The sequence below is a fragment of the Carettochelys insculpta genome, chromosome 2 (assembly GCF_033958435.1).
Source record: "Carettochelys insculpta isolate YL-2023 chromosome 2, ASM3395843v1, whole genome shotgun sequence".
NCBI classification, from domain to species: Eukaryota; Metazoa; Chordata; order Testudines; family Carettochelyidae; genus Carettochelys; species Carettochelys insculpta.
Window position 1 is genome coordinate 77,953,002 of NC_134138.1, and position 72,089 is coordinate 78,025,090.

At 43.6% G+C, this 72,089-nt stretch overlaps 1 long non-coding RNA gene and 1 pseudogene across 1 annotated transcript; one reads left to right on the plus strand and one right to left on the minus strand.

Moving 5' to 3' along the window:
- Window positions 1-41,211: 41,211 nt before the first annotated feature.
- Window positions 41,212-41,609, minus strand: LOC142008570 (WW domain binding protein 1-like; annotated as a pseudogene).
- Window positions 41,610-50,918: 9,309 nt separating this feature from the next.
- Window positions 50,919-57,374, plus strand: LOC142008571 (uncharacterized). Its single transcript, XR_012644177.1, has 3 exons — window positions 50,919-51,086; window positions 56,900-56,992; window positions 57,311-57,374. It is a non-coding gene; the product is annotated as an uncharacterized LOC142008571 (long non-coding RNA).
- The last annotated feature ends 14,715 nt before the right edge of the window (window positions 57,375-72,089 follow it).

Consider the following 72,089-nt stretch of genomic DNA (forward strand, 5'->3'; position numbering starts at 1 on the left):
TGTTAAATACAGGCTGAAACTCTCTAGTCCAGCACCTTTGGGACTTGACTGGTGCAAGACAAGAACTTTGCTGAACCACAGGAGCTCAATATTATCTGGCAACATTATCAACACTTCAACTGCTTACTGCGCTCTTAGAAGACATTTAGGCTAAATTAGAGCTAAATAACAGCACAGAACATTGAAAGCCAGGACTGGTGGTTGTAAACAAACTTTATGGAACCGCTGGAAACTTAGCCACATACATAATAAGTGGGCATCCAGTAACTAAAATCATGCTGGACTATGGATATTGACAGAAGTGAGAGTGACAGAGTAGAGAGGTTCAACCTGTACTGTGAATTCTTTATATCTTACTGAAGGATGATTTTTATGGGAAGTCTGCCATTCTGAAATTACTCAGGGGGAATACCAGATGCAGTTAATATGCTGAAGCTCCTGAAAGTGGATGATTATAATGGTATTATTTTACCCTGGACTAAAATATCTGATGTTTATGCTCTTCAGTGTAGTCAAGCTAATACCCTAGCCTCTTCATTGTGCCCTTTTTGGCTTTGTTCTCATGTTTCATAATGTAGTGGTATATGAGTTGTACCAGGCGTACTCTTGAAAAAAAGTTACAGTCCTCCAATCTAAACTACAGTATATTCGTGCTGTAGAGATTCCTCAGGCATCCACAGAGATCACTGCTGCTTTGGGGGCTATGCTTAGACTATTGTTTCTATTTTGGGATACACATGTATTTTGTAACAGCAACTCTGAGCTGTATGCTGCGACTGAAATAGCAGTGCTATTTCGATCATCATATTCTGTTTCCTCAGCCCCTTGATGTGAGAAGGGTAGCGGAAAGCTCTAAAGAGCCCCTCATTTCAAACTTCAGTTGCGGTTGGACAGCATCAAGTCTGAAACAAGGTAACAAAATAATTTATGCAATTTGTATTGTGCAAATTATGTAAATTATTCCAAATTAGGGCTACAGTCTATACATAGATGGGATGAGATGTTTTTGATTCAATTAAAAGAATGTGCTAATTCTCTCTGATTATAAACAGGATTTCACTAAGTCATCAGAATTATCAAAGTAGAGAATTTTCTCTATGAAGTATGATGGACGTGAGTTTCATTTGTTAGCATGGAAACCATTTCAGACTTTGCTAAAACTGAAATAGTCTGCAGAGTTGAGAACCACACTGTTAAGAAAATTAAAGGGAAAATAGAAAAATCAAATTAAGTTATGCTGAAAGAATTTAAAATTCTAATGTGCTTGTGAATGAGCAGAATCTACATATTTGATTAGCAAAACATATGGCATTTTCAAGGAAGGTCTGACAAGCAAACGGAGCTTTTTAGACTGAATAATTCAAGGGACACTAAATAACTTTAAAAACCCTCTGAGTATATTTTCAGAATCTTTGCTCTTCCCTGGCATGAACAGATTCTGTATGAACTGTTTATGTCAAATCCCATGAATCCAGCATTCTATGAAAGGCGTTTTCTTGCCTTTGTCAGTTTAAGTGATTTAACGAATGCAGTGCTGGGGAGAAGAAGTCCCCAGGAGCATTGATCGTGAGAGTTCCTTCTCTTTGGAGAAACATACTGCTAACTTCAGTTCATTAACATCTGATGATATCTTTCCTTTTAGAATGACAGGAATTCTTTTGAGAAATGTTGCTTCCATAGCCCTTAGTATGGGCAGAGTTTCTTTTCCTTCTTGTGATTGAAGCACAGGAGGGTTTAAAGAGTGAAGTTACAGTTGTTAGTTAGGGTGCCAAATCCTTTAGCTAAAGTGCTTCGGACTTATACATTTACCTCTGAAATTCTCTGTTCAAAACCTGGCCAAAGCTGGGACAATTAAACTTGCACTGAGATTGAGCAGAGCTTTAGTCCTTAAACTATCTATTGACCAGAATTTTGGGTTTACGTTTACCTTAGTTTTAACTCCGTAAGAATTATCCTGCAATTGTCCTGCAAAGAATTATTTAAATGCGTAACTCTGCTGACTGTGAGCAGACCCTTAGCAGGGCCTGGGGCTACTTACCAACCAAAAATAAAATGCAAGTGCATATAAGTCTTTGCATGATCAAGGCCATAATTTATGGGTTAGATTCTCACTTATGTCAGAAAATGTTTTTAATGAGTCTTTAAAACATAGACATATCTTATTGACTCTACTGAGACAAAGGCTTGTGTGAGGAAGTAATCGATACTTTAGAGGTTGGCAGAATTTTGGGGTGGCAACAACTTTGCAAGAAGGAAGTGATAGTGTCTCAAGATTATTAGCAACAAATTTGTTTTCTTTCATAATAAGATATAGGTAGCTGTGTTAACCTGTATTCTCATAAAACAAACCAGCAGTCATGTAATGCTTTATCATAGAATCATAGAATACTAGGACTGGAAAGGACCTTGATAGGCCAACAAGTCCGGTCCCCTGACCTCATGGCAGGACCAAGTACTATCTAAACCATCCCTGATAGACATCTAACTAACCTTTTCTTAAATATCTCTAGCGATGGAGATTCCACAACCTCCCTTGGCAATGTATTCCAGTGTTTGACCACCCTGACAGTAAGGAACATTTCCTAATGTCCAACCTAAACCACCCTTGCTGCACTTTAAGCCCATAGCTTCTTGTTCTAGCCTTAGAGGCCTAGAAGAGCAAGTTTTCTTCCTCCTCTTTATGACGCCCATTTAGGTACTTGAAAACCATTATCATGTACCCCCTTAATCTTCTTTTTTCCAAACTAAACAAGCCAATTCTTTCAGCCTTTCTTTATAGGTCATGTTCTCTAGACCTTTGATCATTCTTGTTGCTCTTTTCTGAACCTTTTCCAATTTTTCCACATCTTTCTTGAAATGCAGCGCCCAGAACTGGACACAATACTCCAGCTGAGTCCTAACCAGCGCAGAGTAGAGTGAAAGAATGACTTCTCATGTCTTGTTCAGAACACACCAGTTAATGCATCCCAGAATCATGTTTGCTTTTTTTGCAACAGCATCACACTGTTGACTCATATTTAACTTGTGGTCCACTATAACCCCTAGATCCCTTTCTGCTGTAGTCATTCCTAGACAGTCTCTCCCCATTCTATATGTGTAAAACTGATTGTTCCTTCCCAAGTGGAGCACTTTGCATTTGTCCTTATTAAACTTCATCCTGTTTACCTCAGACCATTTCTCCAATTTATCCAGATCATTTTGAATTATGACCCTACCCTCTGAAGCAGTTGCAACCCCCTCCCAACTTGGTATCATCTGCAAACATAATAAGCATACTTTCTATGTCAATATCTAAATCATTGATGAAGATACTGAACAGAACCGGTCCTAAAACAGACCCCTGGGGAACTTCACTTGTTATACTTTTCCAGCAGGATTAAGAACTGTTAAGAACTACTCTCTGAGTATGGTTATCCAGCCAGTTGTGCACCCACCTTATAGTAGCCTCATCTAAATTGTATTTGCCTAATTTTTTTATAAGAATATCATGCGAGACCGTATCAAATGCTTTAATAAAGTCTAGGTTTACCACATCTACCATTTCTCCCCTATCCACAGGGCTTGTTATCCTATCAAAGAAAGCTATCAGATTGGTTTGACATGATTTGTTCTTTACAAATCCATGCTGGTTGTTCCCTATCACCTTACCACCTTCCAAGTGCTTGCAGATGATTTCTTTAATTACCTGCTCCATTATCTTTCCTGGCACAGAAGTTAAGCTGACTGGCCTGTAGTTTCTTGGGTTATTCTTATTCCCTTTTTTATAGATGGGGACTATATCTGCCCTTTTCCAGTCTTCTGGAATCTTTCCTGTCTCCCATGATTTTCCAAAGATGATAGATAAAGACTCAGATACCTCCTCTATCAGCTCCTTGAGTATTCTAGGATGCATTTCATCAGGCCCTGGTGACTTGCAGATATCTCATTTTTCTAAGTGATTTTAGCTTGGTTTTTTTTTTATTTCAACTTCTAACCCTACCCCTTTCCCACTAGCATTCACTATGTTGGGCATTCCTTCATCAGATTTCTCAGTGAAGACCGAAATAAAGAAGTCATTAAGCATCTTGGCCATTTACAAATTTCCTGTTACTGTTTCTCCCTCCTAACGGAGCAATGGCCCTACCCTATCCCTGGTCTCCCTCTTGTTTCTAATATATTTATAAAAAGCCTTCTTGTTTCCCTTTATGCCAGTAGCTAATTTCAGCTCATTTTGTGCCTTTGTCTTTCTAATCTTGCTCCTGCGTTTTTGTGTTGTTTGCCTATATTCATCCTTTGTAATTTGCCTTTGTTTCCGTTTTTTATATGATTCCTTTTTCATTTTGAGATCATGCAAGATCTCCTGGTTAAGCCAAGGCAGTCTTTTGCTGTATTTTCTATCTTTCCTATGCAGCGGGATAGCTTGCTTTTGGGCCCATAATAATATTCCTTTGAAAAACTGCCAACTCTCCTCAGCTGTTTTTCCCCTCAGTTTTGCTTCCCATGGGACCTTACCTACCAGCTCTCTGAGTTTACCAAAATCTGCCCTCCTGAAATCCATTATCTCTCTTTTGCTGTTTTCCCTTCTACCCTTCCTTAGAATTGTGAACTCTGTGATTTCATGATCACTGTCACCCAAGCTGCCTTCCACTTTTAAGTCCTCTACCAATTCCTCCCTATTTATTAAAATCAAATCTGGAACAGCTTCCCCCCGGTAGTTTTTTCAACCTTTTGGGATAAAAAATTGTCTCCAATGAAATCCAAGAACTTACAGGGTAGTCTGTGCCGCACTATATTAGTTTCCCAACATATATCTGGATAATTGACGTTAAAGACCCACTTCCTCAGATTTGGAGATATAACATTTCCAGTACAGAACTCATAATTTTTTAATAAAGAGGTCCAAAAAAATGAAAACTGATACATAGAACTGAAGGAGAGGTATATTGATTTTTGGCCTTAATAGAGATAGCAATTACCTCATGCATTAAGAGGGCACTCTCCCTACCTTTGATATTCCTAACAATCTCAGGCAGGACATTTACTATTTCATACACCCCTGTCCTCCCCTTCAGTTCTATATATCTGATTTCTCAGTTTTTATTTTTATTTAATTTTTTTTTAATCCCTGTATTACAAAACTATCTGTTCTGCACTGGAAATTTTATATCTCCAGATCTGAGGAAGTGCGTCTGACCCATGAAAAATCACCTTATAAATTATTTTGTTAGTCGTTAAAGTGCTACAAGACTGCTGTTTTTTTTATAATAAGAGTAAAGTGTATATTTACATTCTCAAGTGCTGTAAAGGGGATTTGTCTTGACATGCATTTCATTTGAAATGCAAAAATCTGACCAGGTTCTTCACCTGGGATGCACGCACCCCCTGAGGGTGAATGATGTCCTCTCTAGGGGTGTGAGACTGCCAGAATTTTTTAGAAGGTAAATCATTAAAAACACAAATTAAGCACTGACACATAAGTACAACTATTTTGTTTCATATATGAATTCAGTTCACTGCTAACTGTTAGCATGTCAGTTATGCTTCACTTCCACAGCAAAACTCTGTAACATCTCTGGTTAGTACTTGCGTATTTTTGTATGCCTCCTGTACTATTATTTGTGGTGAATAATAACATAAAACTATTTTACATATATTTAATATGCTTTTAAAAATGTATAGGCACCTTCATCCCTGTTTTTTGATTTCTGGTAAGTGGTGCGAGAACATATTTGGTTTTTGAGAAGGGGTGCAAGAACATATTTTGAGAACCAAAGGGGTGTAGGCTGCAGTAAAAGGTAAGAACCACTGGTTTACAGGATAGTCATTAAAGCTGCTTTTGCAAAATAATGATTGTATGGATACTTTCCTTCTGTAAGAACACGTTTCACTGAAAATATAACTTAGTCCAAAACCTTACCACTGAAAATGTATACATCATATATACTTATGAGCTTCTAATATGGACAGGCTATTCTGAATATGAATAGTATATGAACCCAATGTGGGAAATTTCATTTGAAGTAAATGAATGTAAAGCCGACAACTAGGAAATGAATTTGAATAGACCCCTGCGATATGCACATGGCAATATAAGTACTGTATTACTTAAACTGAGTATGCTAAATCTCACATTTTCTCTGCTGTTAACATTATTTGGAGCCAGCAGTACAGACAGAGTGATCTGCCATCAATCTCTCATGTTCTTATTCTCCACTGCAAGGCACTAAGAGATTAGTTCTAATGGAAGGCGAATTCCAAACTGTTTAGTAAGGGGTAAGTGGAGGCTGCACTTTTTATTGTACTATTGAAAGTTCAATCTTTGCATCCACATTTAATTTGTTTTAAGCACAGGTGGCAAAAAACAAGTCAGTGGAGTTCAGTGTATGAGAGTTGTTTGGATTATTATGTATCAGTTACCCTGTAATGCTTATTTTCACAGGGCATTCCATATGCTTTATGAAAATATGCTCATGAATATGGCATACTGGAATGTGTTTTACGTGATATACTTCATTTGACATATCATTGGAAATCTTCTGAATATGATACCCCATTTGTAGACAAGTATTATGCCTGTACTTGAAGTTAGATATATGATATATAAACGTGTTACTGAGTGAGGGCCATTAGTAGTACTCAAAGAGCATAATGACCCAATACATAAGACAGAAATCTGTGAATGGACTTTTTCTTCTTCTAAACTGGAAGGAGGGCCGATTTTGGTCCCGCCAGTGCGTGTGGCTATGTCACTTGATTCTGGGACCCATGTTGGATGCTGTACTTTTTGCACAGAACATGAAAAATGTTTGAATTTAACCTGTCTTCTTCAAAACATATATAAAGGTTGGAAGCCAAACAATAGGGGCTGCTACCAGTCATCAAGACGCTTCTGCCTACCACCCAAGGTATCTAATCAAAACTGTCCAGACTGAAGAAGGGAGAAAAAGTGAGCCCTGGCTGGGAGGCTTAACAGTCAGCTATTATCTTGTCATAAGTTTGGTCTGTGGCTATAAGCCAAGAGAACAGCTCTGACAAGTTAGGGCTAAACTCACTATTTTTGATTCTGGAGATCCACACTGTGACAAAATTCAAGCCTGCTGAGTCACAGAATACAAAGGCCTTTGACTATAATTTAGGAAAGAGTGTCCTAAGGAGAAGTTCAGAAAAGTCAACTAAAAAGGAGAAATTCATCTAGCTTACCTCTTAGGCTACTCAGATGACTAAACTCCCAGAGGATTTGAGGGAGGATTCAGTTGAGATGCACCTGTCATTTAGGAAGAAACTATTTTCTAGAAGTTTCAGCTTAAATCCCTCCCTTTTCTTTTAAGCAGCAAGGCTATTGCCCCAGACAGCATCCCATTTGGCTAAACAGAAGCAATTGAAATGAGCTCACAGGTAATCTTTGGCATGACTGAGAACCATGAAATGACTAAGGACAGTAGTCATCCTAGTCTTTGTTACGCCGGTAACAGTATGGTGTCATAACCAGTCCCTCAGTATGAACCTGAAGTATACACCGTGAAGTGGTATTACGTTGACTGCTTCAGTTACTGTTTATTTTGCAATATTCATACAGGGTATAGGAAATGAGCCAAATCACTATGCAACCATGCAAAACATTTTTTTCATGCCTGTAGTTTTCTTTCAGTCTGTGTACAGAGAGGCACCAGTCAGAGACTCAAGCCAGTAGGAGCAGTTGTAGGCATAGCAGGGTCTGTTGCGCTAGGAGAGGTGATAAAATGGGAACCAGCCAGTCTCCATTAGCTCAGAACTGTGCAGAAGTATCTGCTACACACATACACATCCTACAGGGACACTAGGAGCCAGGTGATGCTGCCTCTCCCTTTGCCATGTGGCCTAGGGAGAAAAATGCAGTGAGAAGCTAGCTAGAGACATCAGCTGGTAGGGGCAGAAGCAACCCACCAGGGACCTCTGGACATTCAGAGATCTCTGCACAGTTTTGATTGGATTTTCTCTTCTCTGTGCTGATTGGTTGTTTGCTTCCTCCCTCCCCTGGTCCTTACAATCTATTCCTAGTTTTACTGCAGTTCTACCCTGCCATGTCTCCCTCAGCTTGTTTCCTTCACTTTTGTTTGTATTTAGCTGATTGTCTCCTAAATAAACGCACCACTGAAAAAACATGGCACTGATATGATGTTTAATGCAATTCCATTGTTAACTCTGCTGCTATGATCTATCTACCCCACACCCTTGTCTTGTCTGTCCAGACTGTGATTTGTTCCAGTCTGCTGCTCTGTGTTTGTGTAGTGCCTAGCACAATGGGGCCTCACACTTGACCACAAGAAACAAGATCAGCAACAGTAATAATAAAAGTAAATTTTCCAAGTATATTTTCATCAAACACAACAGAAAAGTTTTTCTAAATGAATGTATCACAAGCAAGAGAGGAGTGCCTTGAATAAACAAATGAGTCTGGGAGAGATGCACTTGTTTACACTAGGTGTCAATGTGGTGCACACTATCTTGAAGGACAGAAGGAGAATGTTACTGATGGACCAAATAACGCAAAAAAAAGGATACCTAAGAATGAAAAGGGAATGGGAGGGGATAGGCAAGAAGCACTGCAGAGGAAGGGAGAGTTTTCCCTCAAACTTTCAGATAAAGAGTGTATGCTTTACAGTGGAGTCAGGTTAACCTCCATTTTTGAAGCTGACCTCCTTATTCTCCATCTCTTCCTCCTTACTCTTGACAATAGCTTCATCCACCGCATTACTGAAGCCCTCTTTTGCCCTCTTTTTTGACTTTTAGACATTCTGATCCTGTTGCTACTTCTCCATAACACTTCAAAAATTTAACCTCTCCTTTCTGTCAGCATAAGTAAAACCATAGTTCCAGTCCTCATCTGTCACTTTATGGTTATATCACTATATTATCAAAAATGGGACATTCATTATTTATTCTTTTACAATTTCTTACTGTGCAACAAAACAGTATCACCAGTACTAAAGTTTAGTGATTTATAAGACAAAAATAAGCCCAGTTTCTAGCTCAAGGGCAAGGCAGACACAAGTAACCCAGGATGCACTGGGAGATCCTGAAGTCTTGACCTACAAGAGTGATTTTACAACCCCAGGAAGGATTACTGCCATGAAGTTCATGAATGAAGTGTGTCTTCAGGAGGATAAGATAAATCTAATGTCCTCCCCACTCCCCACCTTTTGAGGCTAGTACACTACCCAGTGAAGAATACACTTCCTTCCCAGTCTCTTTAAATAAAAGTTTGGCTCCTCATGTGATATAATCTGGTGGTGTTTCACTATTTTTATTTATTTGCACTAGAGCCCTGCTATCCTTCTCTTTGAATCTTTCATTAACACTCATGTCTCACATCTATACAACATGCTGCTGAATACGTACATTTTCAAGATGCTCAGCTTTGTTCCCAAGCTAATCGCGTTGCTTTTTCAGATCTCATCAGTAGCCTTCAAACTCACTCCTGCTTTCACTATTCTAGTTGCTATTTCTTTCTTACACGCTTGATCATACAGGGTGTTTCTTCCCAGATATGTGAAATTCTTCATGTTCCCTAGTTCAATACCATCCACACTGATCTTCCTTCCTATTTCCTTATCTCCAAATACCATTGGTTTCATTTTATCAATGGTCACAATCAGTCTGTACCACTTCCTTTCCCCATTTAGCACCTGCACCATTTTCACTAGCTTCTCTTCATCTACCTCAGTCAAAATTATATCATCCATTAACCTCAAGTTGCTAATTCTCATCCCATGCACTGATATCCCTTCTACCCTTCCTTGATCTTGTCCATCACTCTCTCTAGATGAGTAATGAAGATATTCAGTGATATTGGGTCTCCTTGTCTCATACCTCTATTCTCCCTAAACCAACTTCTCAACTCTCCGCATGTTCTCACCACTGCCTCCACATTATTGTTGATATCCTTCAACAACTGTATCAGTCTACTATCCACTGCATACGACTCCAACACCATCCAAGTAATTTTCTGATCTATGATCTCAAATGCTCAAATGCCTTCTGAAAATCAAAGAAGCAATTGTAGATGTTCTCATTCTTTCATCGCGCTTTCTCCACTATCAATCTTAGTGCCAATACCTGCTGTATGGTGCTTCTATCTTTCCTTAATCCTGCTTTCTCATCCCCTAGATGTTCTTCTGTCTGTGATCGCAGTCTCTCTGTCAGTATCATCATCAATACCTTGCCTAGATGACTTGTTAGGTCAATCATTCTGTAGTTCTTGCTCTCTGACACACTTCCTTTCTCTTGTATTATCACTAACATGGATCTTGCCCTTTCCTTTGGTGCCTTCCCTTCTTTCTCCACTGTATTAAATAGTTGGTGTATGGCCCAAATCACACTTTCTTTGCCGCATTTGATCATCTCTCGTGTGATCTTATGGTTTGTCCTCTGATCTTATCTTGTCTCTTGTGTAATTCATTTCTTACCGATCTTTTCTTCTTCCAGAACTGTCTGATCAGTTGCCTCTTTTACTGCCATGTCTACCCTTTCGACTCTCTTATTTTATGTCTTTCTCTGTTCCTGCATTTCCGATCTTCTCTTCAACTGCTGCTCTGTACACATTCCCTATTTCTTCCTTGCCTAGCCTTGCCAGGTGTCTTCTTTTCTTAAACTGGGTCTTATACTTTCTCTTGAGTTTCATTTTGATGTTTGTGATCATTAGACTGTGGTCTGAGTCTATATCTTCTCCTTGGAAAGTTCAGTATTGCTGTTACCCATCTTATAAATATCATATCTATCAAGTTCCTGGACTTCCTGTCATTTGATGGCCATGTCCACTTCCTACGTTCCTTTTGTTGGAATCTCTTATTGTAGACCACCATCTCATGCTCCGTAGAAAACTCTAGTAGTTTCTTGACTCATTCACGTTTTTCTCCATATCCAAACCTTCCCATGACTCTCTTCCAACATTTATCACTTATTCCGACCTTTGCATTTCAATCTCCTCCAATGATAAACACAACTCTCTTTGGTATCTCCTCCAGCATCTTTGTCAAGTTTTTACAGAATAGCTTAATATCTTCCTACGTACTGTCCAATGTGGGTGCATACACCTGAATGACTGAGATGTTGAACAGTTTTGCTTTGAATCTTACTACCATAATTTTTGCACTCACCTATTTGTATCTTAACAATACTCCTATAGCTCTTTAGCTAAGAAGGAACCTGACTCCTGCCTCATGCTTCATTTCATTCCCTGACCAAATGACTTTGCAACCACACACCTCTGTCGATGCTGTCCAATGCATCTCCACGTATTGCATTGGTATGTCTCCAACTCCTTTCAAAACATCTCTAACTTTCCAGTTGCCCACAGTGTTTGGCCCTTCCACATTCCGATTGTAAGTATATGTGTTAGTTGTAAATTTCTTTCTTTAGGCAACATATCGACCCAACCTCAATTGCTCAATTGGTATCACAGACCTTGTTTAGCTGGGTGATGTCCGAGTTGGCATCTTTCATCAGTTAGTCATACTGGCATCAGATTTCATTGATACTGTTGTTTTATGATCAGCAGATCATCACTCATCTGACCAACCTTCTTGCTTCATCCAGGCTTGTGACTGTCTTGGAATCTCTAGAGACTTCATGGCAGAGTTTCATTTACAGTAAACTCTTTCATATCTGGCAGCCCTCTGTCTGGGAGGTTGCTGGATATTCAAATATTTTGGAGAATAGAGGGATATACCTAGCAATGCATAACACTAAAGAAAAACAAGATTAGATATTAAGAAACAAACAAAAAAGTATACAGAGTACTTTATATACCAGCACAGTAGTATTGTACACTGTAAACTTATATTGTATTTGCTGTATTTATTTGTATTTACTTTCATTATACTGTACTTATGGAAAACATAACTAAAATTTACTTATGGTTTAAATGCTGGTTATTTGATAGTTCTGGATCATAAAATGCCAGATATGAAAGAGTTTACTGTAGTTAGTTTATTTTAGGGGAAATAAGTCTATGAATACTAGAAGACATAATAGCTTTGGAACCCAAAGCTCCAGGATAAAACCTTCCGTGGTTCTGACACTACTGAATATTTTCATATCAGCGTCTGCTCCTTTCTTGTTCTGAGTGGACAAATGTATTCAGATTAATTGGTTATTTTCCTAAACAGAAAGGAACAAGGAAATAAGTATGGGCTTAAAAAAATAGTCAATATCAGCTCAAAGACTTTATTGAAAGTATAGTTTGAACCTCTAAAACCTGTGATGTTCTGGTCTGTCAACATCTGTGGTCCAGTACAAACACGGACACTGCTGAACCAGAAAGCCCCTGAGAGCTGGGTGCTGAGGGATGGGGGATGGCAGCCTGTGGCCTAGGGCTGGAAACTGGCAGCCTGTGGCTGGAGCCAGAAACGAGTAGACCATAGTTGGGCTGATGAGCTGCATTCCACAGTGGGCTAGGGAGCTGTGGCCAGGGCTGGGGAATCAGCAGCCTGTGGCCAGGGACAGGAGCAGGTACCAGGTCTGGGAAGTGGTCAGCAGTTTACAGGGGACCCTTGGAGTGGAGCCCAAGACCATCAGGATATTGACCTCCCCTGGTCCTGCAAAATCATTGGTCTGGAACTGCTCAGGTCTAGAGGGTGCCAGGCCAAGAAGATGGAACCCGTATTTTAAAATTGAATGTTGATATCATAGAAAGTGATAACTTGATATATTCAGTTTCCTGCTAGAAAGAATAATGTGCCATGACAGTGTAACTTTCCTAATCCATTTTGCTAACATCCCCTCTATTGAGGCAACTGAGTCTGATTCACAACAGTGATGTACCTTGTGTAGTCACTTGCACCTGAACAAAGTTTCAAAGACTTTTACTGAATTTTGGTTGAGTCTCTGGTGAGTAAGGCCTGATTTATGTGTGGGAAAATTGGAAAGAACTGTGCTTTATTTATTTATTTATTTATTTGCTGCTAGTGAGTTCCAAACCAAGTAAATCCATTTCACACATTTTCAAAATTTTATTGCAGTTTTGAGGGTCAGCTAAATCTGACATTTCAAGGAATCTATCAGGAGCCTAATTGCAAAATCAACAACACAAAGCCCTTCAAAATAAATGGACACGTTCTGCATGGCTCTTTGCTGGCATCCTTCATATCCCTCTGTCCAGACTCCAAAACGAAGTTTGTACAGTAGAGTCTCAACATTCGCAAGGGCTGCATGTTGAGAATCCTCGCAAATGTCAAATTTTGTGAATACTGTATGGCAGCCGCTCCCACCTGGAACCCACTGCCAGGGTCCCTACCCAGAGCCTGGGGGAATCAGGGGCAGCTGGCGCTCCTGCCCAGACCTCCAGAGAAGCCGCAGCTGTTGGTGCTCCTCCCTGGGGCCCTGGGGAAGCCATAGCTGCCGGCACTCTGTGTCCCGGAGCCCCAGGGAAGCGGCCATGGCTTAAGTTCATGAATGTTGAGACCCTACTGCATTTGCTTTTCTATCTGTTCACTTCTGCATGTTTGCCGCTTTTCCCCTTTATTTGACCCTCATTTTAAAAATAAAAAAAAATCTGTGAGTCCTAGCTATTTTTCAAAGCATCTGGCTGTCAGTGCTGCCATGTATCTGCAACTCCCTGCTCATTTTACCGGGGGATTAGCATAGCTAAAGACAGCACATTGCAATCCAAGAAAATGAAGCAGCAACATGGCACAGAGCTAGCTGAATAGTTCAGTAATTAGTGCTCTGCTGCGCCTGGGAGCTTTGGGCTAACTCCAGGTGCTTGCGACTTAGGGCCAGCAGGGGTTGCGAGTGACTTATTCAGGCAGCTGAACTCAGCTTTTAGCTGTCACTGGCTGGTTCCAGTCTAGTGATCTTTCCACTTTTATTTCTGCGGAGCTGATTTACAATGCAAAACAGTTTCATGCTGTCAGTTTACTTGTTTAGCTTCCCATTTTCACTGGAAATTACTGATTCATTGTGCGCTAAAAGTATACAGCACTTGATCACACAAGAGAATAGTGTGAATTTGTGGAGCTTTTCACCCAATAAAACACCAATTCTGGAAGCCATTTTGCTTCAGTCTCAACCCAACAATTTAGTGACAGGAAGATGCTGCGTAAGACAGTCCTAGAATTATTTTTCTACAAAGGAAGACTCTGGTGAGTCAGTCAATCTGCCACCTTATCTCTTGGATGGATTGATTTAATTATCCTCGTCCTCTTTCATCCCTGTAACTGCACTGTGATATGGATACTCACAACAGGATTATGTTAAATCCTAAAATCTGCTGGGGCCATGTGGTTCTGTAACAGCTCCTTCTTGTATCAGTATCTAACCTCCATTATTTGGCCTTTATGGTCGCAGGTAGGTCCATAATCCTACATTCTTTAAGCGTAATTGTCCACCTTTAACATACTATATATTCTATGTTGAACCTGTCTAGTCCAGCACCCTCAAGATTTGACCAGTGTCAAACAAGAAAATTAGCTAGACCATGAGAGGCCAATATTGTCTAGAAGCATTACCAACACATCCACTGCTTACTGGGCTCTTAGAAGACATTTTGGGGTAACTTACAGCTAAATAAGAGCACAGAACACTGACAGTCAAGACTGGTGACTGTAAACAGAAGTTATGGGACCATGGGAAACTTGACCATGCCCATGATAAGTGGTCCTCTGGTTAACTAAAATCATTCCAGATTACTGAGGTTGCCAGCTTCTATACGGCACAAGTGTGTGTGTGTGTGTGTGTATATATATATATATATATATATATGTATATATATATACTTACTTGTTTGGTGGTCACTCTGTATCGTTTAGGACATCTTCCTGTCACCCCACACCATTTGTGACCCTCATTTGTGAGTCACCCAGCCCATTTGATAGCCGATCAGCCCAATTTTGGAGTCACAGTTCTTATCACAGAAAGGGCAGGTTTTGGCAGCTGTTGGAGAGGCAGAGGTCAATTTTTGCCACTCTTTTTTTCTTCTCTGTCTGCCCCCCACTGGATTGCAGTGGGACCTCTCAAATTGCACCACTCTCTCACTGATTATCATTGTTAACTGGAGCCAGTCTTGGGCAAGATTCTCCTAAATGTTGACACCATTGCTGCACTTTTTCATGTGTGCCTTCAGCATCTCTTTATAATGTTTCTACTGGCCTCCAACACTCCTCTGTCCTTTCTCCAACTCAGAAAAAAGAATCTGTTTTGGGAGGTGCTGATAAGACATCTGAACCATGTGACTAGTCCAATGAAGTTCTTGATGAATGATAATGACTTCAATGCTGGTCACATTCAACTTTTCCAGGACACTAGTGTTCATGCACCTATCTTCCCAAGATATATCTAAGACTCTCCTGAGGCAGTGTTGATGATATTGTTCAAGTGCCGTCAAATGATGCTTCAATGTTGTTCAGGTTTCAGATGCATACAGTAGTTTTGGGACAATCACTGCACGGTATACAAGCAGCTTTGACTTGGCATATATGTCCCAGTTCTCGAAGACCTGTGCCTCAGGCAGGCAAAAGTAGAGCGTACACGGCTCAGATGATGCTGGATTTTCACATCAATGTCAACTTTAACAAAAAGATGACTTCCAAGGTATTCTCCATTCTCCATAAGTTCTCCATTGATTTCAATAGAAGATATGTGAGATTGTCCCATCAGGGAGGGTTGGTGGAGTACCTTGGTGTTTTTGATGGTCAGCGTGAGACTGAGATTTTTGTATGCTTCAGAAATGCACTTAAGATGGTCTGAAGGGCTCCACAAGAAAGAGCAGCAACCACATAATCATCTGATTCAGGTCATGGAGGTCTTGCTTTTAGCCTTCAGTCTCCTGAGATTAATAGCTTCCTATTCATTCTATAGACAATCTTCTCACCAGCTGGAAGTTTGCCATCAATGAAGTGGAGGGCCATGGTGATGAAGGTGCAACACAGTGATGGGGTAATGACACAGCCTTCTTTGACTCCCGTTTTGACATCAAAGGGGTTACTCTGGGATCTGTTGCTGCTCAATACTGTGGCAGTCATGTTGTTGTGAAACAGCCTCAAGATGCTAATGAAGTTTTTGGTTCAGCTGATCTTTGAGAGGGCAGTTCACAGGGCTGTATGATTGACTGAGTCAATTGCTTTTGTCAGGTTAATGAAACTCATGTATAAGGCTTGATTTGGTTCACAAACTTTTTTCTTGCAGCTGCCGGGTGGTGAAGATCATTTCCGCTATTCCTTGGAATGGTGGGAAGCCACAAAGGGATTCTGGGAGAAGTTCTTCTTAGAGCAGCAGGAGTCAGTTTGCAAGGATTCAAGATAATATTTTCCCTGCCATTGCCGGAAGGGAGATGCCATGATATTTTCCACAGTACAACTTGTTGCCCCTGTTGAAGAGACTGACGACATGATGATCAGTGTGTCTCTGAAATCTCATGGTATCTTCTACTGATCCCAGACCTGGCTCTAGTCTGCCTTCTTTGAAGACTTTGGTGGGGATTCCATCTACTCCAGTTCCCTTGATGTGCTTCACGACTTTGATGGCAGCTTGGACCTCACACACGGTAGGAAAGGTTGCAAAATTGTCCCTAAGTGGTTGCTGAGGGATTTGGTCAAGAGATTGTAGGACCACTGTGGAGGGGCAGTTCGATAGCTCATTATAGTGCTCTCTCCAGCGAGAAGTAATGGCTACATTGTCTTTCAAGAGTTGGGTACTATCCTTTGATCTCAGGGGATTGCTTCCATGGCTTCTTAGTCCATAAACAGTTTTGATAACATTGAAGAAACCTTTCATATCCTTGATGTCTATGAGATGCTGGAGTTCTCACACCTTCTCAGTCCACCACTGGTTTTTAGAGTCCTTGTTTTATGTTGGACTCCTGCCTTGACCTAGGTATGCACTTCTCTCTTTGCTGTGCAGTTGATGTCACTTTGCCGGGCCCTAAAATATTTCTTTTTTGCCTCAATCAGGCATTCAATTTCCACATTATTCTCACTGAACCAGTCCTGATGCTGCTTGGACTTGTAGCCAATGGTTTCCCCACAGCTCCAATTACTGTATTTTTCAATTGACACCAGTGTTATTCCACATCTTCAGGGCGTACTGTTGGCAGCTTCCTTTGCAGTGCCACCTGGAAGTCATTTCTTCTGATGATGTCCTTTAAGTCTTATATGTTGGTCTCTCATAGCATCTGTTTCCTCTGACTTCTCTGGTGGCAGTCCTAATCACCATTGTGGATTGAATAACGTGGTGATCAGTCCAGTGGTCATCAGCACCAGCCATTGCACATGTGAGAAGGACATCACACCAGTCCTGAGTGAGGATGATAACACAGTTTATGAGGCACCAGTGCTTTGATCGAGGATGCTGCCATGAGGTCTTAAATTTGTTTTTCTGATGCAAAAGGGTGTTGATAATGATGAGCTCTTGTTCCGCACATTTCTTAAGGAGGAGTACTCCATTGGAGTTGCTGTTGTCGGCTCCTTCTTTCCCAGTGGCATTCTGCCAGAGGACATTATATCTTCCAACCCTGTCATTGAAATCCCTTAAGAGAATAATCTTGTCTTCTTTAGGGATGAAAGAATTTGTGCAATTGAGTGTAGAACTTCTCCTTCACATCATCTTTGGTGTCTAGAGTTGTTGCATAAGCTCTGATCACAGTTGTATGTTGGTTTTTGGCAAGCTTCAAGAAGACACTCATGAGCCACTCAGTGATGCTCACAGGGACTTCAGGTTGGATCATTGTCAGTTCATTTTTGATGGCAAATCCTACTCCATGAATTTGTTTTTCTTCCTTTCAGTTCCCTTTACAGAAAAAATGCATGCCCTCCACCTTCTCTTAGCTGTTCTTCTGGTCTATGTGTTTCTGCCAGGGCAGCTATATCAATGTTACATTGTTGCAGCTCCCGGGTGATAATTGATGTGCATCTTTCAGACCACTCACTGTCTGGGTTGTCCATTAGAGTCTGAACATTCCATTTTCCAAAGTTTACTGTTCAATTTTGACTGCAGAGAGGGGAAACCACTGGACGTGGTTATCCAGTTGGGAGGGCTGAGGTTGATTATGCTTAGAGCACCGTTTTTAGCCCCTCCCCCTGAGGAGTGAGCAGAGTGGATCCTAAACAGAGCTGCTCAGAATGTGAGGTTCTACCACCTCAGTCCTGAAAATAGAAAAAGTGATACATATATCCACCACCTACATGCTGGTCCATGACTAAAAGCTTCAAGATTTTACAATCCTGCTCCCATCACCATTTGCCCTTCGCTGTAGGTTTTACATTTAGGAAAGTCGTACACAGAGGACACATCTGTGCATGACTTCCTTTACCATTAGGGGACTGTCGCACTGCAGCCACCAGATGATTCTTGATAGAGAGAAGGCTCAAGTCCAATGTCGTGGGATCTCCAATGACTGTCTACCGCAGCTTTCATCCATCTTCACAGATGTTGTAGAATTACCCTTGCTATCCTCCGCCTGTTCTGCCCATGAGGACTTTTTAAGATCATTCTTCATCTGACCCTCCCCCTTGACCTCACCACCATGGGTGACCTGTCTGGGAGTGCAAGACTCCCTACAGCAGGTGTGTCCAAACTGTGGCCCACGGGCCGCATGCAGCCCTGGACAGCTAGTAATGCAGCCCCACAAGATCGTAAACTTTTAACATTATTATGTGATTTATATACATTAACTATATTATATCTTTTATATGCGGCCCAAGACAATTCCTCTTCACTCAATGCGGCCCAGGCAAGCCAAAAGGTTGGACACCCATGCCCTACAGCATTGCTTTTGGTTTCACTGGAACATACAAGCCCACTCACCATGACAAGGTGACAATCCAGAGAGTATATCAGAAAGTTGACGGTTGAAAGAGACCACTGAAGAGACCATCCAGTCTGATCTGCATATCACGGCCATTAACATCACCTAGTACTTGCACACTACATCCAACAACCAAAATTAGACCAAAATATGATACCGCCTGAGAGACCATGCTATTATATGACAAAGGCCAAGAATAGGATGGACCCTGATACACCCTGTGGTGGGGTCTCCTGCCCCGCCTTGCTCCTGAGGGCCCCAGAATCACCCCCAGGACTCCATGGTCCAGTCAGACCTCTGTGGCCTAGTCCCAGTTCGCAGGCCTCAGCGTCCTAGTCCCAGTTCACAGGCCTCAGTGGCCTAGTCAGTTTGTGGACCCATGTGGCCTAGTCAGGCCTTGGTGGTCCGGTCACTGTTTGGAGGGTTCATAGCCCAGTCAGGCCTCTGTGGCCTAGTTCCAGTCCACAGGCCTCAGTGGCCTCAGTCCTCCCTGCTTTAGGCTCACAGGAAGGTAGGGGTAGGGGATCTTGGGACCACCCAGTACACCAAGCTCCAGCCCAGGGCCCTGTTGGTGGTGGATGTGAGACCTCAGCCACCAGCCTTACCAGGTATCCCCACCGTAACACGCTCAGTACCTGGGTTACCTTCTTGGCTCCCCTGCCCTGGGCCTCCGCTCAGGTCTTGCCCCCTCCAGATACATCAGCTGTGGACTGCTATTCCGGTGGGGGCTGCCAGCACTGTCACTGCTGCCCCTCCAGAGGCGTGGCGGTGGTTGCAGTTGCTGCTGCTGCCATCCGGTCAGTTGCTGTGGCTGCTCCTCAGATGGCCGCGCTTCCTGGGCCTCTGCAGGAGCTCCTTCTCCACCTGCTGGTCAGCCCCAAATGCCAGGCTTCTTCAGCCTTTTTACTTGGCCTACAGTTGGAGCTGGCCCAGCAGGGCCTTGGGGGGGCATGGCCTTTTCCACCCAGTAGGCCTGGGGCCAGTGCAGGGTTGGTACACCCCGTGACAGCCATGCTCCGTGTGGCGTTGGTACACCCGGCCACACCCCCCAATAAATGACACACGTAAACACACGGAAGAAGGTTAAAAAACAATACAAATCAAAACAAAATAAAAAAAAATTCAAAGATTCTACCAATGTCATCTGTGCAAAAAGTTCTTCCTTACTTCCCATATCAGCTTAGGCAGAAGCTAGTGAGCAAGGACCAACCAACCAAGCAGCTGAGAGTGAGAATGCTCAGCATGCAGATGATGTACTTGTACACACATGTAACCATGCAACATGCCTATCAATTACTATTTTGGTTTGCAAAAGTACGTAATGTGTGAGAGGGGCCAAAGAGAGCAAATGCCCTGTGCTCCAGTGATTCAAATGGGCCTGGGGCTCCCAGCTGCCACCACAGCTGCTCCGGACCCTGTAAATTGCCACCAGCGCCCCTGAATGGCATGCTCTAGGCAGCGTGGAGGGCTCCATGGAGTATACACAACTTACTCCTGGCAGCATTAAGGCTACCTAGGGACAGCCCAGCCCCTTCCATCCAAGGCCCTGCCGTTTCAAGGGATGCAAACCATTCCCCTTCCCACTTTTCCCATGGCCCCAGTGAGGATGTCAGCCACATTGATAAATGCAACAGTAAACGGAATTGTGTTGCCTTTCTCTCATGTTTAGTACAAGCAGAGTTTGCTGCTCTGCCATGCAGCAAAGGGCTTTCTCCGATGAAAGGCATGATAGTTTCATGCTGTGATTTTCACTACTGTGCAACCTTCCATCTGAGCCACTTAGCAAATCTGTCTTCTCCTCAGCGGTAGGGGTTTTTGGCACTTCAGCAGAGTTCCCCAAATAATCCATATTTCACTTCCTAATGAAACTGTGCACAGTGTACCACAACTTCAGGAGAGGATTTATCATTAAATGTACTGTGCAATGGTGCAGGGGCGCCAACAACAGGAGGCTCCCAAAGTGTGGCAGTGCAGCAGGGCCCAGAGAGGCAGGCAGCCTGCATGCCATGGCTGGTGGCCCCATGCCACCATGGAAGTGTCTGGCTGCTAGCCTATCTCTGCCTGCCCCCGGCAGGAGGAGGGAGATCCATGAGTGTACCCAACCACCACCTCAGGCAGTGCAAGAAGACCCATTGCTTCCCCTGCCCCCAGGGACAGGCAGAAACATACCTGCCATAGGGCTAAGGTGGCTCCCTGCCCATTCTGCCTTCTTCCCTCTGCACCAGGCTGCTCCCAGAAGTGGTTGGCATGTCTCTGCAGCCCCTGGCAGTGGGGAAAGTCTCTTCACATTACCCCTCCCTGAGTACTGACTCTGCAACTCCCATTGGCCGGGAGCTGTAGCCAGTAGTAGATGGTGGGCAGCCTCTGCAGGCAGCAATGTATCCAGGCTCCCCTTCCTCACATCCTGTCTAGGAGCTGCTGCCAGAGTGGTGTGGCAGTCACCTTTGGGGCCAGGCCATCTGAGGTAAGCACTGACTCCCAGTCCCCTCCTGCACCCCAACCCCCTGCCCCAATTGAGATACCTCACTTTATCCTCACTTACTTACCTCTCCCTACCCACCCCCATTTTCATTCTTTTGCTCTTCATTCTCCTTGTTCTTATTCTTGGCTCCGAGAGTGGGTGGCCCACAAATGAAGCTGGGCACAGGATTCTTGTAACACTACATTTGCTACTGCACAACTGGCAGTTCAGTCTTCTTTCACCATACAAATAACAACAACCAGATTGCCAAGCATAGTGGGGAGGGCCTGGGGTGGGGGAGAGTGTGCGTATGTCATACACAACTCACAAATGCTTGTCTGTAGTTCTGAGAATTAATCTGAAAATCATATTCCACTTTGCTGTCATTTCCTAGATTATGAGAAGAACCATATCCAGCACGAGTAGACTCTGTTGTTCTCCTCCCCAGTGAGCAACTTCTACAGCTCATCCCATCCGTACGCACACAAAACCTTCACCACATGTTCAATCCTTTCATTAATGTCAAAAAGATGCAAAAAGCGTCGACAGGCTGGGAGAGAGATGAAAACCTGATGGGATGGAAATGTGTCTGTTAAGAGGTAGAGGTGGAACAAATAGGGCTCCTTTTCTGAATGATCAGATCCAGAATGTGTAAGTTTATTTTTTGTTAGGCGAGAGATGAAGTTCGGAGCAAAGATGGTTATTTCTTATTTTCACAGCACTGAAATATTCACACGGTTCTTTGTAACTGGGAAAAGATGGCCTCTCCCAGGAAAAGCTAACATTTTAATTTCAGACATGATTCAAAGAGTGAAAGCATAACAAACGAATTGGGACGAGATAGGATGAAGCAGAGCATGAGGTGCAGCAGAAAAGTAAGATGTTTACTCAGGACACTTGGGGCGGTTTTACTGTTTTGGTTTTTTGCTGTTTTTTAAAATTCCTTATATGTGTGTTTGTCATATGACTATTATTATTGACTGACTTCTTTAGGGATCATGGAGAAAATGAGGCTTATGGAGGAGTTTGAATGAGATCATTCATAGATCCGGGTGACTACTTTTTCTGCACGGGTTAGCTAAGCCCCGTAACCACATGATTGCAAATTCTCTGATTCCTGATTTTACATAATCACACTGTTTGACTCAATAAATCATGGATCAAATTTGCTACCACACTCCCCCTCTCCCTAAGATTAATCATCAGTCTATTCTCCTTTGGCACTCATGGTTACGAGTGTATAATACAGCAGCATCCCTGCTGTGTTGGGACTTCATTTTATTAATGCCTGACCTATATTTTGTATGTCTTGCCTGTGTGGTGTGTGTTTTATCTGAGTTTTGTATACTGCTAGCTATATTTCCTAAGGGTGACTGGGGCTGTGTGTGTGCTTTATAGTCTGATTTCCACATTTTATTACTATCTTGTATGTTTTTTCTTCAAATAATGAACTGTACCTCCTTTAAGTGTGTGTGTAAACTGTCTTGAGTATAATACATCCAAAGACAACAGCAGTAGAATAATTCCCAAATGGAGAAAGTGTTTCTAGAGATGGTGGTATCTTTACTATAAGCAAAGGCTAAGGAATGTTTCCAGTGAATATGTACTAGTGCTGCCAGGTTCAGCCACTCTTAGATTTATTTTCCTAGTACAGTGATACTCAGACCTCCATGGTTCAGGACCCAATGTAATGACCAGCATTAGAAACACGGCATTGTGAAAATTCATTGTTTCATTTACTAGAGTATGATGTGTTCATAGTTAAACAATATGACGGGGGGGATTATAGGCTGTATACACTTGCCCCTTCTCCGAAGGGAGCGTGGTAATTGGGCTGATGGCAGATTACTAATGAAGTGTGGCAATGCATATGCAGCACTTCATTAGGCTAATTCCCCCCCGCGGCAACTTTGAAGTATCAAACTTCGAAGCGCCAGCATGCCGTGTATCTGCGGGCACTTCAGGTGTGCTACACTGTGAGCACGCTACACGGCATGCCGGCGCTTCAAAGTTTGACGCTTTGAAGTTGATGTGGGGAAGAACTAGCTTAATATAGATAAACAAAATTCTCACAGTAAAATGGCTGGCCAAACATTATTATTTTATCAACTACAAATGGTTAATGACCTCGTAAAAGCTCCCTGATTGATTAATAACTTAGACTGCTTAATAATAAAGTCATACAGGCTGCAGGTACACTACAAAATAACTTCAAAGTTAACTTTGAACTAAGGGGCTGCTTCAAAGAAGCCTGCAGATTGTCTACACATGCTTTTCCTTACTTCGAAGTTAACTTCAATGTAAGGGAGGCTAACTTGAAAGTCACTGTTCCATTCGCGTAGTTTAACTTCAAAGTAGGATGCGTGTAAACGCTCTCCACTCACTACTTTGAAGTAAGGGGTCTGCAATGGCAGCAACCTCCCATGGAGCATGGAGACACTCTGGTCAGCCCGGGTATGGCTCCATGATCACAGCCAGTTGCCTGAAAGGAGCTAGCTCCCCAGTAACCTCAGGCAGGAAGGTCAGAGCATGCCACAAGCAGGGGCATCACGAGTTTCCTCTGGGACTGAGCCTGAGCGAAGATCCAGCCAGCACCCGCACTGTCTGGCCACTGTGGCAGCATGGCAGGTCCCCCCTGCCCCCTTGGAGGCCCCAGATGATGAGTCCAAGGCAGGAGGAGGAGGTCCTTCACCAAACTGGCGCCCAGCATCAGAACGTGGAGGCCTATGACCGGATGGCCAGTGGGCTCACAGCCTGAGGCCACATCAGCAGCGTCCAGATCAAGGTGAAAGAGCTGAGGCAGGCCTGCTGCAAAGCCCACGATGCTGCCAGCTGGTCGGGGCAATGCCTGAGCACTGCCCCCCTGCCCCCTACAGGGAACTGCATAGGCTCCTGGGGCTAAGGGAGGTGGACGTACCAGAGCACCTGGTAGACAGCACCACTCTCCCTCCTGCAGACACTGAAGAGGAGGTGGGCCCCTCCGGCATCTCAGGCTGCCCACTTTGAGACCAGCCCACAGAAACTGAGGGCTATGATGAGGGCTCCGGTGACAGGACCCTTGTCGTCACCCTCCCCTCCAGGACAACTAGCCAAACCTTATGGAGCTGAGACTCGTCCGAGCTCCTGAAGGTTGTAGTTGGGAGGTATGAGGTGATTGGTATGTCACAGAGCCCATGGACGGGCCCCCCTGTGAACAGTCCTGCAACCCACATGCCCGGGGAAGGAGTGGGGACACTGAACATGGCCTAACCCTCACCAGGCAGGAACCCCTCAGCACCCCAGATCCCACAGGACCCATGGGCCAGCTGATGGCAGGATAGTGGGGTGGGGACAGCAGAGGGGGGGCCCTGGACCCCCGGGTTTGAGACCCAGCACTCACGGGCCATCGCCCATCCCCTTCTGTCTCCACAGGTCTGTTGGTGGGTAAACACCACACCGCAGTCAAGCAAGCTGCAGCTGCAGGGGGCGGGGAGGCCACCCCATCACCCCAGCCTGCATCCTCGCATGGCCATGTCTGGGCCACATGAAGATGGTGCTGGCAGGACAAGGAGGCAGCTGCCAACTGGGCAGTCATGCAGGAGATGACTGGCATTCTCCAGGACTGGGTGGCGTTGGAGTGGGAGGTGTGGGTGTGGCTGGCCATCAGCCTGGCCACCCTGGCTCAGGCCTTGGCTGCCCACCTTGCTCAACCTCCCACCCCCTCACCAGCCCTTCCCAGCCAGCAGACAGTCCCCCACAATCATCCCCCCACAAAGCCCCCCCCACAGCTGCCCCCTCGAAAGGTACCCTCCTGAAGGTGCCCACCATGTGGCAGACCTGTCCCCAGCTGTCCGAATCGAGGTGGCTTGGCTGCGCCCGGCCAAGGTGTGTGCACCTGGCCCTGCCCCAGTGCCCCTCCCCCAACCCGAGCCCGTGGCACCTCCAACCCACCCCTACCTTGCTGTGGTCCCAGCCCCATTGCAGCCCCTCTGGAGGCCCCAGAACCAGGTGACAGAGGCAGCCACAGCTCCCAGCCCTCACACCACTGTGTGACTGAGCCCTCTCCCATCCTTGCCCACCTCCAGGTTTGGTTCTCCACCCATCCCGCTGCCTCTCTCTGTGAAGTGTTCCTCCTGTGAACTGAATATAGTTTGACACATTCTGTCTTGTTTGTTCAAATACATTTATTCCCCAACAGTTCTGCTTAATGTTCCCACCCTAACCTTGGGTCCCTGTTGTATGGTGGGAGAGTGGTGAGGAGGGGAGTGGAAGCGGATGTGTTTGGTGAGGCACCATGACGGATGCGGGAGTAGGGGTAGCCTGTGGTGCAGTGTGGCTGGGAGGGTCAGGGCAGGCCCTGGGCAAAGGCCTGGCACAACGGCTCGTGAACCCTGACTCCATCCCTCTGGGCCTGGTGGCACAGGACAGTGGGCAGCTGTTTATACCCAGCCCCCAGGTCCATGGCCCTCCGCAAGTAAAAGGGCTCCCATCTACCCTCCACAAGATTGTGGAGGGCACTGCAGGTGGCAACCACTGCAGGGACACTTGGTAGGCTGACATCCAGCCTTGTGAGGAGGCTGCAAAACCTTCCTTTCAGCCTCCCAAATGCTCGTTTTACTGTGCCCCGGCAGGGCTGAGGCAGCTGATGAACATGTCCTGGACTGGGATGGTGGATCTGGTACAGAGCTGCATGAGACAAGGGTGCAGCCACAATGCAGGGGGAGCATCATGATGTCCCCAAGCAGGAACTCCCACAGTAGGACATACATGCCCTCCTGTATCCGGCATCCCAGCCATGAATTCTAGAACACCTGGGAGTCATGGGCCCTGCCTGACCACCCCATGCACGTGTCCAGGAAATGGCCTCTCATATCCACCAGGGCCTGGAGTACCAGTAAGTGACAACACTTCCTGTTAATGTAGGCACCCCCACTGTGGTCCAGGGCCTAGATTGCCACATGTAGCCCATCCAGGGCTCCAAAACAATTCAGGAACCCCAGGTCCAAGAACTTGTCAAGGGCAGTGTCCAGGTCCACAAGGGTGATGGTGCATTGTGGGAGCACTGTATTGATGGCTCGGACGACCTGCAGGAGAGGAAAGGAAGACACATCCATGAAAGTCAGACTGGGTGGTCTCCCTTCCCTTTACCCCACCACAACAGGGTCCACCTTCCCCTTGCCTCCTCCCCACCAGGGACCACCTTCCTCTTGCCTCCTCCCCACCAGGGTCACCCTTCCCCCTACCCATTAGCCCCCTTCCTGGGGTGGGTCTGTGGTGTGGGCCAGGCTTACCTCTATCAGCACCACTGTGATGGTGGCCTTGCTGACTCTGAATTAATGGCTGATAGACCAGTGGTTGTAGGGAGTGGTCAGCCTCCACAGTACAATTGCCACCCTCTTCTGCACTAGGAGCGCTGTCCACCTCCAGGTTCCTGGGGCTGGAGGATTGCAGCAAGCCAGTGGTAGAGGTCCTTGCATGTCTGCCAGGTCATGCGAAAGTTCCTCAGCCATCACTCGTCAACCCAGTCCCCCTGCATCAACCAGTCCTACCACTTGATGCTGGTGGTGACAACCCATCAGCACCAGATCTGGGGAGCCTGGGGAGAGGGGCAGCAAGGCCCTGGCCAGGACCTGGAGGATGGACCCCATGTGGACGGCCCAGTCATACAGCTGGAAGATCATGGTAATCAGCATGGCCAGCAGGCTGGTCATGGTGCTGAGGAGGTCCTCCTCCGGGAGCATCTGAGCATGCATGGTGTGCAGCTCTGCTCACCAGCGTGTGATCTCCCTTGCTGTGTGCGGCCTGGCAGCCTGGAGCAAATGAAGGGTGAGAGTGTTGGGAGGGGCCCTTTAAGGGGTCAGCTGCCAGCGAACCCAGAAGGGCTTGTCAGCCATGCCTTACTTTGAAGTAGGGGCGTTGATGTGTAGACGCTTTACTTCAAAGTAGAGAGACCTTATTTTGAGGTAAAGGAGGGCTGCTTTTCGTGTATAGATGCTCTAATTCACAATTGCTTACTTCAAAGTACAACTTCGAAGTAAGCAACTTTGAAATTAATTTGTAGTATAGACCTAGCCACAGTGTTTAAATATCACGTGCTGCAAAGAGCTACTGGAAACGCATTAAAGAGCCTATTGTGGTTCTTGAGCCTCAGTCTGAGTATGACTTTCCTACCACTAAGGATACACACCTCCCTCTTCTGCCCTCAGGTTACCTTTTCATTATTTACTGCTCCTTAGGGCTACGTCTACACGTGCAGCCAACATCGGAATAGCTTATTTCGATGTTGCGACATCGAAATAGTCTATTTCGATGAATAACGTCTACACGTCCTCCAGGGCCAGCAACGTTGATGTTCAACTTCGACGTTGCTCAGCCCAACATCGAAATAGGCGCAGCGAGGGAACGTCTACACGTCAAAGTAGCACACATCGACATAGGGATGCCAGGCACAGCTGCAGACAGGGTCACAGGGTGGACTCAACAGCAAGCCGCTCCCTTAAAGGGCCCCTCCCACACACAGTTGCACTAAACAACACAAGATACACAGAGCTGACAACTGGTTGCAGACCCTGTGCCTGCAGCATAGATCCCCAGCTGCCGCAGAAGCAGCCAGAAGCCCTGGGCTAAGGGCTGCTGCCCACCATGACCATAGAGCCCCGCAGGGGCTGGAGAGAGAGCATCTCTCAACCCCCCAGCTGATGGCCGCCATGGAGGACCCAGCAATTTCGATGTTGCGGGACGCGGATCGTCTACACGGTCCCTACTTCGACGTTGAACGTCGAAGTAGGCCGCTATTCCTATCTCCTCATGAGGTTAGCGACTTCGACGTCTCGCCGCCTAACGTCGAAGTTAACTTCGAAATAGCACCCGACGCGTGTAGACGCGACGGGCGCTATTTCGAAGTTGGTGCCGCTACTTCGAAGTAGCGTGCACGTGTAGACGCCGCTTAGGTGTTTTCATTTTGTTTGCTTTTGTTTTTTGTCTTCTGCAAATCAATTATTTGGTTTTCTTCCAGGACAGCGCTGAACATGGTAAACACTGTAAGGCCAAGAAGACTCAATCCCCATGGGACCCGATGAGCAACACTTTTGTTTGTCCATGATTCTCTATTTACAATTACACGTTGAGAAGTATCAGCCAGATTAATCCATTTAATGTGTGCTATGTTACTTGTGGATTGTAGGGCTTTTAAACAAAAATGGCACTTGGTACCAATTTAGAAGCCTTACAGAAGTCCATTTCAACACAATTTCCTCTGTTAACCAAACTTTAATCTCATCAGAATAAATCATCTATTTAGTATGCCATGGTCTATTTTTCTACAAACCCATGTTAATTGGGATTAATTATAGTACCTTCCTTTAATTCTTTATTGATTGAGCCCTGTAACAGCTGCTGCATCATCCGACCTGGGACTGATATCTGACCAAGAGGCCTATAATTACCAAGGTCATTCATTTACCTTTGTTAAGTATTGGCACAATGCTTCCTCTCTTCCAGTCTTCTGGGCCTTTCCCAGGAAGCCTGAAGAGGAGGTCTGCAGAAGATCATATTTTCTTATGCAAAGGCAATGGAAATGACAGGTCAGGTCCACTACTCAGACTTACTGGAAGGAAAGGGAGACACTTTTGTATTTTATTCACAAAGCTGGAGGGATTTCAAGGGCTCGGGATCGAGGGCTTCCTGGACAGCACCAATAGCTCTCTTGCTAGTGCTAGCCTCCTGATGGTCTGTGGCTCATGGTTAGAGAACAGTAGCTACTTCTGTAGGCCTCAGAGACACGATGTCCAGCTGATAAAGCCATTGTGCTGTAATGGCAGTTCTAGAGCTGGGCTGGCAGCTATGACTTGCAGATGTTCATGTCATATGTCCCTGCTGGCAAGTCAGAGGGCCATTTCCCTTCTGTTCATGTGCTAATGACCTGTGTGTATGAACTTGAAAACAACACATGAGATTTTTGCACGTATTTCCCAATAGCTGGATTGTGTCTAGCTCTTGTGTAGGTGCGAAATTCCTCGACTGAGTCCAAAGCAGAGATAAAAGTTTTACCTTATTTTCACCCCTTCTATTTCAAATAAACGGAGTTAGTTCATTGACCCAGAGACCCATCTTTGCTTCCAGATCTCACAGCTTCACCACACGCTTGGCAGCTCCAGAGCCAGCTCTGGCAGAGCTCTTTATTCCTTCCATGTTTTTGTGCTTCAAGTGAGAGGATGCATCACAATGCTATGCCTGGACAGGAGCCATACAAAATCCCAGTCCCTTTGATCTGGCTCAAGAGTGAGACCAGTGAAGGCGAGGCTAATGCCAGCTGTGATATGAACTCCTCCAACTAGGGAGTGAAAACAGTACGTGTCCCACCTTCTTCCAGATCAGCTGGAAGGATGTTGGAAAGTTTCAGCTTAGTACAAATGTGTAGCAAGAAGCTCCATTTCCTGTAGGTATTTTAGCTGCCTCAAGCTAAAAGTCTGAGAGTTGCTACTGAAGTGCATGGCTTTTTTATCCACTGTTCAGTAGCCCCAGTCCTTGGCAGTGGCTTCAGGCTTGTTTTATTATCCTCTGCCTTTCTTTAAAATTCAACAAATAATGCATTATTCATAAAAGTCCTTCAGATTTATGTAAAAATTTCAAAATTACTTCAAGTATTGGAGGGGTAGCCGTGTTAGTCTGGATCTGTAACAACAACAAAGGGTCCTGTGGCACCTTATAGACTAACAGAAGAGTTTTGAGCATGAGCTTTCGTGAGCACAGACTCACTTCATCAGATGCATCTGATGAAGTGAGTCTGTGCTCACAAAAGCTCATGCTCAAAACTTTTCTATTAGTCTATAGGGTGCCACAGGACCCTTTGTTGCTGTTACAAAATTACTTCAGACACTTTCTAATTAAGAAATGGCTTAAGATGAAAAGCTGACATTTCTTTCTGCAGCAGGCAGCTGTTTGTTCCTTACAGTGGAGGACATCTCCTCATAATCACTTTTAAACCTGTCTTATGAAATGCATGGCACTTCACAAGCAGAGATGAAGCTGCCTTTTCAGGCGTGTGTAGGGTTAGATCCCAGGACGTCTGCAACGGGGAGTACAACAGCAACTTTGATTCTGCCAGAAGGATTTGCTTGATTGAACTGCTGGATGAAGCAAATCCGGCAGCTTTTCAAGCTGTACAGGATGGTAAGATGTACTTCACCTCTATAAGCACAGGGGAGGAATCATAGAATACTAGAATTAGAAGGGACTCAAGAGGTCATCAAGTCAAGTCCTTTGCCATCACACCAGAAACAAGCACCATCTATATAATCCCTGTTATGTATTTATCCAACCTGTTCTCAAATATCTCCAGTGATGAGGATTCTACAAGTACTCTAGGTGATTTAGTCCAGTGCTTAACCACCCTGACAGTAAGGAAATTTGTCCTAATGTTCAAATTAAAACTCCCTTGCTGCAGTGTCAGCTCATTGATTCTAGTCCTATCCTCAGAGGCTAGGGAGAATGATTTTTCTCCCTCCTTCTTATAAAATGTTTTTAGATACTGGAAAGCTGTCCCCTCCCAACCTTCTCTTTTCCAATTCCAATTCCAAACTCAATTCTTTCAATCTTCTCTCATAGGTCATATTTTCTAGACCTTTAATCATTTTAGTTGCTCTTATCTGGACCCTCTCCAATTTCTCCATATTTTTCCTAAAATGTGGGGCCCAGAACTGGACACAGTACTCCAACTGAGACCTAATATGCACAGATTAGAGGAGAAGAATGACTTCTTGTGTGTTGCACACAACACTCCTGTTAATGCATCCCAGAATCCAGAATCAAGTTTTTTTTTCTCAACAGCATCATACTATTGACTCATACTCAGCTTGTGGTCCACTGTGACCCCTAGAGCCCTTTCTGCAGTACTCCTTCCTAGAGCATGATTTCCCATTTTGTATGCGTAAAACCGATTGTTTCTCCCTAGGAAAATACAACAGATCAAAGTTGGTGGGGTGGAGGGAGCTACGAACAAGAAACTGTTTCTCTACACTCTTCTCTTCACCTCCCCAAAACTTAGAGAAACCCTTTGACAGGTGAGCCCATGGCTATGTAACTTTAAAGGACAAAAGGTCTGGGAATCATTTCCTCCTTTATAACATTGAGTGGTTCCTTAATGGCAACTCAGAATTGACTTATGCTATTTTCTGAATTCTCCTTCACAACTGGGGCTGGATACAAGCAGCCTGTGTCAGGGTAGCTAAAGGGATCACAGGTCCTGCATGAGTCACATTATCTGAAGGGCAGGAAGCAGTACAGCAACACAGGCATCTGCCAAGAAGGCCTGGGCTTTCATGCAAAGCTCAAGGGATCTGTAGTTTTAATGGCCAAACTTTCTTCCTGTTGCTCAGAAAATGAACAGGCAGAAAAGTCATTTGTCAGTCTGGCTGAGTTTCCAATGCCCTCTGAGAGAACACCCCAAACTTGGACCTAACTCAAACAGAGAAGTTTCATCATGTAGGGTTTTTTTTTTTTGGTTTTTTTTTATGTGAACATAATTTTAAAAATTTCTCACAGAGCCATGGTTGGATGTTCAATTTTTCACAATTTTTCATGGAAAGCCAAATTATGATTGTGACCCAAGACATCTTTTGTCTCGTGTGGTCTGTGAAAGGCAAATAACAACAGCAGACTCTGTAAGTAGTGGTGGCTTACCTTTTCCTCCTGTGGGTAAGCAAATCACCCCAAAGGAGATATGAATCCCTCATACTGATGGTGCACAGTGTGTCCTTTACAAGCACCAAAGAATGCTTCCAGAGCTTGTGCCTCTTTTGATTTTTCCTACACAGGGCTCTGTGCCTGCTTCAGTGAAACCAGGTTCAGGAAAGACATCCCTCATATTAGCACCATTCTGTAGTCCCCCTGCTGCAATGCTTTGATGGCAGTTGCAGGAAGTTTGGGGATTTTTTTAAGCAGTGTTGTTTGCTCTTTCCTTGAATGTATCTTATACACCAGGCAAAGGTAGGACTGGTAGTGAGACTACTTCCCAGGGAACCATTAAAATGAGTTTCATGCCTTGTAAAGTAGGAAAGCCTAATTCTGACCAATTCAGACATTTTTTCTACTGTATTTGATGACCCGCAATGAGTCTGTACTATGTAAGTGGCTCAGCAGATTCTGTGGCAAGGACAGAGCCCTGCCACCAAAAATGCTGCTTACTTGACAACTGGTAGCAGATGTACAATGGGTTTTGGGAACCACCGGAATCATAATGTGTACTCTCTATTCGTACTAAAACTACAATAATTCTACTAAAACCCCAAGAAAAAATGAATTTTAATTATATTCATGAAGTTACTGACTCTAATGTATTCTTAATATCATCACTAGTTTACCATACGTTTTCATCTCAATGAGTCTATATTGCTTTGATAAAGTAGTAATTTTTTTTTAAAATGTAACCATTTTAACTGAATAACTACTGATACATTATATCATATTTTCACATACTAGGGAATACTATTGCTTTTTGATAATTAATGACTGTATTCTGAACAGATTTGGAAAATGAGCATCATTTCATTTCATTGTAATATTTGCTGGATTGTAGAGTCAATCCAACCATCTGCTGTCACCAGTATTAGAACACAAATTACTGCTTTCCATTATCAAATGTTACTTCCACTGCTTCCTCTTTTTTGTTTTCTTTATCTAATTAACGTTGTGCTTGTGTAATAATAGGCATCATTCAAATCAACTATAATGTTATTTTGAAATTTAATGACTAGATAGAGTAGGTGAAACTGACTAATTAGACATTAGAAATCTTTGGCATCATTATCTGGTGATTAAAATAATTGATAAAATGTTGTTGAACATTATGATATTTCTGATTTTAACCAAGTTCAAGTGCATGTTGAGAACTGTGCAGATTTGCAGATGTTAGGACCAGATTCAATAAAAACTGCATCCAGTTTATGCCTCATACAAACCTTCCTCCAATCCCCAGTAAAATGAGGTTTGGTGGAGGGTCATTTTGTATTTTCGCTTGTGATGCACACATTGGAGGGAATGTTTATTGAATGTGTCTCACAGCTCAGACCACTGCAACGAATTATTAAAGAACTACAACCTATCCTTAATCAGGATGCCACACTCCAGAAGGCCCTGGGTGACATGCCTGTTCTCTCCTACAGACAACCTCCCAACCTCATGAGGATCCTCACTAACAGCCACAGTCTATACCCCAGGAGCACCAGTCCTGGAACCTTTCCCTGCAACAAAGCCCGCTGCCAGCTTTGTCCACATATCTTCTCTGGAAATACCATCACTGTACCTAACAAGGTTACTCGCAGAATCACGGGCACTTTCTCATGCTCCTCTACTAACCTCATATATGCCATCATGTGCCAACAATGCCCAGATGCTTTGTATATTGGACAGACTTCTAACTCCCTTAGACAAAGGGTCAATGGGCACAAAACAGACATCAAAACACTCCAGATTCACAAACCAGTTAGTCAACATTTTAATGGAATGGGGCATTCTGTCAATGACCTCAAGGTATGTGTGTTACTGAAAAGGAATTATCGCACTGTTTTGGAAAGAGAAACAGCCGAGCTGGCTTTTATATTCAAATTCGGCACATTAACACATGGTTTAAATCGTGATGGGAACTTTCTGAGTCACTATAGGGGCTTGTCTGCATACTTGGTTCAATCTAATTCTTGACCTTCTCCTGCATCCCTCCACTCTCTGATTTGCTCACCTTGATTATCTTTTTCTGATTTGTCCTCCTTGCTTACTGTTTTTGGTTCTCTGTGCCTTAAATATTGAGTCTGTTCTGGTCTGGCTATGGTCTGAAGAAGTGGGTCTGTCCCACGAAAGCTCACCTAATAAACCATTTTGCTAGTCTTTAAAGTGCTACTTGACTGCTTTTTGTTTTGATAGCTGTATAATGGTTTTGGTAAAAAAAACAATATTTATAACTTTGGATTGCTTGTATTAGTTAATATAGGAATTTAAACGATTAAAGGGGAAGGTACCCAAAGGCAAGACTAAAAGGATGATTCCTTTTAGGATGATCAGTATTATAAATTTATGTGGGTGTTTATATCATGGTACAGTAAAATAACCTCTGTAAGACTGAAAAACAAAGACAAAGAGAGCCAGAGATCTGAGCATACCAGGCAGTAGCATCTGTGTGTGTTGTCCCTGAAGCTCAGAAACGGTAGTCCAACAGCTACAATGTGGTTGAGACTAAAGAGGAAATTCAGAATATGTCATACTGCATGTCAGGAAAGCACATGGTTTGTTCATGGAAGGCTCCAATTATGTAAGGTGCTGAGTGAAAAACTGTTCTCTGCCCCCAGAAGCTGACAGTTTAAGTAGCAAGACAGTTTTGCCCCAAAGAATAAATAAAATGGTGATTACATGAGAGCTACAAAAAGTAAGCACAGATCAACTTTCATTTTAAGATGGATCTCTATAGTTAGATTTTTAAAGGATTAGTACTGCATCGACTCTCCTCTAATAATGTCATTTTTGTATTGTTTCAAAATGTTAGCCTTGTTCACTCTATACAAGGCACTATTTTATAACCTGAAGAAAAATTTAGAATCATAGAATTCTAGGGCTGGAAGGGAACTCAGGAGGTCATCTAGACCAGCCCCCTGCCTAAAATAGGATCAACCCCAACTAAATCATCCCAGCTATGACTATGTCAAGCTGGGACTTAAATACCTCTAGGGATGGAGATTCCACCACATCTCTCAGTAACACATTTCAGTGCTTTACCACCCTCCTGGTGAAATAGTTTTTCCTAATATCCAACCTACATCTCTCTATCTGTAGCTTCAGACCATTCCTCCTTGTTCTGGCATCTGCCACCACTGAGAACAATCTCTCTCCATCCTCTTTAGAGCCCCCTTTCAGGAAGTTGAAGGCTGCTATCAAATCACCCTTCAGTCTTCTCTTCTGCAAACTAAATAAGCCCAAATACCTCAGCCTCTCCTCATAGGTCATGTCCTCCTGCCCCTTAATCATTTTCATTGCCCTACACTGAACCTTCTCCAATGTGTCCATATCCTTTCTATATTGGGGGCCCCAGAACTGGATGCTGTACTCCAGATGTGGCCTCACCAGTGCCAAATAGATCAGAATAATAACTACTATAGATCTGCTGGAAATGCTCCTCCTAATGCACCACAGTTTGCCATTAGCTTTCTTGGCTACAAGAGCACACTGTTGACTCATATCCAGCCTCTCATCCCCTGTAATCCCTATGTCCTTTTCTGCTGCACTGCTACTTAACAGTGGTGAATTTTAACATTACGGAGGATTACGAATTTTCTTCTTGTGATAAATTTGTCCCTGTTAAATCTGTGCTCTGCCATGTCAGACACTGATGAACTTTGCTCCAGGTCATTATTTCCTCACTGTAGATAACAAGAAGTCTCTCTGGCAGCTTGAATAAAACCAAAAGAGAAAACTAAAAATCCACATCTTCCCATAATTCTGGACCTTTCTAAAAAACACTTCCAGAAATATATGTTTGTGTCTGAAAACTGTAGAAACAAAGGCTTGATACCAAGTGCCCAGTTCTGCTCTCTGAAGTCATGCTCAATACTCCTTTATTCTGTGAGTACCCCCACTGGAACCAATGAGACTAGTTGCAGAGGAAATGTGGTCCTGTCCTCAGAGAGTGTACAGATGTCAGAACTGAACGTTAAATAATTTGTACCATTATTTTATATAAATACCACTTACAGGGCTGCATCTGAGGGTAATAGATGGAGGTAGGTTCTTGTTATGAACCGGTAGGTGTGAGGGGAGTCATTATAAGCCCCTCCCTACACAAGCATATCTGTCTCCTGCATCTGATACTTTGAGAAGAAAGAGGCGTACCGCTTCACACATGGGGCCACTGGATGTGATGCCAGCATAGATGAGTTGCACTGCATGTCATCAACAATTTTCTAAGAGGGAGTCTTTTCTTTAAAAATGCTTTTCAAAAATGAATTTTTCATGAAAATTGGGTCTCTTTTTTTTGCAAAAATGTTGTTTTTTCATGATTGCCATCAAACACAGCATTGAAACTGTTATCAAAGTATTCATCTGTGTTTTAAAAAAAATCAAAGCTTGGGTATTCAGTGAATGAAAAGTTTTTAACCATTTTGGCAGCATTTTTTTTTTTTTGAAAAATGAGGAAATTTATATAAAAAGTGCAAAATTCAAAAGTATAAAAATACTCATCTCTCTGAAAACCTTTAAGAATGAAAACAAGGATAAACAACATTTTTTCACTAAATCTGTTCATTTGTACCCAATTGTAGTTAGAAAGCCAGCTTCATCACTCTATTTTTGAAAAAAAGTAAGAATACTTTATTAAATTTCTGCTCACATTATTATATCATTTTTTTAAAATTTCTCTTCTGATATCTAAGAGAAGCTCCAGCACAGCGCAAACCCAAAGGGAGGAATTAATTTCATAAAATTGCTTCCGTTCCTTCCCTTTTCCCACCCAAACCCACTATATTATGTCATGTCATAAGTTTAATTGGTGTGTTTGGCTGTAGAAAGCCCTGCTTTATTCTACCCTTTTCCCTTATGTCTTCTAAAGGAAGATAGAAAGGGAAGGATAATAGAAATATAGAAACATTTATTCCTATTTCAATACCACAAAGGACAGGATGGATATAATGCTTAAAATTAGAGGTCTAGCTTCAGTAGGGCTTTGTCTAAATTGTGGGGAACTGTTCACAAAAGAAAAGCAAATTGTACTCCCCAACTTGCACTCCACAAATTGCATATTTTTTGCTGACAGTTCTGTCAGGAGAGGCTTTCCCAATATTTGGTCCATCCATTTCCCCAGCCAATTGAGGGGAACAGCCCTCTGCTGAGAAATCACTTCTGCCTCATGTCACTAGGTATACAAGGGATGTTGGCAGAACATGTCTGATCTTCTGAGAGTGGTCTTGGAAAAGTGAACATGTTGTTTGAATGTGGCAGACTTCTGTCAGGAGATCTCCAGTCTACATATAGCCTAGGAGATCAGAATTCACTCTCCTTTAATACTCTTTAATACAGGTCGAACCTCTCTCTCATCCAGAACTCTCTCATCTGGCAACGCCCATAATCTGTCATGATTTTAGTTAGCTCAACAACCACTTATCATGGGCGTGGTCAAGTTTCCCATGGTCCCATAAAGTTTGTTTACAGCCACCAGTCCTGGCTGTCAGTGTTCTGCATGGTTATTTAGCTGTAATTTACCCCAAATGTCTTGTAAGAGCCCAGTAAGGTGTGGAAGTGTTGGCAACATGCTTGGAAGTATTGACCTCCCATGGTCAGCAAATTCTCTTGTCTGGCACTGGTCAGGTGCCGAGGGTACTGGACCAAAGAGGTTCAACCTGTACTTCTTTCCAGTAGTGCCCACAACATGCTTGGAATGCACAAATATATAGTAAGGTTTGGTTTGTGCTATGAAAATCTGACCACTTAAAAGACAAAACAGAAAAGCAAGAAAAAAGTAGGAGAAATGACTCTAGTGGTCAAGGTGATGACTAGCCATGCCTGGATGTTACTTGTACATGCATTGAACAGCAATCTTGCAAAGCAGAAACAGAAGTAGAATTAAAAAAGTGAAAGTCAGACAGTCAAAAGGATGCTCTGTACACTTAAAACGTTCCTGTGAACGCTCCTGCCTGTAGCTTTTGTGAGGATGATAGCAAAGTAAAGTTCAGATAAGAGATGAGCTTAATCTGAGTCCATTGCAGGCAAAGATGTCAGCCTTTGACAAAAAGATAAAAGAACAGTATAAAAGAATTTGTAAAGATGCAGCTCAAAGCAAACAATTAAAAAAAATCTGGATTTTATAGCAATGATCCAAACAATAGTAGAATGTGCTGTAGCACCCTACTTTGCATTCATAGTGTTTCCTTAAACATGAAAAGTATGCATATACTTATTTAAAACACAGAAAATCTCTGGTGCAATATGTGGGGATTCTGAGGTGCCACAGGACTACCTGTCATTTGTGAAGTTACAGATGACCATGGCTACCCCTCTGAGACTATATGTGAGGACAGGTGATTGACCTTTCCCAGCACTATCTAGTACAGACCACAGTTGGAGGAAGATAAATTTAGGTAGGCCAGCCACCTGATCTGAGAGGACAAATTGAGATATGTCCCTACAATATGTTAAATAATACTGAGATTTTCAAAAGCATCTAAATCACTTGGGAACAAAAGTCCCAGGAAGGAGAGGTGTGGAAATGAGTAACTCAGGTTCTTTTGAAAAACCACCCTAAAGATTATTCTGTTTGTATCTGTCCTTATTTGATCATCGGTACACAGGATGAACAAGAGAGCTAGCAGCAGAAAGATGTGTCAGCCAAAAACCACAAATGACACCTTTAGATTAAGAAAGAAGCCAAGGGAAAGTCCTAACCTGAGCACCCACCACTTGTGGGAGGGATTATTTTCTTCTGTATTTATACAGAATCTAGAACAGTGGGGTTCTGGTCCATGACTGTGTTTGCTGTAGTCTCAGATAGTAATAATAATAATAATAATAATAATAATAATAATAATAATAATAATGAAAGCATTTGTTGCAAACAGCTAGCTGTTATTTTGATAAATGAATTGGGGAAAAAACAAAAATATATTATTTATCACTAAAATGAACTTGTTACATGCTACAAAAGAGAGAAATGAGCCTAAAATTAATATCCTGTGAACATTTTTATAAACAAATTTTCATTCTCACAGATGTTAATGAAATGAAGTGTGATAGTGGCAAATGAAAATTCAGGCTCCTGCAAAGTGAATGATACATTCCTTCCCCCAGTTCATCCAGCTATAATTTGATAACTTCATTCCATTTGTGTTCCCCTGTATACCTACTGGCTGCGTCTACACGTGCACGCTACTTCGAAGTAGCGGCAGTAACTTCGAAATAGCGCCCGTCACGTCTACACGTGTTGGGCGCTATTTCGAAGTTGAAATCGACGTTAGGCGGCGAGACGTCGAAGTCGCTATCCCCATGAGCGGATGGGAATAGCGCCCTACTTCGACGTTCAACATCGAAGTAGGGACGTGTAGACGATCCGTGTCCCGCAACATCGAAATAGCGGGGTCCTCCATGGCGGCCATCAGCTGGGGGGTTGAGAGATACTCTCTCTCCAGCCCTTGCGGGGCTCTGTGGTCACCGTGGGCAGCAGCCCTTAGCCCAGGGCTTCTGGCTGCTGCTGCTGCAGCTGGGGGTCCGTGCTGCATATACAGGGTCTGCAACTAGTTGTTGGCTCTGTGTATCTTGCACTGTTTAATGAAAGTGTGTCTGGGAGGGGCCCTTTAAGGGAGCGGCTTGCTGTTGAGTCCGCCCCGTGACCCTGTCTGCAGCTGTGCCTGGCTCCCTTATTTCGATGTGTGCTACTTTGCCGTGTAGACGTTCCCTCGTTGTGCCTATTTCGATGTTGGGCTGAGCAACGTCGAAGTTGAACATCGACGTTGCCAGCCCTGGAGGACGTGTAGACGTTATTCATCGAAATAGCCTATTTCGATGTCGCAACATCGAAATAAGCTATTTCGAAGTTGGGTGCACGTGTAGACGTAGCCACTGAGTGCAGCTGAAAGGGAGCTGCTGACAGAATTGCTGGGCTCCATGCAAGGTTGGGTGGAGGGGCAAGTCTTGGAGCTAGCTTCTGCTAGCCAGCCCTCCAGTGCTGCCTGGCACACACTGCATGGGCTCCAGCAGTGACTGAAAGGGCCTGGAGCTCTGGCTGCTGCTGCAGCTGAGGTAGCAGCCACAGTAGCAAAGAGCCATTGGTCCTTTTAAATAGCTGAGGACCCGGGGCCTGTGGCAGCTGCCCCTTTGGTTGCCCTCGCCCCAGTGGCCCTGAGCTGAACTCAGAAGCAAAAGTGCTGAGATACCTCCAACTGTTCTTGTGATCTTTTTATCCCCTCCTTCAAACCCAACACAGAAAGTTTTGAAAAGCTCATGATGTTTCCAGACCAATGATGCAGAGTCACGTGATTCTGATAAAATTGGGATAAGCATCGGGGCTTGTTGCTTCTGCTCTGGAGCAGTTCAGAAGTAATTCTATGAAATATGATTGCATCATTGCACACCTGTGCAGGGATTCTCAAGCTCCATTGCACCATGACCAGTGTTGTCTGCAAGGTGAGCACTTGGCTGCCACCCAGGAGAGATTCAGGTGCTGCCCAGCTGACTAGCTGATTGCCCACAGCCAGCAGCCTGTGTTTCCTCTGATGGTACACATATCCACACTGGAATATTTAATATTTCAAGCTTGTTTTTAGTTCACTATTAAAACGAAGCACTTAAATCTAGAATGACTAATCCCAACTTGCTGTTAGAAACCTACTGCAACAATATAACTGATTTCATGTAAAACTGCGTATGGCAGTTTGCAAGCTAGTACGGTATGTAAAATTAACTGGATAGATCGAAAGCCAATGGCTGCCCAGAAATACTAATTGTAAAAATGTGTGCATGATGACATGCTGGTCTGAAAAGATAAGACAAATCTAGCTATATTTATCAATATAATAAATAAGCAAACTAAAGGAATTTTCTAAACCTCAACACAGGAAATGAAATAGAAAACACAGAGTAATTAGCAGAGATGATTTTTGGATTGCTTGAGAAAATCTGAATAAAAGAGGCATACCCTTTTTTGGCTGGGAAAGAGGAATTTTGAAGAAATGGGCAGTTGACTCTGGCCAATCATTCACATGAAATTTGTTATAATTTGATTAGAGTTTTACTCATTTGATTAAAAAATAATTCTGTATGCAAGTCCTTGATTTCTTTCTGGGAAGACAGCAGGGCAATGTTTGTGGCTTCAATAGGAGACAAACAAACTGCTTATGTTCTGATTTATGCTAGTGTGAATGAGGAGTACATCCATTGAAGCCAATGGAGTTTCAGATGGGGGAGGGGTTAACCAATGGTGGTACTGGAACAGACAACAATCTGCCCCCATTGGCTGCTCATTTGTTGTACTCAGGAGGACACACACTGGCTACCGAGGCAGGTGGTGGTGGCTATGTTCATGGTGTTGCTCTTCGGAGGCATTAAAAAGCCTTTCTTCCTCATCCCCATGGGGGTGGCCATTGCAGCTGTCACAGAAGTTCAGGGGCCCATCCAATGCATCATCAATGAGCCCATCAAGCTCCTTGAGGTCATCATCATGGTGGCCCCGGCTGCAGATGCAGACATCAATCCTCGAGTCTCCTGCCGCTGCTGTGCTTGGAGGCGGTGTTTGGCACGCCAATGATGGCAAACACTACAGCAGCTTAATATGATAATGACAGTCAACACCAGCCAGAACCACCAGAGTTCATAGCAGTAGTTGTAACACCGTGACTGGCCACAACAGTGGCCTGTTTCACATGTATAACTTTGATTGTTGATACCCATGCAGGTTTCTTCATCCTGGGCAGGCTCCACGCTGTCCGGCAACCCCTCGGGCAGGGCCTGGAACAGCAGCTGGGCCATGGCACGGAGGAGCCTGCTTTCCATCCCTCCATCCCCAGCTCCCCACCTGCCTAACCCCAGCGTGGCCTGGCCTGGGACCCTGTGAGATTAGCGGTGTGTTCTCTCCATTTTACACATGGGTAAACTGAAACCTACTGTTTATAGGACTTTTGCAAGGCAGAGTTGGGATTAGAAGACAGGTCTCCAGAGCACTGGACATATAATCTATTTTCCAGCTGGTCATCCTGTATAGTTTAGTTTTAGAATTTAAGTACATTTCCTCACAGCATAAGTGCTGCATTAACCATTAATATTTAAAAGGACAATGTGTCTTCAGTAATTTTTACTGTGGTACTAAAAACAAATACTGTTAAAGTAACCTGAGGATATAAGGCACCTGGTGCCCTCCATATAACCCATACCATTTGAGAAGAGATCCTTTTAATTAAAAATGAGCCTCCTGTCTTTACCACTATGTCTCTTCCTTAGCCTCTACACTAGCTGTTTGAGGAAATCACCTTCTGTGGAGCTGCAGAGCCCTTTTGTTTTACACCCTGGTTTTCAGCCTCTATGTCAGAACCATTCTGGCCCTGGAAGGCAGGTCTCCAGCTTCTGGTGCTGCTTTCTACATTGGGAGACAAGATGACACAAAGGAGAGTCACTCCCCTCAGCATTCTGACTATCATTAAAAAAGTGAAATCTAACTCGTGGAATTCCGTATGACAAAAATCCAAACCCAAACCTTTCTCTTAGTAGCCAATAGCTTTAATGTCCCTAGTTCATGAATGATCACACCAAAACTTGGCCAGCTTTCCCAGGAAACTAAGAAACCTAGTTATTTCCTAAGGACTTCCATATCTGGTCTCTATGGCTATGTCTACACTAGAGAGTTTTGTCAAGAAATCTCACAGTGTTAACATTACAAAAGCGTTCTGTCAACAGTAAATTGATAAAATGTGGCACTTCCATTGACAGCGTTCTGCTGTTCCCCCAGGAGTCAGAATGCCTTTCTTGACAGAATAAGTGAACAGAAGGTCAGCGTGGATGCTCTGGGGGGCCCTCTGTCAACAGAGAGAGCTTCTGTGACACTAGGAAGCCCTATCTGCTGGGCTTCCAGCTGGCGTTTCTGTTGAGAGAGCTGCTGGGCAGTCTGGTCGCTCTCTGTCGACAGAGAAATCCACTTTCGTGTCTGCCCCACTATCCATTCCAAAAGTTTTATTGAAAGATATCTTCCGACAGAAACTTCTCTCAACACAATGCTGTAGCGTACATGTAGCCCATGACAATGGCATGTCCCATGCTGTTTTATGGAAAAGTACATGTCTTTTGGAGTTTCCATGTGATAGCAGTCAAAAAATACCACAATAGCCACATGCAAGCCAATGAAAATTAGGTTAATTCTATTATCAGAATAACAACATCATCATTATAAAATCTTCAGTTGCTCACTATGGAAAATCCTGATTTGTAACTACTATCTTATTTGTCATCCATTTTAGACTTATAGGAGCTCTATGTGGAATTCTGCCAATAGATCTCTTTATATATTACACAGCCATCAAACAAATGATATGGTTAAAATTATAGTTTGAACTGAAAGTACTAATAAATGAGACAAAATAGGTTTCTGTACCTGTAAGTGGCAAATAGAATCAGTCTTATAAAATGGCTATCAGTGCTCTTGCCACTTAAATAGAGGGCTGAATAAATTATCCAACACTTTGCTAATGGAGAAATTAATGGTAGGTGGCAGACATAATTGGGAAAAGTACAATAACATTTGGAAAAATGTGAAAGAATTGGATAAAGACTCCTTTTAAATGTAAACTCATATTTCATCTTTACAGTTCCTGTTATACAGTGGTATGAATGCTCTGAGAGTCGTTGAAGTATAGCTGAATATTATACTACAATTCAATTTTTTTAATGTCCATTGAAGTTTATTGACTTGTAATAGGGTGTATAAACTCCACACTGTGGCAATAACAAGAGGGTTAATCAACAAAATAATTATTCCCTATGTGTGGATAAGAGGCTCAGGAGTGACAGCTGAGAAAAAAGACTGCTCTGAGAAAGGCAAGCTTCCTAGAGAGAGGACATTGCCAATGGAAAGAGAGGAGTTTTGATCAGCATTCAGGGAAAAGAGAGGAGCAACTACCAGGAAAAGAAACTTAAGGAAAGACCTTCTAGATAGCGATAGGAGGCTCACACAGTGAGTGGCTACACCATGGGACTGGTGTATCAGTTTAAAAGTAGGAAATAGGCCAAGAAAACATCAGTGGGTCTATGCAAAATGATGTTAGCTGTTTAATATGGGTCCCGGTGACAGAACCCACAGTGAGCATAGAAGCATAGACGATTATGGATAGAACAGTCCTCAAGAGGTCATCCAACCCGCTGCTCAGAGCAGGACCAACACCAACTAAATCCAAGGTGGATTTAGGAAAGAGAGGTAAAAATATACCCAACACAAAAAGAAGACTAAAGACTATTGAGCACAGGGTGGGGCTCAAAGCTATGATAAGTCACTAGTCTTCTGCTTTATTAGACTCTGTATCACCCTGAAGCAATGTGACAGTTAGGGTGCATCTACACTAGCCGGCTACTTCAAAGTAGGTGGCACAACGTCGAAATAGCACGCATTGCGTCTACATGTGCTGTGAGCTATTTTGATGTTGAAATTGACGTTATGTGGTGAGATGTCGAAATTGCTATTCCTGTCCGAAGATGGGAATAGCTCCCTACTATGACATTCATCGTCGAAGTAGAGCATGTGTAGATGATCCGCATTCCACTACATTGAAATAGCAGGGTCCTCCATGGCGGCCATCAGCTGAGGGGTTGAGAGATGCTCTCTCCCACCCCTGTGGGACTCTATGGTCTCCATGTGCAGCAGTCCATAGCCCAGGGCTTCTGGTTGCTGTTGCTGCTGCTGGGGGTCCATGCTGTGTGCATGGGGTCTGCAACCAGTTGTCAGCTCTGTGGATCTCATGCTGTGCAGGCTGAGTGTGTCTGGGAGGGGCCCTTTAAAGGAGCTGCTTGCTGTTGCCCCAGAAGGGCTAGTCCAGCCTGTGACCCTGTCCACAGGCTTTGCTGGCCCCTTATTTTGACGGGGAGCACTTGTGTGTGTGGACACTCCGCATTTCCTTCTGGGGCAGCTCCTTTCGATGTTCCCTGTCACTACTTCGATGTTGAACATCGACGGCACCAGCCCCCGAAGCTGTGTAGATGATACGCATTGAAGTAGCCTATTTCAATGTTCTTACTTCAAAATAGGCTACTTCGACATAGTGTGCTAGTGTAGACATAGCCTTAGTGATCAGTTTGGAGGGCTGAATGGAAAGAGGCAAGCCACCTCAGGCTCTGATTGACCACTGACAGGAAATGCCAGGGCCAAAAGAGAGTCCTAACCCACACATCCATCAGACAGTGCACCAGCTGGTGAATGGTCCCTCTATGTGACTCTTTTTAATGTGTGCATAACATGCCATTTGATTCCTCACTTTGACCCTGCACCAGCAAATTATTTAATCAGTGCTATGGTTAAATACTAGCCATTCCTGATAGTTAAGAACATGCTTAAGTGCTTTGCTAAACTGGGGCCTACTTTGGTAACCACTCTTCTCTTTTACTGCTCTGTCCCGCGATTGTTGACTGAATAGACAGGTATAGCTTGATATTCAGATGCTGCTCGGGACAACAATACAGAACTGCTGGTTAAGAAGATTTTACTAATTCACCTAACCAAAGGACAGCACAACCTTTTAAAATTTTAATTACAACACAGCAGAAGGAAATTAATTCTGTTCAAAGCATGTAAGTATTATTTTGTCTTTGTATGGTTAGCTGTATTAAAATGGTGTATGGAACAAAAACACCCAACACTCTAGACAATGATTAGATGCAATAAATAATAAATAAATATGCTCAGACTTTCTAACTGGTTACAAGATAAATGTCTGATCAAAATGTGATAAAGGTCTACTATGAGCTTCTTAAGGAATGATATCAACATATGGCGAGTGTCAGACCCAGTAGAAAAGTACATCAATTGTATTTTAAGGAAGAAAACAATTATATTAACTGCAAACTTTCATGTTAACGGTGTGAACCATGTAATCAAAAATCTGTCTGTTACTGTCCACTAAACCAGAGCTCTATCAGCAGGTGAAATGTTCATAAATATTTCATATCATAATATGAAAATAAAATGAGAAATTTCAAGTATGTGTACGGTCATGAACCCTTTAATAAAACCTTTATGAATTTTCATGAACTTTTAATTCACAAACTGTCAAGAACAAATGCATGATTACAGCAACCTGATAAATGTTCATGACATTTTCTGAAAATGTCTGAATGTTCACTTATTCATGCATTATTGAATGTATATTTAAAAAATAATGTCCCAACATTACGAACATGACTGTGTTTTTTTCCCCTTACAAACCTAAAAGGAAGGGCGGAGGGAGAGGAAAAAGGTGAAATTATAGGATTTAATGCACTGTGTGGCAATTCTTACAGTAAAGCCTGCCATTTGTCTTCATGTTAGAAAAGCAACATGCCACCAATTTTCTAGCTGCTTAATACCTGGTCCCCGTGACAGAACCCACAGTGAGCCTAGAAGCATAGAAGATTAGGGACAACATATGTGAGATAATATATTTGGTTGGATCATCTTCTGTTAGGTCAAAAGCTTGTCTCTTTCTCTGACACAGGGCTTTTCTTCAGGGTTTTTCAGCTTTATGGATTTCTATGGTAACAAACGAGAGCAAGTTGCTTCAAACAAGGTACATCATATAAACGCTGCATGTCACACAAGATGAAATGTTCCTCTCTGCGCACTGCACGAGGGGAACAAAGGATGTCAGAAATGACTGAGAGAGTACCAAAAGAGGGAAACACTGGCTCTATTTTTTTCCTGTCTCTTCCCAGTCCACAGAAATGTCTCTGCCGGTACCCTGTGAAGCTGTGGCTCTGTGGTTGGGGATGAGTGTACTGAGGTGTTACAGCATGTAATATGACCCTTCTGATACAAGGATAGAAGGATGGGAATCCTAATCATCCTTTCACAGCGTTAAAACTTCCAGAAGAAAGAACAATGTGTGGCAGAGGTAGGGAGAGGTGGTAAAAATACAGTGCCTCTGAACTGGGCCTGGTGACCTGGGAAAAAGAAGGGCAGGGATTCCGTATAGAGAAGTTACTGATCATGTACTGTGGTCTGGGAGGAAGTTTCTGGCAGCCCCTAACAAAGCAGGCTGATATGGTGTGGGGGGCATAAGGCCCAGAGATTCAAAAGAACCAGGGGCTTCTGTTCATCACTACTGCGCTAGTGGCAGCAACTTGAGCACCAGGCCCTTTAAATCGGTGGAGTCCAACACCCGTTCAAAGATCTCCACACTACTGGTTGTCATCCTTGCATATTCGCCACAGCCTCCTTCCCCACCACTCTAAATAAATGCCCTGACCCTCCCCACAGAGCCAGGCACCCCCAGCCCCCTGCCCCCCCACTCTAACTGAATATGCTGGCAACTCACCAGAATTGCAGCTGCTGGAACGGCCACTGAAGCTGCAGCAGCAACACAGCTGGACTGGGACCGCAGGAGCCCTGCCAGGGCAAGAGCAGCAGAGACCACTGCTGCCACTGCCATCACGCGTTTGTCCCAACAAATTGTAGGGCACGTGTATGGAGCAGGTGGACAGCATGTCACTTGTGTGGCTCTAAGCTACCTGTGCAGCTCACCTTATTCGCCACACCCTGGTGTCCATTTGCCACATGTGGTGAACAACCAGACTATTGGACACCAAAGCTTTAAATTAGACCTCCCATGGCATGGCAAATACTCTGGTTTGGCACCGGTCAGGTCCTGAAGATGCTGGATTAGAGAGGTTCAACCTGTTGTTACATTTGCTTTCCTCAGACTAACATATCCCAGCCTCCCAACAGGAAAAGAAACTGGGGAAATGTTTGGGTTTTTTCCCGTTAAAATCAGGCCTCTGGGGGTGTGAGAGTGCGTGCATGCGCACACATGTTTTAATCAACATCACATGAAAGAATAATTATTCAGTAGTCTAAAACCGCTAATGTGGTAAAACAGCAGCTTGAGATCCCGCTATGACTCAGCCTGATTGAAGTTTCATCTGAAGATGTTGAAGCTTACTTTGAAGCTGCAACCAACTAACAGTTCTCTGAAAGCTAATTGCCTTGTGAGTGTTCTGAAGTCCTATGCTTTTTAATGAAGCATGTATTTTTCAGAGTATTTCTCCCGTTCTAGTACATACCAATGCCTGTTAAATATTCTGATCCTACATATTTTCTAAGGATTTTTTTTTCATTAAAGAAATGTTGCATTTGTGGTATCAAATTATACCTTCTTTTAAATCTTTTTTAAAATTCTCCTGTTGATATTTGCTGTGATCAAACAGCTGGTATTCTTGAAAGTAATGTCCATTTCTTTAATAAACGGGGTTGAAATAGTTCAATCTCTGGGACCACGACTTGTTTCTAAATAGAAAGACTTGCAAACCACGTCCCTGGCAACAAAATGTAGTCAGAAATACTTACTGCAAACTTTGAACCACAGCATTATGTGGCAGATTCTGATTTAAACTTATCCCAAGGGACTTCATCTAAACTGGGTCCTCACTGACGTCTTACTCACTTACTGTCCTCAAACATTAATTGAGATGTCAAGATGAAATCCACATTGTCTCCAAATGCTAAAACTGAGAAGAAAGCCTGCAGTGGAAATCTATTCCTGTTTTAGCTCAACCTATTTTTTTTTTAATTATTTTCTAGTTTTTGTGCTATTTTTCCTGTTTCTCTCGAGAAGACAAATGTAGGAACAACAAATGAAAGCAAGTTCATTTCATCTTGAGACAGGGACTACCTAAAGACCTGTGGAAATGCACTAGGTGACATAAACCAGGCTGAAATTTGACCATAATATTTTAAGATTTTTCATGGCTATTCAGAATTATCTTGGTAAACTACAAAGTGAAATGCAAATATGCAGTGAGGAAATGCAAATATGAGTGCATGCGTGGTTTTTTCTGTGTCGTTGCAGACTTTTTAATATTTAGGGATTCAATTTTTTAAAATATATATACTGGAGAAGGTTAAACATTTTGGCTAGATTAAGTGGTAACATCCCTTCAAATCTAACTGTCATTTAACAAAGTTTCTAATGTGTAGGAATTTCCAGATTCGTAGAATGTTAATATTTTGCCTTAGATTAATTTGTATGTCGATAGAATGTTTATGTCATTGTGACCTTCATGCGGATCGTCTCACCTCATCTAGAAAGTAGGAGGCAATTTCTTCTGTCATGGTGCTCCCACTCTCCTCTTCTACTCTTCCACAACATCAGCTCCCAGCAGGGTGACAGGAAGGCAGCACTGTGGTAAAGGGTAGTAGGGTCTTGGTAGCAGCAGCCACCTGAGAAAGACCACTTAGAATGGCTCAGCTGAAGCTGTGATGCCCAGAAACAACAGGAAGAAGACAGTGGAAAGGTTTGCGTACCCAGAAGCTCCACGGTGCTAGGAGGCCAGAAAGAGAGTGGTAATAATAATATACTATAGAAGAAAACATGATCACGACTTTAGTTATTAGAGAGTGTAGATGTGGATGGTTATATTTCAGCTTTCATGCATAAATATGTATGTATATATCACCTTAACTTCAACTTAATGATGGTGTTTGTCTGGGACATCACCAAAATAACTGGATTGCTTTTGAAAAGCTGGTTACTCTGTGTTAATCTTTTGCTGCTCTGAGAAATTAAAAGGAACGTTAATGGAATTTTGCAATAACAAACAGTGCCTTTTCAGAGGGTTGATATATTTGTGAGGCTTGCAAATGCTACATAAATTGAGGGTTCAGTTATTCCTCTGCAAATGCAAATTTATGCTGTTAAGAGGCCATTTCTGCGGGAGCAGCAATGGCCTAACATTGTTATATGCAACCATTTGCTGTGTACTTTTATGGCATCAGAGGCAATATGAACTAATGGCTGGATAGGAAAGTCCGATAATCCCGAGCAAAGATTTGTTGCCAGGGCCCACAGCCCTGCTATTGCACTGGGCAGGCACTCCTCTTTATATACCCCACTCTTGCAGCCAGACAGGTTGTTTCCCCTTTCCTGGGTGTGCTGTGTCCTTTATGCCTCCTTACTCATAGAGGGATAAGCATAATTTGGCCCACTGTTCGTGAGTGTCTAATAGGAATCGTGCATTCCAATGGAGTGTCAAACAGTCCTTGAAATATATCCAATTCAGGGATTACACTCAAACATTCTTCTGTGTGCTAATCTCTTTATTCAGTTTTACAACCAGGAATTTCAAACCCATTTCTGAGTCACAATCTTCTTTCTGTGAGCCCATTCACACTAAATGCTGCCAAATTATACGTGTCTATGTGCTATGTAATTCTGTCACAATACCTCCCCTGCAACTGAAATTCAGTTCCCACGTCAGTCATTTCCTGTTCTCTGGCACTGGCTTATTTCTTCAAAATAGGAATGGCATTAATCACTTCTCTGTTCTCTGCTAAGGGGGCAATCTTCAGAGAGCTGCTGGGTAAAGAACCCTCCTCAGGCATCTTTGCTACTCCGGCCAGCTTCTAAATTCAAACCTTCCAGGCACTGCAACTTCCGATTGTATTAATTTCATAAAAAAGCATTAAAGAGGGTGCAGTAGTTAACTCCTCATTCCACGGGTAATTCAGTTTCTGCATTCAGAAACAGCACTGTAATCTCTTCTGAACACAGAGGTGGGAGGAGGTGTCATTGTGACTCTGTGGAAGCTATAGAATTCAGTGGTACCAGGATTTTACCCCAGCTCAATCTAGATAACTACATTATCTTAACCATCCATCACTATCATTTTGATTTTGTTATAAAATGGCCCCGTTTATGCTTTGCATCCCTGATTTACCCTTTTCCTACAAGGTCAGAGAAGTCTCATCTTTATCATAGTTGCTAATTGTTTTGCTACTAATAGTTAAGTGCACATGTTGACTATTTCCCCTCATTGTTCTCAGCTCAAAATCCTGTTTACATCTTTCAGTTTCCTTTCCCATTATTTAAAATTTCGCAATTCAAATGTGACGTTCCAAAGTAAGTCATTTCCTTTTGGCTAAAATGTGAACATGTTTGTAAATTACCCACTGTTATGCACCAGAGAATGTATTGCAAGTCTGCACAGGTCAAAGCAGTGACATGACAAGTTTGATGACAGCAGTGAATGAAGTACTCTAGGCTGCTGATTTATAGCAATCATTTAAACTGGAGAAAATAGTGATCACAGGAAAGACAATAGAACTGGAGATTTCTATGATTTATGGAATGGCATGAAATGCATACAAGTAAATAATAGAAGAGGTGGCAGAGCAACTCTGAGATCCTAATTAGACAGCATGAGGTAATGTGGTACAAAATGCATCTTTATGAAACATTAATCCATTCTTTGGTATTTAAAGGCCTCACAGTTCTCTTTAACCTCCAAGTTATAATTTTAATCCTTTTTAATTCACTTTTGTTACATCCAAGTAATAGCTTCACTTGCTTTTATCCTACAGTTGTTTGACTATGAGACTATTTGAATAGCATTCCTGATGGTTTGGGGTAACTGAACTTGTTTACCAGCCTAAGGCACTGGCTGTGCAGCCTAATACCTGCAGTTTGCTATGCAGCTGTGCATGCTGTAAAATGGAATAGAGCATGACTTGCATGCCAATATGTGTCAATCCCTCTAAACCATGATTAAAACACATCAAGCTGCATTATGGTTTTCATAAGTAAATGAGAAGGGAGCAGAGTCAGAGGAGAAGAAAGGAGCACAAGAGTTTTCATTAAGGATCCCCTGCTCCTTTCTACTAGGTCTGTACAGAGAAAGGGGAAAATTTGCTTGTAGAGTATCGCATGGGACCGTAGTTAGCTCCTTATCTTCTCTTGGACCTGGAGAGTCCCTTTGCAGGCATTCTATATGTAAACCTTTCGACTGAGGTCTTACGTTTAAAGGGATCTTATTTTCACACACCTGCTTCCTATGTCTATCCCTTTAACAAAACATGGCAAATTAAGTGGGGCAAACAGATTAAAATTATTAATAAGATTTTAAACCATAAGATAAACGAGGACCCCCAACAACAGTAAATAACCAGGTGAATACAGATAACACTTCATCGGCTAACATTCCTTAGGAGACTGAAACCTGACTCCCAAGTTATTATGCCAGATAAGGTGGAAATATGATAGATTTACTCTGTACCTTTCCTCGTCAAGAGAGACCAAGCACTTTTCTGATAGGGTTAGACATGGGTGCACGCTGATGGACCAGATGCATCTGTACAGGTGAAGACTGAATCCATATTTTCTCAGGTGAGAGATCTTCTTCCTTGGCCTTTTTTCCTGTGTTGTCCTGGCTGTGAGCATGAGTGAGGGAGGATAATTGATGGTCTGTTATCCTGTGCATGAAAGATAATGCCTCTTCCCAATACAATATGGGTGTTTGATGTGTAACACCACAGACTGGAAATTACCCTGCTAACAAGCAAACTACCCTATGCCAGGTCAATGGCTATCAATAGAGCTCAGCAGTGTTCACAGTTGCCTCCAAATGCATACAGCCTCCAAATACAAATTGCTGCCTCTAGGGTGGACAGCTGTGGGTGACAGGAAACGCAACTTTAAATAGTCTCCTAGCTGTTGGGTGGATTAGTTGGTCACATGGCTAACCTGTTCCCTCCCCTGCACAGAAAAGTCATCAAACTGGGATAGAGAAGGGAAAACAAATGATAACCTTATGTTTTCCAAGTTAGCAATATGGCCCAACAAATTATCCTACATTGATGGATTGAGGGTGAGAGTTTTGGATTAGCAAGGTGAGGAGACACACTCCAGAATTATCTATCCCAAACCTTTGGGGGGCAGCATCTGAAATTAGTACAGTTTAAGACTGTATCCTCACCCATGCTATGGGTTTATCATATCTCATGGAGCTGGAAGGGACCTTGAGAGATCAAGTCCAGTCCCCTGCCTTCTTGGTGGGACCAAGCACCATTGCTAACAATTTTTTTAAATGTTTGCCCCAGATACCTAAATGCCCTGCCCCCACAAGGATTTAACTCACAACTGTGTGTTTAGCTAGCCAATACTCAGACCACTGAGTTCTCCCTCCCCCAAGCCTCCAAAATCAGATCCCAAAGGCTCAGCCCAGAAGATGGTTCCCCTTGAAGCACAGCTCATACAGGTTTCTCACTGTCTGTAATAGGTAGATGGGCCAGAAAGCATTGCAGAAGGAAGTGGCATGAGTAAAAGTACCTTATCCTTTGACATAGGGAAGGGTAGGAGAGATGTCCTGGAGGCCAAATTTAGGTTGCTAGGAAGGAGACTGAAATCCAGGACCTCTATGGTGGCATTCTCAGAAATGCTTCCAGTCCCACGCGCAGGGCCAGGTTATCAGGCAGAAATTCAGAGTCTCAATGCATGGATGAGACAATGGGGTAGGGAAGAAGGGTTTAGATTTATTAGGAACTGGGGACACTTTTGGGGTAGGGGGAGCCTATACAGGAAGGATGGGTTCCACCTAAACCAAGGTGGATCCAGCCTGCTGGCGTTAAACATTAAAAAGGTCGTAGAGCAATGTTTAAACTAAGAGATGGGGGAAAGCCAATTGGTGTAGAGAAGCATGTGGATCGGACAGAGACTTCTCTTAGGCAACACTCCATTGACAGAGATCTCTAGAATTCAGTCAGAAAGAGAAGAAGGGACATGATAGAGTATGGGCCAGATCAGATGAGAAAAAATCACATATAAAATAATCCAATACGTCAGGGAAGGGCAGGCATACGAATAGTGGTAGTTTTTTGAAGTGCTTTTAGACAAATGCTAGAAGTCTGTCTAATAGGATGGGTGAATTAGAGTACCTTATATCAAAGGAGGAGATTGACATAATAGGCATCACAGAAACCTGGTGGAATAAGGACAATCAGGCTACGTCTACACGTGCAGCCAACATCGAAATAGTCTATTTCGATGAATAACGTCTACACGTCCTCCAGGGCCAGCAACGTCGATGTTCAACTTCGACGTTGCTCAGCCCAACATCGAAATAGGCGCAGCGAGGGAACGTCTACACGCCAAAGTAGCACACATCGAAATAAGGGAGCCAGGCACAGCTGCAGACAGGGTCACGGGGCGGACTCAACAGCAAGTCGCTCCCTTAAAGGGCCCCTCCCAGACACACTTTCATTAAACAGTGCAAGATACACAGAGCCAACAACTAGTTGCAGACCCTGTATATGCAGCACGGACCCCCAGCTGCAGCAGCAGCAGCCAGAAGCCCTGGGCTAAGGGCTGCTGCCCACGGTGACCACAGAGCCCCGCAAGGGCTGGAGAGAGAGTATCTCTCAACCCCACAGCTGATGGCCACCATGGAGGACCCCGCTATTTCGATGTTGCGGGACGCGGATCGTCTACACGTCCCTACTTCGATGTTGAACGTCGAAGTAGGGCGCTATTCCCATCCCCTCATGGGGTTAGCGACTTCGACGTCTCGCCGCCTAACGTCGATTTCAACTTCGAAATAGCGCCCAACACGTGTAGACGTGACGGGCGCTATTTCGAAGTTACTGCCGCTACTTCGAAGTAGCGTGCACGTGTAGACGCAGCTTCAGTGGGACACTATCATACCGGGATATAAAATATATCGGAAGAACAGAATGGGTCGAGTGGGTGGCGGAGTGGTACTGTATGTGAAAGATAATATAGAATCAAATGAAATAAAAATCCTAAATGAATCAAAATGTTCCATAGAATCACTATGGATAGCAATTCCTTCCTCTGATGGGAATATAGCACTAGGGCTATATTATCGACCACCTGACCAGGACAGTGATAGTGATGCTGAAATGCTAAGGGAGATTATGGAGGCTATCAAAATAAAAACACTCACTAATAATGGGGGATTTCAGTTATCCCCATATTGACTAGGTACATGTCACCTCAGGAAGGGATTCAGAGAGAAAATTTCTTGATGCCTTAAATGACTGCTTCTTGCAGCAGCTGGTACAGGAACCCACAAGGGGAGAGGCAATTCTTGATTTAATACTGAGTGGAAAACAGGATCTGGTCCGTGAGGTAATTATTATAGGACCGCTTGGAAATAGTGACCATAACATAATAACATTTAATATTCCTGTGTTGGGAAGAACACCGCAACAGTCCAACACTCTGGTATTTAATTTCAAAAAGGGGAATTACACAAAAATGAGGAGGTTAGTTAAGCAGAAATTAAAAGGTAGAGTAACTAGAGTAAAATCCCTGCGAGCTGCGTGGAAACTTTTCAAAGATACCATATTAGAGGCCCAACTTAAATGTATACCCCAAATTAAAAAAACACAGTAAGAGACCTAAAAAAGAGCCACCATGGCTTAAAAACCATTTAAAAGAGGCAGTGAGAGATAAAAAGGTATCTTTTAAAAAGTGGAAGTCAAATCCTAGTGATCAAAATAGAAAGGAACATAAACACTGCCAAATTAAATGTAAAAATGCAATAAGAAAAGCCAAAAAAGATTTTGAGGAACAGTTAGCCATAAATTCAAAAAAAAAATAGTAAAATGTTTTTTAAGTACATTAGAGGCAGGAAGCCTGCTAAAAAAGCAGTGGGGCCCCTGGACGATAGAGACATAACAGGAGCAATCAAGGAAGATAATGCCATTGCCGAAAAACTAAATGATTTCTTTGCTTCAGTCTTCATGGCTGAGGATGTTAGAGAGATTCCCAAATCTGAGCCTTCCTTTATAGGTGACATCTGAGGAACTGTCCCAGATTGACATGTCATTAGAGGAGGTTTTGGAACTAATTGATAAGCTGAACAGTCACAAGTCTCCGGGACCGGATGGTATTAGCCCAAGGGTTCTGAAAGAACTCAAATGTGAAATTGCAGAACTATTAAAGGTGGTTTGTAACCTGTCCTTTAAATCAGCCTCGGTACCCAATGATTGGAAGACAGCTAATATAACACCAATATTTAAAAAGGGCTCTAAAGGAGACCCTAGCAATTATAGACCGGTAAGTCTAACGTCAGTACATGGCAAATTAGTAGAAACAATAGTAAAGAATAAAATTGTCAGACACATAGAGAAACATGATTAGTTGAGCAAAAGTCAACATGGTTTCTGTAAAGGGAAGTTGTGTCTTACTAATCTATTAGAGTTCTTTGAAGGGGTTAACAAGCATGCGGACAGGGGGGATTCAGTAGACATAGTATACTTAGATTTCCAGAAAGCCTTTGACACGGTCCCTCACCAAAGGCTCTTATGTAAATTAGGTGGTCATGGGATAGGAGGAAAGATCCTTTCATGGATTGGGAACTGGTTAAAAGACAGGAAACAAAGGGTAGGAATAAATGGTAAATTTTCACAATGGAAGGAGGTAACTAGTAGCGTTCCCCAAGGGTCGGTCCTGGGACCAATCTTATTCGACTTATTCATCAATGATCTAGAGAAAGGGGTAAGCAGTGAGGTGGCAAAGTTTGCAGATGACACCAAACTGTTCAGGATAGTCAAAACCAAAGCAGACTGTGAAGAACTTCAAAAAGATCTCAGAAAACTGAGTGATTGGGCAGCAAAATGGCAAATGAAATTTAATGTGGGTAAGTGTAAGGTAATGCACATTGGGAAAAATAACCCCAATTATCCATACAATATGATGGCAGCAAATTTAGCTACAACAGATCAGGAAAGGGATCTTAGAATGATAGTCAATAGTTCTCTGAAAACATCCACGCAGTGTGCAGTGGCAGTCAGTAAAGCAAATAGGATGTTAGGAATAATTAAAAAAGGGATAGAAAATAAGATGAAGAATACCTTACTTCCCCTTTATAAAACTATGGTACGCCCACATCTTGAGTACTGCATGCAGATGTGGTCTCCTCACCTCAGAAAAGATATATTGGCATTAGAAAAGGTTCAGAAAAGGGCAACTAAAATGATTAAGGGTTTGGAACAGGTTCCACATGAGGGGAGGCTAGAGAGACTGGGACTTATCAGTCTAGAAAAGAGGAGGCTGAGGGGCGATATGATAGAAGTATATAAAATCATGAATGGTGTGGAGAAAGTGAATACACAAAAGTTATTTACTTGTTCCCATAATATAAGAACTAGAGGACACCAAGTGAAATTAATGGGTAGCAGGTTCAAAACTAATAAAAGAAAGTTTTTCTTCACACAGCGCACAGTCAACCTGTGGAACTCCTTACCAGAGGACGCTGTGAAGGCCAGGAGTCTAACAGAGTTTAAAAAAGAGCTCAATAAATATTTCGAGGTAAGGTCCATATATGGCTATTAGCAAGGGGTAAGGTATGGTGCCTAGCCTTTTGTCGAAGGCGGGATACGGATGGCAGGAGACAAACTGCTTGACCATTGTCTTCGGTTCACCTTCTTTGGGGCACGTGGCACTGGCTACTGTCGGCAGACAGGATACTGGGCTAGATGGACCTTTGGTCTGACCCAGTATGGCCATTCTTATGTTCTTATGAGACCACTTGATTTTGTCCTTGACCACCATGGCAAGTAGAAATTCATGCACTTACCCCATCCCCATCCCTCCCATAAACATATTTGTTTCTTTTTTTTAACTTAGTTACATTTTTGGTCTCCACAACATCCCCTGCCAACGAGCTCCAGAGGTTGATCGTGAATTTGGTGAGCCCTTGTTTGTATATTATGTGAAGCGGTAAATAACACTTCCTTATCCATTTTCTCCATGTTATTTACAATTCTATAGTCACCATCATATCTCCCCTCAGTTGTCTCATTTTAAAATAAATAGTCCCTGTCTTTTTAATCTCTCCTCATATGAAAGCTGTTCTATACCATTAATCATTTTTGTTACACTTTTGTGTTCTTTCCAATTCTACTGTATCTAATATATATTACAAAGTACACCATGAATCATAGTCACACTTTTAGACATTTTGCATCTCTGATCTCCTGATGTAACAGGTGATCAGCAGGCAAAGCCCAATCCACAGGGAAAGCTTCAAAAGGACAATTGAACAGGGTGCATTTAGGTAACTATCCCCCAGATATTACCAAGGAAATCTACTTACCTTTAAACTTCTTTTCACGTGGCCTTTTATTTTAAATAATCCTTTGAAACTAATACCATTTCCTAAAGTTTGTATTAGTCATGTCTTTCCTGTAGTGTTTTACGCACAATTCCATAATAACACCAAGAAGTCCTGTGGTACCTAATTAGTCTATAAGGTGCCACAGGAGTTCTTGTTGTTTTTGAAGATACAGACTAACTCGGCTACTCCTCTGATACTTAATCCCATAATAAACCATCAAATTTGCATTTCTAATATAGCGAACTCCTAAGATACTTAAAATTCATTCAATAAGCCTTTGGTAAATTCACTAGAGTATGTCCAGTATATTGCATAAAATTACCATATCTGTCACACAAACCACTTACCTTTTTTGAAGGATCTTGAAAGTGGATTTCCTGTGCTGGGTTTGTGGCGAATCTCTTCCCTTATGTCTCTTTCCCTGAAAAAGCTGGGCTTTGAAAAAACCCTGTTCTTACCCTTTGCTTTTTTCATTTTCATTTCTCTCACCAGGGTTAGAGGTTGTACCAGAAAACATTTCTTGTCATTTATTGGGTCAGAAATATTTTCCGTAATGAGATGCTTGTCTCAGACAAAATTATTAATGAAATATGTTGGAACATTACAATCCTAAATCTTAACATTTCCTAGTTATCATTTCCTAAGCATGGTTAAACACAGCCTGCAATTGGATCAAATGGACATAGTCTCTTTTTTTTTTCAGTTCTTTTTTTTTCTTCCACTTCTTTTACCAGCACAGCAGTGATACTAGGCAGTTTTCTCAAAATGAATATTTGTTTACTTTTTTTCTGTTTTTCATGTATGATGGAGGCCAAAACCCCCAACCAAACAAAACCCAACACAAACCAGGTGAGCATATATCCTGAACACAGAAACAAAACTAACCATTTTAAAATAGCAATAATAAGAAAGGGTGTTGGAATATCTCCCCCAACTCCAGGTAGATCCTGACAGGTATGAGGAAGGAAACCTTTGGGAGGGAAACCATTAAAATACTGGCTAGTACTATGGTTTCTTTTTTTAAATGATGCATAAGACATTAATAATTTAACTACATTCTGATCTTCTAAAGTATTATATTTTGCAATTTTCAAAGAAAATCCAAAACAGCTAAAACAACATTAAAGCAAACAGAGAAATGGAAACAGAAGGTAACTGCAATGGCCATGAGAAGTGACCCTGATTCAGCAAACTGCTGAACACAGAAGAATTCATGCACAATTTTTAAACTTGTGATTTTGACATCAGTGAGAGAATTCTCATGCATCGTAGGTTCTTTACTGAATCAGGTTACCCTGGTCCAGTTCAGTGCTCCGTGAGGCCATTTAGTTCATGAGGTAGCCTGCACAGATGAGACTGCTGCTGAAGTGCATGGACCAAACTGCTCAATGTAAATACCCTATAACATTGGTGTGGAGAAGGCATTTCCAGAAAATTAACATCCAGCAGCTCACACCTTCAGTTTCAGGATCCATTCTGTTCATCAGCTGTACTGTGGTGGAGCTCATGGAATGTACCAGAGCTGAACAACTGTTTCAAAGCCTGAAGCTGGGTTGGAGCTTTCTGAAAATTCAGCAATATGGTGCTTTTTGTCTGAGCCTATCTGTGAATACACATTATGGATTTATTTATTTCTGACATACTAAGTTTGTCTTCAGGTATATTGCAGAGTCACAGAATTATTAGGCTGTGCATTGAGTGCATCACTGGATCAGTACTGAGGTTTAAAAGAGGGAAGGTCAAACATACATGTTTCAGGCACACCACCTTTCTCATGAGGAGAAAATATGTAACTCGCTATTAGGGTGAATTTCTAATTCCCATCAGAATTCCCCCTCACTTCAACGTCTAAAAAGTGAAGGCAGAATAGTCTCCTAGATTGTAAGTCAGAGCTGAAAAGGAAAGAATACTACAGAATGGAAGAAATTATTGTCTAAAAATGGGTAACAATTGGTAGAGTTAATTCGATTGACTGTGCATCCTTCCCTTTTCTAATCTACTATTACTCATAGCATAATACATTTCCCAAAATTCACAACATATTATTAACCCTAGGAATTAGCTTTACTGTCAATATGTTGTGGTTTTTTCCTCTTATTAACATAAATAAATAAATAACTTATGACTTCTTTTATGAACTGTACATTTTCTATAAGAAAAGAAGATATGGGCTATTTTGACTTGGGTTCAGAGACATCAAATCATCTACATAGTCTCTCTCATCTCCAGTGAAACAGTATTTCTCTTTCATTTGGTGGCAACTTCTGCCGGTGTTTTGAATTCAGAGGCTAGTAAATGTGCTCATTCACACACGTATGAAGCTAGTTATGTAAAAATAGTTCTGACTTCACTTATAGAACCATCACAGTGTGGTCAAGTTGGGTGGATCAAATATGATCTATTGTAGCTTTTTCTTTTTTTATATGAGTGCACAATTATGATCCTTTTAGTGTAGGGTTCCTTTTAAAAAAAAAACTTGATGAAAAATCCCTCCATTTATCCTTTTTTTATAAACCAAAAAAAAAAAACCCAACCGGGAACAAATCAGTCAGAAACTATGCCTAGCACCAACAAACCACTGTATTTAGTCATTTTAATGAACAAAGTTTTGGCATTCAGAACTACAGCTGTGTCTACACTACAAAAATAACTTCAAAGTTGCTTACTTCGAAGTACAACTTCAAAGTAAGCAAATTCAAGGTAGAGCATCTACACACACCCTACTTCAAAGTTAAACTTCAAATTAGGGAACTACCCTGTTCCCAGGAGTGGAATAAGGACTTCAAAGTTTGACTGACTCCCTGTTTCAAAGTTAACTTAAAGTAAGAGAAAATCTGTGCAGACTCTGGTGGCTACTTCAGTGTAGTGCCTAAGTTCGAAGTTAACTTCAAAGTTACTTCCTAGTGTAGATGCACCCTATATATAATAATGGAAAAAGAAAGCTATGTTGGCATCATTACAGTTTTCTTGTTAGTTTACAAACGGTTAAACCCTTACTTAATCATTATTTGTCCCCTTTCCTTCTCTTCTTATTTTTCATTAGGTTTATACATTTAAAGTTTGAAATAAAATTATTTAGAGCTGCTCTACAGTACAGAGTAACATATTGCATGGGGAATATGGGATTTCCTACAAAGCACAGCAGTTAGCTGAGCTCTAGTGACAGCAATAGCAAGAGGAGAAAAATGTGAAAATATAATTAACATCGTATTATAGCACCATATTAGAGAACCATGTATAGTGACTATGTGTTAGTTAGAAATACAACTATGTAGTAGTAGATTGAAGTACCAACCACTATCCCCCAAGGCTGTTACGCCAATATCTGTCTGGACAAAAACATTCAACTGTCTGTCCTCGGCCTGCATATCAAAATTTCCCCTTCACCCTGGCATGTTCCAGAACTCTGACACACAGGTTAAGTAGGAACCCCTGATGTAATTCAGGAGACCTAGTAGAATGGGCAGTAGTTGTACATCCCTGCTGCAGGTAATCTTGGCTTCCTGCCCCAAAAGTGCCATTGCCTTTTTTTACGATATATTTAACTTGTTTAAAGAGTACTTTTTGTACTTCTTTCTATCAATGTCCTGCCAGTGTCACATTACCAGTCTTCATGCTGATTATATATAACAAGGCTGAATGTGAAAAGGACGTTGGGGGTTTTGCCGTCAGGGAAGAGATTCCAAGATTTCTTTTCTGGAAAGGGGATTTTGTATACTTGGTGGTGTCAGCTACTGACTGATTTCAGGAAAAAAAAAATCTTAAACCAGGAAATTTTCTATATCTGCGAACTGCAGAGAGAGGGTCGAGCCGTTTTATTTGGCTAGCCAGTCCTCATTACCTACACTTGTAGTGCCAGGGGGATCAGCCATGACAACATATTACACTGCCTCTGTCAAGCTTGTTTTGGCCAGCTTTATAATATGTTGCTTCAGAAGTTTGCAATCTTGTACCTTTGTCTAAAAGAGTTATAACTCCTGGTTGACTTTAATATCTGCATCTTGCAACTTGCACAATAAAACAAAGCAGAGTAGATAAACAGTTTTATTTTACTGTAAATATTTGACCTTTCACCAGGCTAGCAAAGATTAAACGTACGCTAAATGTTCATCATCACGATAACGTTATTTGCATGACTGGATGGAGTTACAGAATACTTTAAGAACTACCCACAAAAGATGGTGAATTGAAAAACTCATAATATGGCTATCAAATGTTGCAGTAAATTTTACTGTCTATTGTTACTGGAAAGGAAATCTTTTGAATCTGTATGCCAACTCAGAGATTCAGCAGACATGGTAGCAGTTTTATATATTGTTGTGCAGCTAATCTTAGTCAGATCCCAATTCCCCCTTTTTTTTTTTTTCTGGCAACACATTTCCCATCAGCATTTTCTAGTAAAATAGGTATCTGCTTATATTTATATGACATTTTCCTCCATGTGAGATGTTGTTGAACAGTGACTTGTGATATTTTTTTTCTTTTTCACAGTTTTAGAATTTGCAGCACTGTTTTGACGTCTCAAATAAGTTGCACAACAGCACTCCTTTAAAATATAATTGTGCTGATTATCTGTGCAAGTAAGACCACCACAGATTTGTGCTGGTACAGACTTAACAATACAAGTCCAAGTTGGTACTGGTATAAACTTACCAATATTTTACACCTGCTCTATCATGCATACATTGCAGGACGCTTCACTACATAACTTTTAAACTTTACTATTCAACTACAGAGCAGCCATACACAAATGCAATTTCTGGTCATTATAACTGCAGTTCCATGGGGACATGTATTTGTAGAGGATCAAAATAGGCTGGAAAAATTATGTTCTTACTCTGCATCAGGGCAGACAGCAAAATGCCCTCATTGGGAGACCGTATTTTCCCAGATGCTTCCTTTGTTGGAGCAAGAATCTTCTACTTAGGCTGCATCTAGTTCTGTCGCAAAAGAACGTCTTTCGAAAAAGAACATCGAAAGATGGCTTTTCGAAATGGAGCATCCACACACACCGGGGGGAACTGAAGGTTCCAGTCGTTCTTTCAAAAGGCCTCCAGAACAATTTTGAAGAAGAGCGTTCACACATAGCAGGGTGCTCTTTCGAAAGAGGAGGGGCAGGAAGCACCACAGGCAGGGTCTCATAGCAGATGAGCCCTTCCGGGGCCGCTGCCCACTGTCCCCTTAAAGGGCCCACCCTCACATGCCTCAGCTGGACAGAGAGAGAGTGAGAAAGAAAGAGACACTGGAGGAGGCATACTGGGCCCCCATGGACCCCGAGCATCACCCTCCCCTCCACTGTAGCTGTGGCCAGCGCACTGGCCGCTGTGCTGCAGTGGCTCTGGGTGGCCACCAAAATGGCCATGCTCCTGGATGCCATACTTAGGGCGCAACGTCCCCAGCTGGTCCCCTGGCTTATCTGCCACCGTGGAGCTTCCCTACAAGCAGCAACTGGTGGGACCGTCTGGTGCTGGAGGACCAGGGCGATGAGTGGTGGCTACAGAACTTCAGGATGACCAAGGGGGCATTCCTGGAGCTGTGCCATTGGCTCACCCCAGACCCCCAGCACCGGGATGCACACCTGAGGCCAGCAGTCCCCCTGCACATAAGTGTGGCCATTGGCCTGTGGAAGCTGGTCACTCCCGGCAGTTACTGATCCATCAGGCACCAATTTGGGGTGGGCAAAGCCACCATTGGGGTCATCCTCATCAAGGTAAGCCATGCCCAGGTCACACCTAGACTGCATGCATGGGGCGGGGGGCAGGGGGGGCAGCCTGGCGACAGGCACCATTGGGAAAAGGGCTGGGGATGGGAACAGGCATGGGCAGGCACCCTGGGGGCCAGGGGTGGGGATGGGGTTGTGCATGGGCGGGCAAGCTGCACCCCACCCCATGCTCACGAGCATGCCCCTCTATGTCCTGCAGGTCATCTGAGCAATCAACAAGGTGCTCCTGAGGAAGCTGGTTCACATCGGGGACCTGGACGATGCCATCTGGGGATTCCAGGAGCTGGGCTTCCCCAACTGCATCAGGGCCCTGGATGGCACCCACATCGTCATCTGGCCCCCAGACCACAGCCCTGGGGCCTATGTGAATCACAAGGGCTACTACTTGGTGGTCCTGCAGGCCCTGGTCGATGCCAACAGCCAGTTCCAGGGCATCTGCATGGGCTGGTCTAGCTGTGCACATGATGCGAAGGTCTTTGGGAACACAGGGCTGTGATATCGTAAGGTCGACGGGACCTTCATCCCCAGGTGGGAGCTCACCATCAGGGACGCAACAATGCTGCCCTGCATCATGGTGGAAGTGGCCCACCCCCTGCAGGCCTGGCTGATGCAGCCATACACCGGACACACCCAGGCAAGCCAGGACCTTTTTAATGAGCAGCTGAACTGCACCCGAAACACTGTCGAGCAGGCATTCGGCCGCCTCAAGGGGCATTTTAGATGCCTCTGCACCAGGCTGGAGGTGGGCCTCCCCAATATCCCAGCAATGGTCAGGGCCTGCTGCACCCTCCATAACCTGGTGGAGGCAAAACACGAGCCCTATATGCAGGAGCCCTATATTGCCAAGGTGGGGTGTGGTTATGAACAGCCCCCTTCTGCCCCATGCCACCAGGCCCAGTGGGATGGGGTGTGTGTACAGGAGGCCCTGCACCAGGCCTTTGAGCAGGGGCCACAGTGATCCCCCCACCCTTCACACCCTCCCACCCTTACCCTGCACACATACACACACACACACACCCCACACACACATGCACACCCATTAGCACACATGCACAGGGGACACAGGGTAAACCATAAAAATAAACTATTTATTTTACAGAAATATGCCCCTCATTTCAGGGGAACTATTTACATGTGTGTCTGGAGGGTGAATGGGCAGCCATGGTGGGCGGCCTGACTCCTCCACAGGGCTTGATGGCCGGGATCCCTGTCACTTGTGCCTGCCCCCTTCCTCCCCGTGTCCAGGGGCCCCACCAGGGCCAGGCCAGGGCTGGTGGCACTGGGAGGTAAGGGCACGGCTCAAGCGGGTCCCCATGCCTGTGTTGGGCTCAACATGGGGGAAGCGGAGGGAGGGGGCTCAGCCTTCAGCTGGCCAAACCTGGCCAGCAGGGTGTGGGCAGGTGGATGAGGCTGGCCAGGGGCAGGTGGGGAGGGAGCAGGGCCTCAAGGTTGGCCTCACTGGGGGGACAATTGTGGGGGAGGCAGGTGGATGGGGGATTGGGGCAGTGGGTGAAAATGCTGGGAGGGAGCGGAGGGGAGGGGGCACATAGGCAACGGGGACATTGGGTACGGTGGGGAGGCAATGGGGGGCGTGGGTACATGAGTGACCTGAGATGGAGTAGAGGCAGGGGACACGTGGCCAACCATGGCCTGGGTGAGGGCATCCAGGTTGGATGCCACGTAGTCCCATGGCTGCCACTCCATGTCAAGCCAGTCCAACACAATGCCCGTCAGCTCCTTCTGGATGGCCATGTGGGCCATGTCCCCTGCCTCTTCCTCCCCAGCCAGGTGGTGCCAGTGGAAGGACCAGTGGTGGCCCCACATTATCCTGGTCCAAGGCCTGGGCCACTCCCCCTCACCCTCTGTGGTCAGGCTCCCTGGGCCTGTCACAGGGCTAGTCCAGCTGCTAGCTGCTGGAGCTGTGGAGACATAAGGGGAGAGGAACAGGCCATTAGTCCCAGTGAGGAACCCCTTGAGCCCCCTCCCCGTCCCTCCCACCCCATCCCAGGGGCCCTGTAAGGACCACATCCAGGGTCCCCCCTCTGGGTTGCGGGAGTGCTAGCTCCTTTCTGCCAGCCCCCATCCCTCCATGGCCTTATGGCCCATGGTGCTGTCTGGCCCACATGGTGCTGAGTGCCTTACGTCAGTCCTCTGGGGCTGGGGTGGTGGGGCCATCTGGTCTACCTGTGTCTTGGAGCTGATGTCCCTGTGGGTGGGCTGTGGCTGCCCTTGGTGGGACTGTGTGCCCCCTCCCTTGGCCCCACGGCCACCAGCATGCATGGTACATATCTGTGGGTCTTTTCAGGAACTCTGGTGAGGCGTGGTCGGAGGGGACCAGGCTGGATGGGCCCAAGGGGACGTCGATGACAAGGACCCTCTCACTCATGACCTCATCATTGCTGCTGGCCTGGATCCAGGAGTGGCGCCTGCAGGTGGCTGGTGGTCCAGGGTGGTCCTCCTCCTCAGTCCCCATCTCCTCCGGCTCTGGCTCGGTCAGGGGGTCAGTGGTATCCAGGAACATGGCTGGGGTTCCTGCCTCCTTGGGCCCAAGGAGGTGATTGAGTTCTTTAAAGTAGGGGCTGCTGGTGGGTGCTGCCCCTGACTGCCTGGTCATGTCCCAAGTCCAGCAGTAGCTCTGTCAGAGTTGCTCGACCTTGGACCTCACCTGGTCCGGGGTCCGGGTGGGGTGACTCCAGCCAGCGAGGCCCTTGGCCAGGCACTCAAATGCTTCAGTGTTCTGGCACCGGATCTTCATCTTTCCACAGGGCGAGGAGGTCCTGCAGCTTGGCCTCTGTCCAGGAGGGGGCCTGGTGCTTGAGGGGGCTGACTCCCTTCTTGGGAGGACTCCCCCAGTCCCTGCAAGGCCCCTGGGGTGGGCAGGAGTCCCGGCTGCTGGTCATGATTTCAGAGGTGGTGTGGCTTCCCTCGGGGTGTCGTGGTTGGCAGCAGGCTGAGCAGCAGCGTGGGCTCCCTGCTGCCTGCACGCTCTCAGCTTCCTGCCTGAGGGCTTCTGGGAGCCTGCATGCTGAAACATGGCCAGACGCTAGAGCCATAGAGCTCTACTTGTGCTGTGAGCGGTGCTGCCACCTCCCAGCTGATCGCAGCCATGGAAGACCTGCTCTTTCGAAAGAGCGGGCTGCGGAGCATCTACACTTGCTCTCTTTCGAAATAATCTTTCGCAGGAGGGCGCTTTTCCCATCCTGGGAAAGAATGGGGGCATTCTTTCGCATTAATTTTGAAAGAGCGCTGTGCCAGCGTAGATGCTCTGTGGGTTCTTTCAAAAGACCTAGGTCTTCCAATCTGAATTTCGAATGTACTTGCTAGCGTAGATGCACCCTTACTCTAAACCAAGGAGGATATATGATGTAATCAATGGAACCATGTAGGTATTACCGTACAAACTCCTTGAGGGGGAAAAAAAAAGATTAAAAGAGCAAAATGTGTATGATTCGGCCAAGGGCAAACTAACAATTATTTATGTCTTTTATGTCCTAACATATCTGTAGGCACTGCACAGTGAACCCAAGTCCCCTCTTAGAGGACTCATGACATAAATGGTGCATTTACCAAACAAATGAGTATATCCTATACTGGAGTGGACAATAAGCAGCAAGGTATTATTTAAAATGCTTAGATACTCTACTCTTTGTTTCCTAAAACTGGCAGCCCAACTGAAATACTCTAAATTAAACTTCTCTGGAAAGCTGTTGTTTTTTTTTTTTGGCCCTCAATTTACAATGAAAAGTGGTTTATCCTTCAATCTGTGAGATTAAAAAAAAAGTTGAACTGCAGCTTTCCAAAGAATTAGATTGCTCTCTGTATTTCTGAGTTTTCTTTAGAAATATTATCCCATAAACAGGCTGAAGTTATTTGCTAATTTTCCAACATAATCTCCAAGATAAGCAGAGGATTTTGTCAGATGCTGTGGACTATTTATCAGCAAGTATCAGCCTGTGCTGCAACCACATCAATTTCATTTGATAAGAGAGACTGACAAGTGTGGGCTTATGTTAAGTATAGAATACAATACTTCCGCTCTACGGTGGTATAGGTTGCTTGGGATTATCTGTAAAGTGACAACCTACTGTTGTGCTCATCAGTAAAGATTAGTTGCTAACATTATTTGACAAAAAGAAAAGAGTCTCATGAAATTGAAGGGAGCCATACAAGGGAAATAATAATGTTAAAAATGTGTAGCTTAACCCTTTACACTTCAGCTGTCCTAACATTGGTGTCAGGCTTTGAAGCTAAGAGAATCTAAGACAGATGAGTGAGTCCATGGAAAAGATGATCAACCCCTTCTCTGGGTCCCCACACTGAATCTATATTTATGTTATTCTAAGCATTACTGAGTTCCCACCATAATTCTGTGTCTGCACAGCACCACATCATACATCAAAGCTGAAACTTTTAGTTGTGCATTATAACTTGCTCAATTACATGATGAAAGGTTAAAAGCAACCCAATGCCATAGTCCTTAACCCTAGGAAATGAACCAAAAGCATCATGAAGGCTTGGAGTCAAATAAGCTATGGTATGATTTGCCGATTATTACTCTGTGTGGCCTGTTGAGGACCCTTTTGTGGCTCCCTTTATGGAGGAAGGCCTGAAACACTGGTTATAGATAAGAGCAGGATTTTCAGAAGTGATGCCTCCATTTTTTTACTCCCCAACTTGACACATTCTGCTGCTCCCCCTCACCTTTGTGTTCCTTCACCTTCTACATCTTCCTCCCCAATGGATCCTTGCCTCCTGCTTTCTCCGCAGTCTTTTCTTTCTACCTCCTTCCCTTATTTCTGTCTTGTTAATTTCCCTTTCCTCCATTTGTTTGTTGCCTTAGCTACATAGCTCTTAGTTTTTGACTCTTCTCCTAAATTTCTTCATCCTGTATGGTATTTGAAAGGGAAAGATTTCATCCTGAATCAGGTTGTCCTAAAACCATCGATACACTTCAGCCTTCTTTTATTTTAGACATAAATACAGCTTGTGTGCATGTATGTCATTTTCCCAAAGAAAGTAGCTTTGCATAAATGAGATCAAAAACTGTTAAGAATACCTATGATGTTAAATTAACCCAGAAGGTTGGTTTATGTACCTAATTGAAAGGAATGAATCAATGCTTCCACCCGCCAAGTTTTACACTGGGCCTCTAGACTATGATGAGACAGAATTGAAATTCTTTATAAGTTAGCAGTGGGATACTCAAGCACAAACAAGTGTTATCTGTTCATTTAAAGCTTTAATTGCTACCTAAAAATCTGAACAGCATCACTCCTCTTCCATATTGTCATTAAAACCATAACTCATGGGCTACGTCTACACCCTTATTTCGATATGTGCTACTGTGGCGTGTAGACGTTCCCTCGCTGCACCTATTTCGATGTGGTGCTGCGCAACGTCGATGTTGAACATCGACATTGGCAGCCCTGGAGGACGTGTAGACGTTATTCATCGAAATAGGGCGCTATTCCTATCTCCTCATGAGGTTAAACTTCGAAGTGCCGGCTCGCGTCTAGCAGCAGGTCACCCGCCGGTACATTGAAGTGCCCGAGTGTGAGCCGATGCCCAGGTGCCAGCTAAAGGTCTGGCGGGGCAAAAGGGGGTGATGCCACACCAGCAGCTATGCTAAGCAGCCAGGGCAGGCTGGGTTCTTTGGTTTGTGTTTAGTTCGGGTACAGCAGCAAGAGGAAAATTACACTTAGAGAGGCTTTAACAGTTACTTTTTATTTATACAAATATGGAAACAATTTAACTAAGACAAGTGATCAAAGTACCACAATTGTGAATTTTTGTTTATAACTTTACTAACAGTTAATAGGAAACCGCTGGCAGCGATTTTACAACAGAAGTGGCTGCTGCGTGTAAAAGGGGGTTTTAAACTGACCGCTCAATTTATGAATGAAACCAAGATGGCCACCGAGTGAGTGACAGGATAATGATTTTTCTCATGGTTACTAATGTTTACAGAAGGTAATTGCTGGCCGCAGCTTGCCAATTAAGGTAAGGTAAGGACCCCCTGTGGTTTGATAGACAAGATAATGATTTTCTACAGTTCTATGTAAAATATAGTGGAGGATCACAGTGTTCTAATAGATCAAAGGGGTAAACCCGTTTTAAAGATAAGGTAAGGGCTTCCCGCGGTTTGAGTGACAAGCTAATGGTTTTTAGCAGTTTATAGCCCAAAACAGTTAGTACCCGCGGTTTTTAAAGGGGAAACAACACAATTTAACTTAAGAAAAGTTTTAGACAAACTAGCTAGTTTAAACTAATACAAGTAATGTGCACACAAGAAAGGCAAGTTGCAGGTGTGATTTTCACCCCTGCCTCTTAGACCTGGTGGAACCGGAGTCTTTCCCTCAATTCCTATAGGAAAGAAGTGTAATACAGGTGTAATTCTTACCCCTGACTCCTAGATCTGGAATCTTTCTGTCAATCCCTCGGGAAGAAGTAGATACGAACCAGGCGTCCCCAGTCTCGGGAGTTAATTCCAGACCTGGCCAGCAGGTGTACGTGATTGAAACTCAAAGGGGGGTGGGCTACCAAACCCCTTTTATACCCCTTTTGTCACGCAGGCTTCTTCCTGGTCTCAAGTGGCCAATCGGGAGGAATGTGTTTTGAACCCCAGGTTTCCCAGGGAAGGTGCAAGGCTCAATTTGCACCTGTGATTCGTGGACAATTGGGCACCTTTGGAGGTGATGGGTGGAGGTTCCCCGTTCTTCCTGGGGAAATGATCAGGTGTGTCAATTACTGAGATCAGCAGAAGGGCGGCCATTAGCTAGCCCATTCACTGTCTGGTTTTTGTGTATAGTAGAGAGGCTGGGCGAGACAGCACACCTGCATTCCCAGGACATCAAAGGCTACCTGTCTCCCTAGCTTGTTTCTCTCTCTGTCTCTCCCAGTGGGCGGGGGGGGAGAAGAAAAGGCCAAATGTGGGGGTTCATGTCTGACTACGCCGAGGTACTTCAAAGTCCCTTTACTCCTCAAAATTTTGAGGAGTAAAAGGACTTCAAAGTTGTCCAAGCACTTCAAAGTACCAGCAATTGAGCTGCAGCTACACATGAGCCAGCACTTCGAAGTTTAATACTTCTAACTTGCTGCTGGGGGGGGGGGAGTGGAATTTGCTTAATGAAGTGCTGCATATGCATGGCAGCACTTCATTAATAAACTTCCAATACCCTTCTTACCATCCTTCCTTCAAAACAGGGAGGTAGTGTAGACACAGCCTTGGAGAGGAGTGAACAAGAAGCCTGTCTTCTCATTTGCACTGTTATGGAGAGTCTGGACATAATCTAAGCAAGGTGTAGTTAGAAGAGGACAGAGCAGGCTGTGCTATACTGAGGACTGTGCATTTCAGACAATTTCAGACAATTCTGCTCCCACTAGCTATCTATGATGCTCTCATGCAACCTAGCCATTCTGCATCCAGCCATCCTAGAGTAAGATGGGCTGAGTTGTGCCTTTCTGCCCAAGGAAGCAGCCTGCTTTGCTCTTTTAGGGGGGTGGAAAGCAAAATTTGATTTCCAAATTAAGTATTTTTCACCAAGTAAATCCCAGGAATGAAAATGTAATTAATAGGTTTATACAAGATGACTCTTTAAATTCAATACATAAACATAGAATCATAGAATGCTAGGACTGGAAGGGACCTTGAAAGGTCATTGAGTCCAGTCCCCTGCCTTCATGGCAGGACCAAGTACTGTCTAGACCACCCCGATAGACATTTATCTAACCTGTTCCAAAATATCTCCAGAGATGGAGATTCCACAACCTCCCTAGGCAATGTATTCCAGTGTCTGACCACCCTGACAGTTAGGAGCTTTTTCCTAATGTCCAACCTAAACCTCCCTTGCTGCAGTTTAAGCCTATTGCCTCTTGTTCTATCCTCAGAGGCCAAGAAGAACAAGTTTTCTTCCTCCTCCTTATGACACCCTTTTAGATACTTGTAAACCGCTATCATGTACCCCCTTAATCCTCTTTTTTCCAAACTAAACAAGCCCAATTCTTTCAGCCTTTCTTCAGAGGTCATGTTCTATAGACATTTGATCATACTTGTTGCTCTTTTCTGGACCTTTTCCAATTTCTCCACATCTTTCTTGAAATGCAGTGCCCAGAACTGGACACAATACTCCAGCTGAGGCCTAACTAGCGCAGAGTAGAGCAGAAGAATGGCTTCTCATGTCTTATTCAGAACACACCTGTTAATACATCCCAGAATCATGTTTGTTTTTTTTGCAACAGCATCACACTGTTGACTCATATTTAGCTTGTGGTCCACTATAACCCCTAGATCCCTTTCTGCTGTAGTCATTCCTACACAGTTTCTCCCCATTCTGTATGTGTGACAATGATTGTTTCTTCCGAAGTGGAGCACTTTGCATTTGTCCTTATTAAACTTCACCCTGTTTACTTCTGGCCATTTTTCCAATTTGTCCAGATCATTTTGAATTTTGACTCTAACCTCCAAAGCAGTTGCAACCCCTCCCAGCTTGGTATCATCTGAAAACTTAATAAGTGTACTGTCTATGCCAATATCCAAACCATTGATGAAGATACTAAACAGAATCGGT